The following is a 72,089-nucleotide window of genomic DNA, read 5'->3' on the forward strand; positions in this document are numbered from 1 at the left end:
CTGCAACCGGTCCCTTGACCCAAGTCATCGTCAGTCCTGTCCAGATGCTGCTTGGTTTACTCCCGTGTTGACTGTATGACAGAGCTTGGAGCCAAAACATCCTAAGAAGCTCTAAATATGAGAGGCACCACACACTGCATGTCAGGATGAGGTGGATTGCTTGTGTCTTCCAGTATGAACCATCAGACAGAGTGCGTTTTGCAGATCACCTGATTATACATGGGATCTTTTGTACTTTGCTGCATTTTTTCACTTTCGCTAATGGCCACCACATAATAAGTGCTAGCATTAGCTAAATACAACGACTATATGCTAGCTAAGAGTTAATAGTACAGTTAAATGAATGAAAACCACTTCCCCTGAAAGTACCGCACTAATTTACCTCCTACCGTTGCAAGATCATGGTGACTTATGGTTGGAAAAGTCTTGAAGTTCTTGCAAACTCCCGTTAAAAAGGCAAGAGCGGCAAACCCTTTGGCGCTCAGCAACGCTAAAGGCAGCGAGCAAAACGCTTCACTGTCAATGAAGCAACGACAAAGAGCAAACTCCGTCTGATTGAGTCTGACTGCCATAAAAACAAGAACAAAGAGGGTTTTCTGACCCTTTCTACCTGTCCACGAAATTCAGCCTTCTTTAGCTTCATACGTCTGTTGTGTGTTTCACTGTGCTGTGTGGTTTCTGTGAGCTCACCCTGTCCTTCAGTTGTGTCGAGTGCTTATTGCATTTCCTCCTCACATGCTGGTCTGTGTCTGCAAGCAGGGCAACCGTGACAGACAGATGTATATTTATATATTTAACATTCGGCCAATAAGGTGTTCCCCATTTTGAATTAGGTTACAGACAAATACCCCCTATTTCACGAAAGGCATGACACCGTTGTTCTTGTCACATAAACACTGTTTACTCGTACAAGCGTACTGATGAAAATAGCAACGGCTCTATTTGAGTAACATACAATTACACAGCGATTTTGTTGGATATGCTTGTTGTTTACTTCACTGTGTTTGAAGGTGACAGCAAACACGGGGTTTAGCGAGGCTTTGCAGAGCAACAGTTAAAGGGTCACCTCCATTTAAGGAATGAAGGTTTGTTAGTTTATAAACTGCTGTTGAGGCAAACTCAGAAGAGTTGATGTGCACTGTTCATTGAAAGTGTGTCCGTCTCATCCAGGCTATGAACCCATCAACTGGGTTATAAAAAATATGTTTCATATTAATACTCCATTAGAGTTATATGCACCTGTAAAGTACAGCCATTTGTCTTTGCCCAAAGAAAATCCATTTGGAAGATTTCTTTTCTTTTTTTCACTAAAGAAGAGAAATTGATTTTAATATTTAACAATTCATTAAATTACTCCATGCTCGGAAGACGTTTTGGTCGACAGCGTGCATTCATCTCCTTGCCTTGCATAATATCTTGAATACCACAACTATAATATGAATGAACACCGCCGACCACTTCAGCTTGCAACGTTTGTGAGGCAATGCCTCCTCGAGCTGTTTGAGAAAGCTGTGCTGCTGCATTATAATTGAATTTTTGCTTCAAGAAAAAGCTCAGTGGTATTTTTAGTAACTCGGTAATATTACCCTACTCATTTGCATTGCAGTTTAAAATACCTTATGAGTGGCCACTCCAGCACACACGAGCACGTTCAGGCTGTTCACGAGGAGCGTCCTTCAGTTTTAGGGATGCTGAGGCTCGACATCCCTAAAACACCTCGGTGTCTCCTCCTCCAATCCTCTCTGACTGCACATCATTGGCATAAACAGATAGGAAATGAAGGGCAGGATCTTGCCTGTAGTTTCATTTATATGTTAATCTTTTTGTGGTCCTTGCTTAGGATTTGAGTGATTCCAGCATATGGCTTGGTAATGCATTCTGCTGGACGTATTCAGACGGCGCTGGAAAGCCTTTACATCCTTGTAGGATGGAGGCAATCTATCATTTGCTAGGTCTGGCAGCATGTCGGCCCTCCAGACTCCATAACCGTTCCATTTATGCAGAAGACTACCTGTAAAATATCTGTTGAATATAGAGCGGCAGCGGCAGCTGAGGTTAACTTTTGTCATAAATCCACAAGACAAAGTAGGAATTTGCCTGCGTGTGATTGACGATACTCTCTTTCCATGCAGTGACTCGAAAACTGTAAACGGCAAACATGGGGAGAAAGGAGGTAACAAGATTTTTTTTCTTCACAGGCCGTTAATGCAAACGCATGCCTGTAAAGCCATAGAGAGAGTGGCATGATGGATGGAAGCTATTGTGTGACAGAAAGGGAGAAATGCCTTGGATGTTGGCTGCTTTAAAAAGGTATTATATCTGTCTATCTTTTGATATACAATATAATAATCGAGCAATTAACACTAAAATGTCAATAATGCATGTCTTTATGACAATACATTTGTCTGAGTCATTGATATTATTCTTTTTTTTATTGCTTCATTTGTAATTGTAATGCAGTAGCAAAGATTTAGTTCTTTTTTATATCGATTTTTCTTTCTTGAAGCAGATTTAAAACACAGACAAGACTAAGTTAGCCGTGCTGTTGGCTCTGTGAGGCTGTACTTTGCTGAATGCTAACATTAGCATGCTTACATGTACTTGCGTGACTTTTTTTCTAGTATACGACCACTCAAAGCGATTAACACCAGATGTCATTCGCACCCATCCACACACTGACACAACGGGCAGGCAAGGTGCCACCTGCACACCCGGACCATCTCGTCTTTCAGACGTGCATACGTGGAGTCATTTGGGGAGTGAAGTGTCTTGCCCGAGGACGCGGACGGGATCAAACGGACGACCCTCTGATTGAAGAACAACCCCACTGATCGGCAGTCGACCCGCGCTCACAATGACAACGCTAACATGCTGATGTTTAGCAGGTATAACAATTACCATGTTCGCCCTGTTAGCTTGGCGTGTTGTTATGCTAACGTTTTGCACATTAGCACTAAACACAAAGTGCACTCCACTCGAGGCCGACGGGATTGTCGTTCATTTTTTCGCTGCTATTTGGTCATAAACCAAAGATGAGAAGTCAGAGGAACACCAAAGTAATTACAATTCAGCCGGAGGGGGACATGAACGTCTGAACCACGCTGCATGGCAGTCCAATGCTTGTTGATATAATTTAGTCTGGACCAAAGTCAGACAGAATGACCTTGCCATTCCTCACATATACCCCTCACATATTAAGTACTGTTGGTAAGATTGTTGCTGCACATGAAAGCATCCAACAGGGGAGGAACTCTTCGCTCCCCACCTGGCGTGCTAGCAGATCAGTCCATCCTGCTCCCTCACCGCTTCTTCTTGGTCAGTCATCGACTGACCCGCCCCTGGCTGCCTGCCACGGTTCCTAATGAGGTCAGACTCCGGCCTGCTCGGCTGCCCCTGATCAGCAATATGTGTGTCATTTTGTGTGTGTGTGTCATTTTGTGTGTGTGTGTGTTTGTGGGAGGAACAGGGAAAAGCATGCAGGACAAAGAGAGACTCACAGAAAGACAGAATGAGTGTGGGAGAGAAGAAAGGATAAAGAAAGTGTATAAGAGAGCATGTGTGTGCGTGTGTGTGTGTGTGTGTCGGTGGTGCTCTCTCTGTGCCATAGGTATTGACCTGGAATAGGGTTAGTGCTAATGAGGAAGGGGGGAGGGTGACATATGTGAGGGGATGTGCAGGGTTGCCAGGTCAGGCCTGATTCACATTTAGGGAAGGCCTGATTGAAAAAGTCATGCACTGGTTGTGCTGAATAGCAGTTACTTCCAGGGTTTTGTGTCACACACAAAAGCTTGGCTGGTGATTTCAATGTTGGTGAAGTGCATTGTCTACAGTGAGAATAGACAACCCAGCCAGCAGAAATGACTTCTACTGTAGCAACTTGGAGTTTCAATTATATCTGTTCATGTATTTCGGAAGTAAACACAAGACTAATAAAGCCATGCTGTTGAAGCCGTGATGCTTAATACACAGCGGAAGAAAAAAAGAAGAAAAACAAACAACTTGCTAACATGTTTAAACTTGGTCACCATTAAGTATTGGACAACAAGTTGACTTACATGAAATATTAAGAGCTTATCAAAGATGCTGGGAACATGAAGATGAGCACTTTATTCTAAATTACACGGCCATCGCTGGAGGCGGCATGAAATCAGGTCAGGATTCAGAGGGTCTCCGCGGTTGTCAGGCGCTCAATGCTCACCAGCTAGTTTGCAAGATGCGTTGCCTTATAGTCCAGCAGGCATATGGTGGGATTATCAGAGCCTGTTTGATGCAGACGAGGTTGATGAGATCCTTGAGTGTGAGCCAAAACAGGTCGTTTTTTTGCGCTATAAAATCCACACAATGAGTTGAAAAAAATAAAGAGTTGATGGGAGCTGCAGAGTCCCAAAGAGCCGTGTGGAACGTAAAACACGCTATTATGACGGGCCTTCGTGCAGGCAAGTTACTACTTATGACGCACACACACACACCACAGTCCTCGTACATATATCGTACCAACAATGTGTTGGATTTTCACAGTTGAATGAGTTACTTTAGCAATTGCATTGAGAATCCCTCTCTCTGTGGGCCCCCCCGGCCCCGTGACGCAGCCCTGCCTGAACTGTCCATGTTTACGCCCCTGGAGTGCTGTGATCACCACAAGCAACTCTAGTAGTACTACTTCAAAGGCATTTAAATGCTCACATTTCACACGTTAAAATGCTAACATTTAGTTTGTTAGTCCAGCGACACAGTGACACAATGCAGCTGAGGCTCAAGGGAAGTTAGTTGCAGAGATGTTTACCTGTTGGTGGTGTTGGATGAAAAGTCAAACGGGGTCACTAGGAATTATCCTCTTGGTATCATCATTTTTGTTCCATATTTAATCTCTATATATTCAATATCAGATGCTCTCCCAGTGTTGGAGAGATGATGGGCTGGCACAGTCACCGTTCCCACAGACAATGTGCTAGCGTGGCTAATCTGGCCGGTTACAACGTGCTGGAGATTTCCCCTCACAGTGTGACTTCCTTTCATCCTACTGCATTATTCTAGTGTTAGATAAACAGAGCATGTTTATTTTTTTTCCCAAAAGCTGCCACCTACAATGTAAAAGCTTAATTCCCACCTCTGTTGTGCTGTATTGTGACAGATGATATCTGTTCGGGACTTGAGAAGGCTGATTAACATCTGCTGCAAAAGTCAAACCAGGTCAAATCTGCTAAGCACTCTTGACTAAACAAATTTAAATTCTGGCAGGCGCAAAGAGATTGCAAAATCGCCGCCAGAAAGGGCGGAGTCTGAGCCAGTTAATATTTTTTTTGGTGCACATGTGCAAAACATCCATCTGTGATATCACGTAGCATCCGAGTCTTAGCCTCATCGTTTAAATATCCCCCCCCCTCCCCACGCTCAGTGCGACAGTGAAACTCTGAGAATGTCTTTGTTGCTTCCTCGCGGTTCTCCATCTGTCCCCGGGCCCCGTTACACCCAAGACTTTGATTTGGACGACAAACGTTGTGTGTGCAGCAGCAGCAGCAGCAGCAGCAGCCGAGCCGGGTTTTGTCCTGAGATGAACTCTGCAGCAGCCGGGGTGAGGGCTGCTCGCTGCTGACGGAGGGAAGAAACAGAAAGAGAGAGAGAGAGAGAGAGAGCCAGAGGCAGGGGAGGACGAAAAGCAGACAAAGAGAGAAAAGAGCAACGGAGAAGGCGGACATTAGGAAAAAGAGTAAAAAGAAAAGTCTGAAAAGAGACGGAGAGAGAGAGAAATGAAAAGACAGAGAGGAAAAATCCACTACAACAGAAAGAGTGAGTGGCATGAAGAGAGAGAGAGAGAGAGAGAGAGAGAGAGAGAGAGAGAGAGAGAGAGAGAGAGAGAGAGAGAGAGAGAGAAGCCGAGCAAGAGGAAAGCGAGCAAAGAGAAAAGACAGGAAAATGAATAAAATATGGAAAAGGGGGGGTCAAAGGGAGGATCACAAAGCCAAGAAAACCGAAAGGGACAGGGAAAGCAAGAGAGGGGAAAAGGCAGAGAAAAGAAAGGCAAAGAATCACCGTGGGGAAGGTAAATGAAACCAGGAAAGAGAGATGAATGAAAATGCAGAGATAGAGGATGAGATGGAGCGGTGAAAAACAAAGACTGTCAACAGGGGAGAGCGAGAGAGTGACAGGAAGAAACCCACATAGACTGAAGCAAGGGAAGAAGACGTGACAGAAGAAACATAAAGGAGCCAAAAGAGAGACGGAGCGAGAGAGAAAACCTCTGCCAACCCCGTGAAATGTCCTCAACGCCCGGCTCTAACAGCTCTGCATAATGAGCCGCGTTAGCAGCTCAGTAGCAATAAAACACCCGGGTGGTCAGGTGGTGCTACTTGTCTCTGCTCCTCGTCCTTCTGTTGGTTCTCCAGTGAGAAGGGGAGGAGCGGTCAGGGGTCCACGAGGCGGCAATGAGCGGAAAGCTTAGATAAAGGTGTATATTGTACTGCTGTGTTTATTGATCCGTCTGGCCGTTGCACGCCGCTGGAATGCTTTAAAAGCTGCTTTAATAACTACTTACCTGTTGGTATTTAGTCCTGAAACTATCTGCAGAACAGATGTGTGTTGTGCACTCTTAGTTTCTCAACATGAGGTCCTCTGGATTGTTGGGTCCTTTTTAGAATCTACAGCTCATGAGCAAATGTTAATGACTGTGGATTTAAGTTCTTTGCAGATGACACAACATTTCCACACAAATGATGACAAAACATGACGAGACACTGGTTTTGAATGCGAGGAAAGATCAATCTAAAACTGTACTTCATGTGACCTTCCAGGTGTACTGTGAATGGTTGGAATTGGAAAACATTAGCTTTTTTCAAGTGTCAGATGAATGACATTTTTCGTGGTGTTCACTTTGATCCAGCATTCCTGGCCATACCTACAAAAAATGATGTGCTATAATTTGTAGACAAACCACAAAAATATTTGCTATTCACGTAATCGTGAATAAGGAAGTGTAAATAAAGCAAATGCCCACATAGGGTCCAACAAACATCGCCCTATCAGCCATTCAGTCATCGTCATTTTATTGACGCGTTGCCGGTTTTTGGAGGAAAAACGCATGAAAAATGAAAAGTAGTAGTTGCTTGAATTAATAACTCTCTCTATTCTCGACCATAATGTTGTAGTTTATGTTTACAATTAAGCCTTTAATTAACCACAGAGATACGTCCAAAAGTGTGTATCTTTTGCTGCTACATTGATGTGCCGTCTCTTGGTGCAGTATACGGCAAAAATCCTCACAAAGAGATATACTTCACATTGTGGGGGCCACGACAGACTGCTTCTCTGTCATACCTCGACAAACCTTGGAAAATCATAATAGAGAACAACTTGGAACACTCGGTTACTCACAATCTCCCTCCGTCATTGAAACGTTGCCACAAGATGGTTGGCACGTCATCTTTCCCACAATGTTATATATTGTGTGGAACATTTAGTTTTGCAATAGCGCTGTTTTAAAAAAAAAATCATATCTGGATCCAGTTTTAATGATGAAATATTGCATTCCCCAGCTCCAATAGGGAGGAGCAGATTATCTGATCAATGGGTTGAGATTATAAAACCTTTTCAAATGAAAGCTTTCAAAAAAGCTCTTTTTTAAGCATTCTCAAAAAGCTTGACATTTTGGAGATTTGAAGTGACTGTAATAGAAAGAAAGCATGTGTAGCAGAATATCTCGTGACCATGAAACTATTTAAACTTCTACTCGTCGTCCTCGGCTTCAGCCGGGATGATTCATGATGCAGAGTCTGATGGAGCAACTAACTCACCCACAGTCTAAAGACCTTCTCATTTTTCAGAGACCAGCATTTTGTCTTCAGATCTAACCCTCGGCTGTTCTGCTGTCTCGTGTTGAGTGAAAGTGGAACACCTGTGTGCATGCAGGGCGACTGTGTTGAACTTCAAAGGAAGACAAAAAACATGTTTTTCCGTTGAGAATCGATGAAAGCTTTTCATGCACGCTGCCTGATGAGTGACGAGGGATTATGTAAACAGGCAACAAAGAGGAATACGGTACGTTTAATCTCTCGTTCTCCAGCTTTGTTGGCCACCAGTTAATCCATTGTTGGAGATTGCTTTCATAGCCGCCTGTTTCCAAGCACTGGCTTTTCTTTCTTTTCTGTGTGTTATTCAGTGTTGCAACAGATAGAAAAAGTCTTTTAAATGTTGATTCATAAATGTGCATTCGGTCCTTTTGATGGATCTGAGAGCTGTTTATGGAAGCAGATGAGCACAAACCAGTCCGTTACGCCGTGTTTCAAGTGCCCAGTTCCTGAAGGGTTCACGCTGTCCTACACTCACACACCCCGAATAAAACGCCCTTGTTCAACTCAACCGCTCCGTGTTGAAACTGTTGCCAGTATAGAGAATACAACTCAGCAGCATCTAAAACCAACTATGTTATTGCTGCTTGTTGGCCTCGGGGGAGTCCAACAAGTTTATTGGAGCTATAATTAAGATTTATACAGCCCTATGGCACAAAGTGATCATAATGTATCTGCAGGCGGATGATGTGGCTTCTGATCAATACCAATGACTCAATGTCTCCAGGAGGTTGAGAGGTTTCTGGCTTCCTAAACTCACTCTGGAGTTTGCTGGAAGGAAAGCAACGGTTATAAATGTAACCGTGGTTCTATGAATTGTGGCCAATGCAGAGATCATCATTGATTGTTGAGGAAGGAAGGAAGTGTGGAAGCATTACACATCCTCTCAAGAATATAAATTACTAACAGTTGGTCATCACAGGATACATTTGGACTTCTCAATTAATGTAATATCAATTGGTCAAATATGTTCATGGCATTATTGATCGCTGTGATCGTTTCCATGCATCTTCATTCAGCAGTTTGAGTTAGGAAATAAGTGAGTGTTTTTCAAAGCTATGGTCTTTTTAGCAGGAACATTCCCACTGTGTAGTTTCCTGTCTGAGCTGTGGTGAAGGGATATGTCGTGGTCGTCATGTAGACACAACATGCAACCACCGGGACAAAGACACCCACTTAATGGCCAACAGACTTTCTTAGCATTATTGGACCTTTTAGTCAAGAAGGCCTATTATTCCAGAGGTTACCTTGAGGTTACCTTGAATAATAGGTGCTGTTCTCTAACCTGAATTCAACTACAAGTCACAGAAGCCATGTTGAAGAGCCATTGATGTTACAAATCCTTGATCATTAAAAGAGGTTAAAGAGAAATCACTTGACTTGAGAAGTCTGGATGAGGGATTTCAATATCCTCCGCTGAGGGACATGAAGCCGGCTCGCTCTTACAGCGATCTCATGGAACTGTTGCTGAACTCTGGCAACAAGTGGCAATTGATACACTCCACTTTCTCACGCCCACCTCATCAAATACCGCTGTCTTGTCGAGTGCCCCTCTGCATCAAAGCACGGAGGCCCCCCCTTTTCAGCCAGTACCCATGTGAACCCGCCGCGGCATTAGTGGACGGTGAGCGCGCAGTTTTAGTAGGAAGTGCGTGAGAGTCAGCGGTGGGCGGGTCAATGTGGTGATGGACGGGTCAGACAAACACACTTTTAACTAAATGTGCTGAGTGATGATGGTGAAGACTAAAACGTTGTACTGTAGAGACGAGGCATGAAGCCGGCGAACAAGTAATATAACTTTAACAACTGCAGCAAATAAAGTTTGCAAACTTCAGCTGATGTTAAACAACAGAGACTGAAGATCTTACCAAGCAGAGGCTGTAGCACCTTAACCCCAGAGCTTAACCCCAGAGATTAACCCCAGGGTGTATGGAATTAAGTAAATTCAACTATCTGAGAGAGTCAACATGTCATTCCTTTCTTCATAAGGTACATCTTCTCCCTTTCAGTCTGTCTTGGATCAATTCATGTTAGAAACAGGATTTCATTCAACAAAAGAAAACCAGGACAAGCAGTGAATGTATGAGGGTATTTGAAGCTTCTCTCAAGGTCGGTGGACCTCCAACTACAGCATGAATTTCCATAAAAAATTCCTAAATTGCAAATGTTTCATCATAATTGTCAAGTATTTGCTGTGATCACCTTTGAACAACGCTCCTTAACTCTCTACGGCACCTCGATCTGATCGGAAACACGTTATTAAGAAGGTTTCTGCACGGCTGCACTGGTGTCATGACGGATGGATGGATAGATTCAAACCCCCCTTTTGGAGAACGTCTCCTCAAGTCGGCCACCTGGCTGCTTCCTCCAAAACACGTCCGGCATTGATCTGCAGGAGTTGTCTGTGTGTGGAGGCCGGTTTGTCAGAGCAGCAAATACAATGAGGCGAATGAAAAGTTCTGAGATGATGTACCCAAGACCAGTGTCACTCGGGCACTCAGGAGTTAAAGGGTCCGTTTCGCAAACATATATGAATAAATTCAAATTCTCCTGAAATCAGATGTGTTAAAAATTTGCAGGATGTGTTCATAAAAGTCAAGCCAGCGCATGTTTGAGGGCCGTATAAAACTAAATATATTTGAAATGCATTATACTTTGTTTTTATCACATTTTATTATATCCTGTACTATCACTTTTTTACTTTTTTTGACATAATACTGTGACTTTTTCATGGGTTTTCATGATATTCTACATTGTGTTTTTGACAAGATACTATACGATGACTTTTTTTAAGACCACTTTAGACATGTTAGGACATAATATACTGTGACTTTCTATTTCTATTACTATATCTTTGTAATGGTCATGTTTTATGACTTCATGACAAGCTATACAAGTACTTATTTATGACTTTTTATGACATGTTATCTTATGAATTTTTGATCGTATACTATACAATGACATTTTTCAGATTTTGTATGTGTGGAGTATAATTTATGTCATACAATACTATATTTTATATGCTGTGAAACGTTTTAAGACGAATTTGTATGTCATACTGAACAATAACTTTTCACTTCACTTTTCATGGCACACATTTTTCTTTGGTGCTACGTGTGCGATCAGCAATGTGATTGAAAGAGAAATATGCACATGCAAACTGTAATATCTCAACAAGATGTTTGGACCACATTACGCACTTTTTCAACAATGCTGTGTTTCATAGTCTCACGACTGAGGATTCATTTGAAAAAGGCCTCTCGTTTGTCAGATTTGGCCGACGAAACAAAGAATTTTTAGAGAACCGTCACATAAATCCCACACAGGCTCGTCAACGGAGCTGCATCACTGTCCTGCTACAACATCTGTATTATTGTTAAGCTCTTTTAAGAAACCCAACGGAGAGAGTTGGAAGCAAGAAGGCCGGCCCACCGCCCTGCCAAACTGCAAAGATATCATTTTTAATGTTTTCATTCTTGGAAAGCTCTTTCTTCCAAAGAGGAGCTGGTAAAAAATGTTCGACACAAGGACATAGCGATCATAAATGTTTTTGTATTATTTGATTATTACCTCGAGCCAATTTCAAGCAATGCGAATGCATGTGCATGTTTTAAATGCAAACAAACAAGCAGCTGGTTTCACTAAATAGCGCCTGCTAGCCTGCCTTAAAGAAGTGCTAATCAGAAAGATCTAGAGCTTAAGTGTTTTTCTGGAATGAAAACCTGCACGCAACACGGCTCTGGATGGCACACACTGCGGACGAAGGCCATCGGGTTTTAAGTTGTGTGGAAGGACTCGGCCACAACTGTCGCCATGTTGTGTGCATGTTGCGTGGGAGCCTGTTAGCGCGGTATCCAAAACAAGGGCATGGTGGAGGAGAACCAGATGTGGCCATTGGCAGATGGCTCACGAGGACATCCTCCAAGCTTGGACCGTACAAAGTACATGACATCAGCACCAGATGGTTTAGTCATTCAACACCCTCCCTCTCAAAACACGTAGCCGAGGCTGTGCTGAAAGTACAACAATCTCAATCTTACACTTTAGCTGATTTTTTTTTCTCCACGACATGTTTGAAGGCAATTAAGCCTAATTAGTCAGTTGAACAGCTTCGTTCGATCCTCACTCTTTGGGCCAAAAGCTAGAATGACGCCGATTCAGTTCAACGCATTTGAAACAGAGCCGAGGTCCGTTCTTGATGTTCTGTGCATTCATTTTGAATTTAAATGACGGACGAGATGTATTTTCATTGTAAAAGCCGAGGAGTTACAGCACCAGTATACATCTCGTCTGGTTCCCTTCAGCTTCATCCATGTGCTGTGACGCCTGCAGTGTACATGTTTGGCCCTCTGCCACCAAATCAGTGAGGTACGTATTAACAGCACGTGGGTTTTCAGCCTAAAATGCTGCAGGAAAAAACACTTATGTGAGAACAAAAAAGTGTCCTTTTGTGTGACAAAACTGTGTGAGACGAGGAAATAATTAGTCACTGCAGATTTGTCAATTTCTTTTGAGGTGTTTCTCCTCTCTTTAACACAGTTTTGAAGTCTATTTTATTATCCATCTTCAGAAAATGCAGCCTTCTTCAAAGTGCAGTGGCGTATCTGTGCCAGCACAAGCGTTCCTGTTCCAGACATATCAATAAGTCGACCCTGAATTTAATCATATTTGGCACTTTGACGAGGAAGGACAAAGTGAAAAAAACACCTCCAGGATATTTTCAGATAGACATATTCATTAACATGCCCTCCTGTCCTTTATTGCATTCCTTAGTCCCGTGTACTTTGTCAAATAAATTAGCAAAAAAATATTTTTCAGCAGTAAAGCAAATATGTTTATTAAGCACTTTAATATACATCAGAAAATTCCACTTCATATAATACAGGAATTATTTTTAAAATGAGTTGAATGTACATGTTAAGCTATTTACAATCCAAATCACTGACAGTCAAAATCAAAGATGACAGACGAAACACAGTCAAGACAAAGGAGAGAGCTGCTGAATAAGACTGTACAGTTTGTTTTCCAACACTGATCCTGCCTGCGATGCTTCTATTGACCCTTCATGGCATACGTTTTGAGCTACTGTTGCACTGAAGAGCTGAGAGCTTTCACCAGGGCTTAGAAGTGTTTGTGCATGCGATAGGTTTCCACTGCCCCCCCGCACCCCGATCCCAGTCCTCTGCAAAAAAAATAACTCACTGTTGACAATATGAAAAGCCTGCAAAAAATATGACACGGCCTGTAAACGCTAACGCAGCTCCGCACAGTTCATGAGAAACAGATGTTTCTGTTCCCTCGGCGTCACCTCCTCCCCTCTCCATCTCCAGCGGGGGTTAAGTCCCGCTGAACTGATATTGGGCTCGGGGAGGAGGCGGGGCAGGACAACGCTATTTCAACTTTGGCTTTACAACTCTGCATTTCAAACAATATCATTCACAGCTATGAGTCGCCTTAATGGCCGAAACCCTTTGGAGCCGCGTTGTGCCATGCTCCTGAAAGATCCAGCAGGAATTACTGGAAATCAACCACATGCCGAGAAGGAACCGAAGCTTGGATTTTGTTTCTTGCTTTGCAGCCGGTTATACGTGGAACTCCCCGGACAAATGCTTTATTTTTTTATGACTGCTTTCACTTTGCTTATTTAGCACCAAACCTTTGCTGATGGTACACAATGGGTTATTTAAATAGTTGGTTTTAATGAACACACAACATAATAACACAAGCAACTGATGAATCCCATAGGGACAAAATTAACTTTTTTTCTTCTTTTTTTTTTTTTTTTTTTACATTTTCAAACGAACCTCCCTCTTTCTTGGATATTCATAATAATACACAAAATGCACAAAACCAACAAAATTGGGAGCCCAAAAATAACTGCAGGCAACTTTTGAACACAGCACCATGGTAGAGCGTAATGCGACACAAAAATGCAGCAAAAGTGGCTTTTTCCAAAAATAAATATGCTTGTATATACTTGTGAAGTAAACTGCCGGAGCTATTAACATATTACACACAACATAGGCGTAGCACACTGATCCAAGGTTAACACAGATTATTTGGGGTCTCTAGAAAGGCAGACTATCAATGTGGTATCAGTTACTGTTATGTCCTCTGGTCTGGTGACAATGTACTTAGTGGCACATTGCTGTCAGTGTGAAAATTAGACGCGGAACAAACATAATACAAAGTAAAAAAATAAAAAAAGGCATTGGTATGTTTCTCTCAAACAATAACTTTGATAAAACATGGATGGGATACAAAGTGAATAGAACAAATGCATGTCTGTCATTTTACTCTTTAAAAGTGCATACACTGTTTATTAAATAGCATAACATTAAATTAAAATGATAGTTTGCATGAATACATGAAGGAGGCTGTAACAGATGTAGGCACATCGATGTATCAGTTCACGTAAGCCTTCGGCAGCAATCAACAATCGTCCTTAGGTATTACTTTGAGGTCTTCTCTCCCACTGATGAACAAATATCTAGTATTTTCTTCTTTTTTTCACGCAGATGAAATCGGTTGCTTTGGCACATTCCCTCCACTGTCTGCATGACGAAGAGCATTCACCACATCTGAAACGGTACAGGAATGATTTGGGTTAAAGTCGTGTTTGGGAGGAAAAACAAGGTCTACTGATCCAGAATGAGGCAATCTTCATGCAAGTCTGATCAAATCCAAACTAATGAGTTGTGTAGATGGAGTATCAGCTGAAAGTCAGTCACCAGCCACCGTAAAGAAAGAGCCTAAGTCTTGCCTATGTGCCGACACCCTGGCCTTAATTTAAACTCGCAGACAAATGCTTGATGCCTTTCAACAAGAGCACACACTGGAGGGCTATTTTTGAAAAGTATCTCTTACCGGCTATAATGGAGTCTCCTTTTTGTAGTTAAACCCAGGGTCTGATCCTTCAATCTGCAGTTTCAGGGCTTGTTTAAGGCTTAGCTCGGTTTCCCCTATGGGATAGTTCTCTAAAACCTCCTGGTGGCCCCTGTTCTGTACAGTCCGAGGAACCGATACCCTACTCAGGAAAACCTGATTACCCTGTAGGTGATAGTTGGGGTTGGTCATGATGCCGTTCCTCTTCTTCTCAGCACAGCTCTGCTGCTGGAGGAACAATTGCTCTTGGCTTTGCCCCCTTTCCTGCCGAATCGAACCACCAATCACAATCTTGCAATGGGGATCCTTCACTGAAATGTTCGCTACCGATTTGTTGAGCCCAATCCTCTTGTCAAACTGCGTCATCTCGTACTCCAGCACTTGACCTTGGGTTGATCCGCTGTTCTTGGCTTTCTTCTTGTCTCCCGGTGCTCCTTTGCTATTCGATGTCCCGTTTCCGGTCTTACTTCCCTTTGACGACTTGAGACCGGATTTGAGCTGAGACCAGTCAAAGTCGTTGGATGGAGATGGCGGCTGCTGACCAATGGACTTGGTCGTGGAGGAGGGGGACACGATGGACTGTCTACTCCGGCTGCGGGGCAACGAGTGCTGCTGGATTTGTTCAGTGAATGTCAGTCCGTGGAAACTGTCGATGGGCACGGTTTGGGCCGTGGCCGTGGATGACGTGGTTCTCAAGGAGGAGTTCTTTGAACTCTTCAGGGAATTATTTGAAAGCGAGGATTTCTGTCGATCCACTGTTGAATCGGGAGACTCTGACGGGGAACTGAACGCGTGGACAGGTCCGTTGGGTAGACCCCGTCCAGACGACTGCATATCTCCTGCACCGGTGCTGCCAGAGCTACTGGATTTAATGGTGAGGGACTGCATTTTACCAGTCACAGTCAAAGGTGTCTTTTCTTCCATGGTGTGCACTGGGGAGGGATTGCAACCATTTAAAGTCGTACCACCATACTTTTCCAGAAGTTTAATGATCATTGAATGGCCACCTTTTGCGGCCACTCGCATTGCTGTGCGTCCAAACTGGTCAGCGTGGTTGGGGTCGGCGCCATTTTCGAGAAGTATTTGCACAACATCGATGTGGCCCTCTTGTGCAGCGATGCCTAGTGCTGTTGCTCCCTGGTTACACGTATGATCCACATGTGTGCCAGACTCTATCAAAAACTGAACAACTTTTGTGTGCCCTTGCCACGCGGCCGACTGGAGGGCCGATCTCTTCTCATTGTCACAGGCGTTCACGTCAGCATGATAGTTAATCAGCAGCCTCACCATTTCAACATGCCCTTGCCAGCAGGACACGTGGAGGGCAGTCCTGCCCTCAGTGTCGCAAGCTTCCACATTCGCTCCGTTTTCAAGAAAATACTCCGCCATGGCCAGCTGATTTTCAAGGGCCAATATGTAGAGCGTCGGGCGCCCGTCTGCGTCTTTGTGGTCTATGTCGGCACCGTGGCTCAGCAGCAGTTCAACAATGTCCCTGTGGCCTTCCAGCGCCGCCACCCTGAGAGAATTCCTCCCATCGTACCCCCTCTCGTCAATGCACGACTTGTTTTCCAGAAGAATGTGCACACAGTCATAATGTCCCTCTTGTGCAGATAATATCAGCGGTATTCTACCGTCATTGTCGACCTCTGTACAGCGAGCACCTTGCTCAATGAGGGCGTCGCACACTTGGCGGTGGCCCTCAAAAGAAGCCATGTGCAGCGGGGTCCAGCCTGAATCGTCCCTGTGGTTCTCGTCCAGACCTCTGTCCAGCAGAGTTCTGACCACCTCGACGTTACCCTGAGCGGACGCAATGCTCAGCACAGTCCTCCCCTCGCTGTCGATGCTGTCGACAGCAGCCCCCCAGAAAAGTAGCGTGTTGACGACAGAGGCGTGGCCCATTGACGCGGCAGCCAGAAGAGGAGTGCGGCCATTGTTGTCCGTGTGATCCACGTCAGCCCCGCCTTCCAACAGCAGATCGACGACGTCGACATGTCCTTCATAGCCGGCCACCAGGAGAGGAGTCATGCAGTCTTTATCACAGTGGTCGACCTCCGCTCCCCTCTCGATCAGAAGACTCACGACAGAAGCGTGGCCTTTACTTGCAGGGACGCAGAGAGCGGCAACCGAGAGAGCAGTCCGTCCGTCCACGTCTTCGTGATTGACTTCGGCCCCGTGTTCCAGGAGGTGCTCCACGATCTCTCGGTGTCCCATGTACGCTGCGGCAATGAGAGCGGTTCTTCCTTCATTGTCGGCCTTGTTGACCTCGGCCCCGTGCTGAAGGAGGTTCAACACGATGTCCTCGTGACCTCCCCAAGCAGCAGCTCTCAAAGCGGTTCTACCGTCGGCGTCGGCACAGTCCACTTTGGCACCGGCGTAGAGCAGAGCAGACACGACCTCCGAATGTCCGCCCCAAGCTGCCGAGCGCAGGGCCGTCCATCCGTCGTGGTCCGTGTGGTTTATGTTGGCTTCGCAGCCAATTAAGCAGTTGACCACTTTGGTGTGGCCCTGCCTTGCGGCAAGGGTAAGTGCCGTTTGTCCGTTGTTGTCTTCTAGCTCCATGTTCGCCCCTCTAGATATGAGCAAGTTGACCACGTCGAGGTTCCCACTGTATGCAGCGTTGGCCAGCAGGGTTCTCCCGCTGGAGTCACACTGGTTTACTGAGGCCCCGTTGTCAAGTAATGTCCTTATTGAGTCCTCTCTCTCCAGGGCCTGCTGTACAATACACGACGCATGGTCATCCTCATTGTTTACATGAGCCCCGGCCTTCACCAGGAGTTGTAGGACTTCCTGTTCTCTGGGTATGGAGGTGGTCAGAGAGTCTTTTGCAGGAGTTCCATTCCAAACCATCCAAAGAGCCAGATTAAACGGCTCAAGCTGCAGATTAGAACTGACGAGGTGCAGTGCAAATTCCTGCACTTCGAGTGGTTTGAGCTGCTTTGCCCGGCAGGTATAACTCATGGCCAACATCCTATGTCCCTCCGCTGCATTGCACAAGTACTTCTGCGTGCAATGCTTTACATCAAGAAGCCACTCTGCAAAACTGTAGTGAAATAGGATTCGAGTACTCCCAAGGCCGTCGACCAACAACTTGGAGAGAATGTCCATCTTTTTCTGAAACTCTTCCATAGTCAGAGTCATGTTTTTGGTCCAGACTGCGTGGTACAGTTCCTTGACTGTGAGCGGTCGGCACGTCGCCAGGATTACATTAAGGATTGGCTGGACTTTGGCAAACTGTTTTCTGACAAATAGTCTCTGGCAGAGCCACAGGTAGAGGCCGTTGAGGGTGCCCGGGATGTCGCGGATCTCCCGAAGCATGATGAAGTTCTCCACCACGCCATCCAACACGCGCTCCAGGTAGAGGAAGCAGCCGCTGCTCTTGATGTGGAGCTGGTTGAGCATCTCGGCAGTCTCCTTGGTCAGGTGCTGCCTCAGGGCCTCCTCTTGGTCCAGCCTGTGGAGGATGTACTGTTGCACATCCTTGACGATGTAGGCCTTGCGCAGGTCATCGAGGCTAATTTTGCGGAATCCTGCAAGAGAAGAAATGGACATTAGCCGAGCATAATAATAAATAGATAATATGTACAGGTGATCTATGGCAGTGGGCGGAGGGGGGGGGGGGGGTATACTGTAGCGCGTACGTGAGATTACAAAAACATAAAAAAAAATCCCTTGAAAACAGTTATTTATTAACTATTCAGTGAAATATAAGTGTAAGTGCATCAAATTAATTGTATATTCTATATATAATCAGATAATGATGGCACAGTGCTGTGTATTACATCTTTCTTTCAACAAAAAATGCTTTGCGCTGGGGGTAGATCAGAGAAAAAAGGTTGAGAACCACTGATCTAGAGGATTTAAAAAAGACACATAACGTGGCTAGTGAAGAATATGAAAAGATTTAGTGGCAGCGATGGTATAAATCATATTTGACGAGTAGTGTTACTTTCCCCGCAGTGCTTATTGAGTCAATATATTATGTCTGACCTTGAGATCATACCCTGTATTTATCCACTGGTCTTTCACCTTTGGATAATTAGGTTAAGTCTACTTTTTCATTTTCTACGGTGTAGGATTATTAACAGTAAAGCCATGTTGTTGAAGAAAAAGCTCTCAGAGGAATTGAGTGCATAACCCCTCTGGCTGCTGGAAGTCCTCGATCAGTTAAGTCCTCACGAATGTTAGTGCACTGTATTGTGTCTGATGCAAAGGCAATTTCAGCTGTAATAATTGTGTCTGGGTGAGCATGAAAACAGCAATAACTTCAGTAAAAAACATGACTTGGACTACATAATACTAAAGTATACCAGTTCTGTTGCTTAAAAATAACGTATCATTTATCCACGTACGACAATAATCAAACGTACTTTTCCCAATGAAAAGAAAAACGTTAAGGAAAACACGCTATTTTAGCAGAACGACTGGTGAATGAAATTATGCATTAAATAGAAAATTACAAGTTCTTTCAACACATAAATTGGGGGTGAATGATGATCTAACTTGTCCATTGACTTTTAAGGTTATTAGCAGTTAATCAGCGGGAGCAAATCTGCGGTAGGGGCTGTAGACGGACATAATGGAGACATCATTTCTATGCCTGTAGCATATCAGTGGTCTGTGAAACATCTCTCCAGTGCCTCACTTATTATCGTTCTACACGCTCCCAGCACAGACCTTTAGAAATTATCACAGTGGGTGTTAATGAGTGATCTTTAATGGAAATTGCTCTCCAAGACAGCTAAAAAAAAAGCCCCGGCTCCTAATGGCCTTGGCTAATGGGCATAAAGTGAACTTTCCTCTATGTTAAAACAATCTGTTCATGGTCTGTGCAGCCCCCCCCCAGCCAGCGGGCAGGAAGAGCATCTTTGCATACTTATATTTACAGTTCCCATGGTTCTCTGGGCTACTGGGACAGGAAACTAAAGGTCACCAGAGGCTCTGTCAGTGTTATTGACCTACTGTATAGCACGATCCTTACTGTGGGAAAAGCAGTTGCATGTTTATTTATTTTTTTTATGCTCAAAAGAAAAGTTCACTTTGCAGAACATGGACTTATTAACATTAACCTTTCATTATTGCATCTCATTACTGATTGAATATTTCATGTACTGACAGGAAACTACTCTCCAGAGACGTTGTTGAAAAGAATCCATCACATTCAGCGCCGGCACTTTTATCTTCAGCGGCTCACCGTGTTGATTGTATAACGCAACACTTTTCCCTCGACACAATATGAATCAGACTCTAGTCACCGAGCCCGAGGCGGTGCTCTGCTCATCCGACTGCTATTGTGCCAAAATGTTACTCCACAAAGAGCCGATGCAAACCACACCTGGAAGCCGGATAACAGACCTGATGAGTTTAACGAGACAGGATCCGACAGTTTGGACAACAGACCCTGGTAAACAGAAGGAGCGATGGGGTTTCTCTATCCTCCGCCTCCGAGTTTGTTTAAGATAAGCACGCCTCCACAAACTGGGCCTCGCAAAAGACAATCTCTTTGTATCGTATCTTGAGGCCTCCGTCATGTTTTTCAAACTGTGATAAAGCACATTAAATTAAAAAGGCAAAGACACCTCTGTACTGACTATTGAATCCTGTGATACATGTCAGGAAACAAGAACTGGGGAAGCGCTGTATCTGGTTTGATTATGTAACTTTGGTCTGGGGATAAATTACCTCCCATACAATCCTTTGTGACAAAGTAACGATAAAGTTTTAACTTAATTGTAACCGGGACTATATGAACATATAGATTTAGCTCTACAAACTAAACCTGAGATACATATTTAAATGTGATCTAATGAATGCCGGGGGGCAGCTGTGCAAACAAGCTCCATTAATGAAGCTGTGAAGAATCGTTCTCCAGCATTACACCATATAATTGCTCAATCATTACAAAAACCCAATAACCCTAACCCACTTTCGGCCTGCCTTTGTTTTCAATGACTGTGCAGATTTTCTTCCCCCCTTCCTCCTCCCCCTGTTTTCTCTGGCTCGTGACCCCCATGAACCGGCTCCCACTCCCGTCCTGGAGGAGTCAAGGGCATTACGAGAGACACACTGCAGGCATGCAGAGCCGCTACAGGTAACTCAAAACACTCGAGCAACTTCTACCACTGAGTCGGGGGAAAAAAACATTAGTGATGTTTTGTGTATATTCAAAGTCTCTGCTCGGAAAAGCCGAATGCTTCCTCATTTTGACGGGGCCGTGCACAGCAGGCCGCTACGAGCCCAGGATTATTTCAGGTTTGCATCAAAAGATACAGAAACACTTGAAGGTACCATTATCTCCTCCGAATGTGCATTCCAGGTCTCAGTGCACTCACAACCCTCTGGCTCCAACTTCAAGCATTAAAGATCACTTTTCAGCCTATCGTGCCATCATCAGAGGATTTCTCACTCGTTCAGCCTTTTGTTTCAAGCGAGGCTTTTTTAATGCTCCTTTGTTTAGTTTAAAGGTCGAAACTAGCTGGTGCACACGCTTCCTTCCTCTTCTTTTTGAGGCTGATGCACAATCTCAAGTGCCTCAGTCGACAAGAGACGCTTGATATCACATTTACAATTCACGTTCAGAGACGGACTTATGACGGTCACTGACTGGTCCTCCTCCTCCCTCTGGGCCCAGTCCTTCTTTGGACTTTCTGGGTTTGCTCCAGTTAGGACAGGAAACTAACTGGCGGACGCAGAGAGAGAGAGAGAGAGAGAGAGAGAGAGCAAGAGAGGGGGGAGAGGCCATTAACGGGGGAAATCAAGAACAAAAAGAAAAACTATTTCTCACCCAGCCAGCGACTCCAGCAAAGTGTGACATTTAATATTTTGTCCCGATGTTGATTTGTTCTACTCACAGGGGGGACTGTGTGTGTGCATTTCAGTCCAATCCTGAGGATGCTACTCTACCATGAATATATTCTCAGGGGAACAAAGGAAAAATGCCTCCGTGATGTAGTTCATGACAAACAGTTGCTCCTGCAGTCCACGGTCGCTGACACACCAATTATGAGGACGCAGTGACGAGGAAAGCCGAAGCAGGGAGGAGGAGACAGACGCTCGACTGCAGCCAGGATGTCCAAAAATATATTGTCTGGGTGAAAAACAAATTATTAATTTCTGTAAGGCCAGGAGTAAAACAATTGAACGAGCGAGAGCCTCCAGTCAGAACGCATAAACAAAAGACATCTTTCAGCTGCTGCATCTGGAAGATGACCTACAATTTCCACTTAAGTCGTCAACAAGCATCACTTCAGATGGATGTCAACGGTGAAGTCACGGCATTATTACTGGCCCCGCTCCTGCAGAGAAAGCACTAAAGACAGCCACGGGGGGAAAGTCATCCAACCTGCATTTGATGACTGTGTGTAAAAGGAACCGCTATCAAGTACTACACAAGAAGCTCCATTGGCTACAAATGTCCAAATGCCTTCCAAGAACCACTAAACCCAATGGTTATGATGGTCGAGGTTATTGCACGCTTATAAGTGGGCTATACAAACTGTAGCTGAGCATTGTGTGTGTTCAGGCTATAAATATGTGTGTGTGTGTGAAAGGATGGGTCAGGGCCTGAACAAAAGCGCCTGCTAAACAAGCAACAAATGACACATTCATCGGGGTGAGGGATGCAGCTCCGAGTACAGGCCTCTGAGCCAGCTGCTGCTCGTTACAGAACTGGATACCAGTCACAAGAGAGCCGGAGCCCCCGCGTACAAAAGGGGGACTGTTTGCCTCCCAGATCCATTTTTCAGATGACAAACGAGGCAGCGAGTGTGCACGCGCGCTGAGAAAATGAAGTGGAACTCATCGAGATTGGCAGCATCTGAGATTCGACGCGTTCTTTTTCGTTTTTTTTTTTCTTCCTTTTTGCGAGACACCATCTTGGGTCATCCGAGCCGCAAAGAAAACAGAAACCCAAGACTCGCCGCTCTCTCCTCGGGCTCGGCAGTGAAGCCCGCGCTCGACAAACGTCTGCTCGACAGCTGCAGCGTTCCCGGACTCCAAAAGACACGAGAGAGCCAACCTCCTAAACACAAGTATGTGGATGAGAGTCAGCTCCAACGGTCTGGAAACAACCGTCGACTTTGGAGAAAAAATAAATACAACTGCCTGCTATTTAATCCAGGGAAGAAAAAAGGAAAAGGATGCTGTTCCCGGTTTGATTATATTCACGCTCTCATTTCTGCTCAACAGACGAATGCAGTTAACACTTTCTAGTTTGTCTCGGATGAATGTGGCTTATTCACAGGAGAGAAGAGACAAAGCCAGACAGCGAGAAGCTTTGACTATAAATTATTCAACTATGCAAAGATAACCGTCGCGACCGTTGAAATTAGCAGCTGTACTGCAGGTTTCCTGCCACGCTAAGCGACCACCAGGCGAGACGCCGAAACGATTACACTTTAACAATTAATTCATGCTGCGCTGGAGGCACGAGAAACACTCCTGCACCAACACGCCTCCTGCCAGGTCTCACGCGGGACGCGAAAGGGGTTTCCTGTCGAACCGGTTGTGGTGCAAGTGAACAGTGTGGATGGGAGCTGTTCATGCAATCCGTTCTCTCTCTTCGCTGCATCACTGAGGGATGCTCGGTGCGGCCTCCGTCAGTGAGACTACTGACACTGTCTCACGTCGCTGTCATCGTATGATGTCATTGAGGAGTGAACCCCGCTGCTCGCTTCACGATATCTGACGAGGCAACGAGCGTCGGATGACGGGGCGATGCGCTGGGACTTTATTCCCATTTGCTCCAATGCTGAGTGTAAAAAGAGCCAGTTGCATTTAATGAACACACGAAACCTGTTGGTCGGATCCTCAACGCCCGGAAACGTTCAGTGTTTCATAGCTTGGGGCACATTTTGTGCACAAGAGGTCTCGGACACAAGCTTAAATCTCTCTCTGCATGAAAGTGGCTCTACAGCGTGGCTCTGCTTCAGAGGTGCAGTCTGAGGAACACATCACACCACCTGCACAAGGAATAACACGTCAACTATGTGATCGCCCATGCACAACACACCAGAACCCCCCCTGCAAACAACAAGAGACAAGAGACTGAGTCATGAGGCTGCGCACCTGGTCACATGTGTACGTATGCGTCCGCTCCCTGTACCCCGTGACGGATATCTCTTCCAGAGAGAGAGCTCTGTAACTGTATATCGTGGAGCTTCTTGCAGCTGCACAGATGACTGGAAATTTCATCCAAGGGAAGAAATTCCAGAAGAGTTCTAGAAATAACAGAGTGTCAGGCCAGGAACACACAGATCAAACCAGGGACTCGGGCTTGTACAGCCATTAATCACTTTTTAAATAGTTGTGCTAAATATGTCTCCAGTACTGTAAAACATGTTCCATTTCAAAAAATTTAAAAAAACGCCTGAAATAACACATTTGCATCTGGAGATGCCCGTCTTGAGCCGACACGGCGGCAGCGATGGTGGTTCGCCCCTTGGAGTGCTGGGAGCTCCCTGCAGGATCACATTCCTTCAATCCCGGCCGTGTTTTTGATCTTCATTACACCGCGCTGACCTCCGGGCGACCTCATTTAGCCCCCGACGGCACATGTTTCCATTCACCTGCACTGGGAACGAGAAGTCGAGCGTGTCCTTCAAACGAGCCATTTATCTGCAACCAGTGCACACACGCGCACACACACACACACACACGCACACGCACACGCACACAAACACACACGGTGCCGGAGAGGATCTGGAAACCATTTTTGGAAGGGTTTCACAGGGAAACAAACGATCAGACAGCGTTTTTTTGGGCACCGTGCTCTCTGTGCAATCAGGTGCTTGCAAAGTCATCGTTTGGCATGCAGGTCAAGAGGCAGTGTGGTATAATAAAATTTAAAAAAAGGGAATTCAACCCCGGCGGCGACGCCAGCCAATAACGTGCCAGGAATTCAGCAGCGTTTATTTCATCTTCAGTTCAAATCAAGACCGAATTAAAAACACCCTTCAATTAAAACGAAGACTGACAAGTCGTGCTCTGTGCCTTGACGAAAAATAAACATCTCACGTCTATAAAAATGTGGCAGGGGCATGCCACATACCAAAGGGCATCGCCCCCAGAGGAGAGAGGCCAGCCGGTTCGTCCGCCATGTTCAGAGTCGTGTTACTGCAGGGGAGCACCCAAGGTGTTAGAGATACAGACACGGCAGACCTGTAATTTGCCCGGTTGTCAGACTGCACCGTGGTAAATTACAGTATTCAGCGAGGATTATGGTCTTGGGCTCATCCAAAGTGAGGCTCGACATGCAGCCTCACAGACGACAAACTCGCACATGAGTACGGACATAAATCAGCTGGTCTGCGCGAGCCAAATCGGAACAAAAGGGGGAGTAGAACAATTAAATGCGTTGTCCTTGCTCTCGTTAAGCAGGCGTGCAGACGCAGAGACGATCAATACCGAAAACACACCAACAAACGAGGACGGGGGGGGATTTTATTATGTTATACAAGAGGCATTTGCTTGGCAATTGCGTCTCTCTGATGAAGGCCGCAGCAGAGCCAAGACGTGTTGGGATTGGTTTTAAAGTATTAAATAATGGCTTTTTATTTTTTATTTTCAGTTCGAAGAATGCTTTGAAGCTTTCAGTCCCCGAAAATTGTTCCTGGCACCTACTCTCTCGTAAAACTTTTACGACAATTTGATTTTTCACAGACTCATCTCTTGCATTCGATAACAGCTCAGCATCCAATCGCCTCGATGACGCTGCAAAAAATGCCTTTTACTGGGAGGGGGGGTGTGGGAGCAGCGAGAGGAGGGAGGGGGGGCATCTCTGTCCGACTTCGGGGGAGCATTCCAAAGCCCAGTAGAAATAAACCGTCCGCGTTGCTTTTACGAGCGTGTTTGGGTTGTCAGGCGGCCAGAGGAGCCCGAGGTCTCCCGCCTCACCGAAAAGAAAGTTTACAACAAAAAAAAAACACACACCCAGGGAGATGTTAAGAGTTGTGTTGACCTCTGCGGAGGAACGGCCGGGCCCCGTGTCAGGTTCGCGGGGCCTCGGGGACAAAGGGCTGCTCAGAGAGGTGGAGGAGGGCGCATGTGTGAATTTGTATTTCAAAACACGGCTGCTCTTTTCATTTGTGATCATCGGTTGTAAATCAGCTCCGTCTCTCGGCCGGGCCGGAGGGGAAAGAAAGGCCTCATTCACGGCAGAGTGGAGGTGGGAAGATGTGGTTCAAGTGCCAGGGTGGGCTTTCCCTCCCTCCATCGAGACGCAGAGACAGGAAACTAAAACACAGGCGCACCCCAGGGTCACATCATTTCCTGAAAGTGAAGCTTTTTATTTTACAATAGCTGCGGAATTTTTGCAATTACTTATCTACATACTGTGAGGTATGGAAGAAGGCCCGCTGATTACTTTGGGGTAAATAATACAAATAAAACATAAACCCACTCGTGTGTCATCTTAGGAAGGAAATGAGTAAACCTTCAAAATGCCTCACAGGATGAGCGTCTCCTTAAAGCGGCCGCCACGCTCCTGTGACATTCCTCAGACGGAGCCAAGAATATAACCGTCTTAATTACAGCTGTGATTCATAACTAAGAGGGGCTTTTATGTGTGTGTGTGTGTGTGTGTGTGTGTGTGTGTGTGTGTGTGTGTGTGGCCATTTTCTAAGTTTCTTTGCCGGTACACACCCCAAACAGCCCGCCAAGTGCCCCCCCCCTCCCTCCCCTCTCTCCCGTGACCAACTGGAAGTAGTGAGAGTAAAATTGAAGAAGAGAAAAAAATAGGGGTTGAAAAGTGATATTGTGTTTTATGACAGTGGAAATCAATCTAATTGAAGCTGCTGTAACACTGCGGAGCAGGAATGTGGTTGTTTAAAATAAAATAAAAAAGGGAGCTATTATGTTTCACGGCTCCAGTAGCACACTGATACCATGTTATTAGAGCTACTGGCAGTGCAGTCCACGAAGCCATGGCTTCTCCATCCTCCCTCATCCTCCCTCATGCTGGCTTGTCGCTGTCATCGACCTCCACTTTTTTCTCCATAGGGTCGTGATAGTTTGGAAAAAATCCCCATAAAGAATCCCATCTTGTATCTTCTCTTAAGCTGGTTCATACCAAGCCTTTATTTGAGAGCCAACAATGAAGAGATGAGAGGAGAAAAGCTGGGGGAGGACGTCGCCGGCCAGACACTGGGCTCTTTTGAATGTCACGCTTCTGAAGGGTTAGTTCTTAAATTTGCAGTTGCTTGGGACTTTTGCCACTTCATTAAAACCTCGATCGGTTCAGCGAGGGAGTTTTGTTTGAAACACTGATGAAATATAGAATTCAGATTAGACGTTTCCTCTCTATTTGACCCACTTCTTTGTCTTCATAGCATTTTTGTACCACAGATGTAAAGTCACAGCCGAGTGACCCCACGTGACCGGGGGTCCCAACGACCACGTGAAGGAAAAAGCCGGTTATTTCTGCCTCTAGGGCTAAAATGTCACGGAAAATAAATGAATGAACTTTCTGAATCATAGTAAATATCATCACATTAATATCAGAGAGAGCTGCATGTGTGTGAAGTCACTGGGCAGCGATGTGCTCCAACCGCAGTCAATCGTCTCTCTCATCAGAGAAGTATTCGTGAATATACGCTGAAACTCCCAGCATGCTCTGGTGTCCTCACCGCAGTCCTCCCTGCTGCCACCAGGGCCGCGCCGACGCACACTTAACCGCTTGAGAAACAGCGACTTTGACAAGCACGTGCCACAAACCATATTGGGCAGATGGCAGCCATTACAGTCCAGTGATGCCTCCGCACCATAAAAGGATCACACAGCAGGCTGGAGCCAATGCGGAGGGACTCGTGATTAAAATAACTACGGATTTATTTTAGGGAGACTAAAAAGGCAAAATGGTTTTTATTTTGTACAACAATGCAAAAAGTCATAATGTACTGAATGAGGATGGATCTAGAATTTCAAATAAGTCATCATAGCATCTCTGACACATCATCCCTTTATCAGTCTGGTGAGATAAAATATTTGAGGTAAAATACATGTCTGAGAGGCTGCTTCTACTTAACCCGCCCTCCCCTCCCGTCGCCCACCTCCACCCGCCTCTCTTTCCCCTTCCCCTTGCTCTCCTTTCTGCCTGAGGCCTTGTTAAATTGGCACAGATTCTGCCCCGGCTCCAAAACCAAAATCGCTGCCTAAGTGTTTCCACTCCGCTACCCCTTACAGTAGCACACGGAGGGAGGGATGGAGGGAGGGAGGGAGGGAGGGAGGAAAGGAGGGAGGGAGTGACGTGCACGGCTAATGCAAGCGTCTCTCCAAGAAGAAGAAGAAGAAGAAGACGAAGAAGAAGAGCTACAGACTCCACTCAGATTTCTAGATCTCTGCTGTGATTGTTCACGTCTCAAAGAGAATACATGAAGACTGAGGCCTTATCAAAAAGTGAATGATCATAAAGAGCGAGTCAGCCGACAGGACACTTCTACAGAGATTCCTGCACTCCTCCTCCTCACAAACAGAACGGTCTTTGTTTGTCGGGGCCGTGGCCCGAGCGGATGCGAGCGCGGCTCCTCTGCTGCCCGAGTCAGAAAATGCCTCCTTCTTCCTGCTCGGTCTCGGAGGTGTTGAAAACTTCCCAAAAAAGCACATTCCACTACCGAGACAGACACGAGGAAAAACAGTTGAGCAAAGGACAGAAGAATTCAGAGAGTGAAAAAAAAACTGACTTAGATGGTACTTAAGTGAATTCAACTAAAATCAAAGCCAGCTCAAACCTCCTCAGCGTCGCTCTTTTACACGGTCCTCTGGTCCAGCCACGTTTTTTACATGCCGAGCGACCCCTCTGGTTGAAGGTCATTCCTCAAGCTCCATCAACACTGTACTCACACGGCCACAAAGTTCCCACCGCCCGCAGACCAGAGTATACTGGGAAAACCCACACAACCTCCACCCCAGACGAAGGAGGCCGCGCGCAGAAAATAGGAGTTGGCTTTGCACGGAGCGTGAAAGTGGAGTCTTTTCTGGCAGGTCACCGCCATCTCTGACTCGTCAACAATAACGGAGGGTATTTTTAGGGGACAGTTGGCCTCAATTTGATACTCTGAAGTCCTTTGGTCTATTTTAGGTCCCGTGCCGCATGCACGAGGAGCAGTCGCACTGCTGCGATTCGTATTAAAAGGCGCCCGCGCTAATGGAGGACGCGGTAAGTGGGTGAATGTGTTTGTCTGCACGTCTACAGCCGAGCATGTGTGAGGGAAAAGAAAAAAAAAGGAAAGAATTAAAGCCAGTCTCGCAGAAGAATTGCTAGTGTTGAACTAAAGGCGGAAGACTGGATGTAGACAAAACAGAGACGGCGCTAAAAGCATGGGCCAAGGAGAGAGGCGAAGGTCCGCAGGAGCGCCTGGATGCACAGACTCAACGGAGCGGGCTCGCAGCAACATCACACGCCGCCCTCGCTGCTTTGTAAACGCCTCACGAGCCAGTCGGGTTCTGTCCCCGTGTTCAAACCGAGACGCGTCTTTTTGAAATCAAATTGTTGGGCACTTGGAACGAGAGCACGACCAAAGCTCGGCTGTCATCAAAGAGGGAGTGAAAAAAATAAAAAGGAAAAGGGACCAGAGAGAGAGAGACGGAAAGAAAAGAAGAAACAAAAGATAACAGCTGTTTATCAGATTGTTCCAGGATTAAATTCCCTTCAAACCGTATCAGAAAGAAGGAACGAGAAGAGGCCGCTCATCAGAGAGCAACATCTGGAGAGAAAAGGCAATCACAGAACTCCATGAGCCACTCTGAAGAAAGTTACGGCGAAATGCCTCATTAGCATTTACATATCAGACATATACGGCTATATATATATATATATTCAGCTATATGTATATATACATATATGCAACACACACACACAGTAAATTGAAGATAAAACTTCTTCTCCGTGGGCTCTTAAGTTTCTGGAGAAGGCTGAGAGGATACGTGACGCTCCGCTCTGATACCGATCCAGAATCTAATCTACCACAGGCACCTCTGGAGCTGCTTTGATGTTGGGGGACGCGTGGGTGGGCATGTCTCTGCGATTAGGAAGTGGGCAGCTTGCATCGCAGGTGGTTTGTTGAAGCAAAAGACAGAGAGAGAGTTCTGGTGTTCTCCTCTCCCTGTCAACACAAATCAGATCTAAACTACAGCTCCTCCAGTCTGACGCCTACACTTAAGGTTTCACTTAATCCTTAAACACTGCACCTCGTTGTGTTACATCCTACTTTCAAGCTACAATGTTGTGAACACATAGCAATCATTCCAATGAGACACACAAGCGTATTGATCTATGTATTGTATGATTAAAATAGAAACATGGCAATTTAAAGCATTGCAAACCATAGCAATGTGATCATCTAAGAATATGCTAAAGTAATAATTAATTCATGTTTTGCATGGTTCATATTTTTTAGGGCTGCAAGTCCAATAATAAGGCAATTATTTTGAGTGTTTCAGTCGATAAAAATAGTGCAAATTATCATAATAATTTCTCAAAACCAAAATCTAATTATTATTCTTCCATGCAACAGTCAGATCAGAATGTGACATTTCACTTATAAAATGACAAAAGTTATCAATTGATTATCAAGATAGTTGCTGATGTTTTTTCAGGCACTCAATTCATCAATAAATATTGATGTTGCAACAACAATATTGGATATTTGGGGTGATACTGACTCAAATAGCCGGATTGAGGATCGGTGACGATGGAGCCGATCAGTTCAACTGGGTTCTATATGAATATAACATCTACTTCATCCTGGATTTTTAATCCCTAATTGAATTCTAAACAATTTGTTGCTGCAATAAAAACAATTTACACTTTGGAATTTTTCTGCTCGTATAATAAATTACAATTTAATACATAACGTGAAAGTTTATTTATTTGTTATTTGTTTTATCTTCAAAATTTAGAAAAGCATTGTTGAAGTTGAGCCTGATATTGTACAATATACGGTACGATATCACTGATATTGTACAGATATACAGTACAATATCACTGATATTGTACTGTATATCTGTACAATATCACTGATATTGTACTGTAAATCTGTGCAATATCAGTGATATTGTACTGTAAATCTGTACAATATCAATGATATTGTACAGATTTACTCAGCGAGGCAGACGGCTTATTGATTAAACACTGGTCTCGGATCAGCAGTCGCTATGGGCCCAGATATCAGGCTGTGCATCAATGCTGTTGCTGTTATTATGTATGAGATGAACTTACGTGATAACCCCACGGACATCCAGAGAGAATCATCTACACATTTAAAAATGCAGCAACAATAAACTGCAGCAATGCTCTGCAGCATTCAAAGTGGACACAAAATAAATATGAGTATGCAAATATCTGCATCGATTTCCTTTAACGAGCTCTTGTTAGAAGACAGCTGGTCTGAAACATGCCCACACACACCATCTGACACTGAGCTCACCTGCAACACATCGTTGTTCGAGGACCAGATAAGGAACCCTCCACCCACTAGAGGCTAACTGCTGGTCCAACCTGTTGGGGTGGTGCTGAAGATCAGCAGGTTTTCACCCAAGAACAGTTTTACGATGTTACCCTTTCAATGTCTGATGTGTTAAGTCATCTTTATTGGCCCACAATGCACTTCCTGCCGTGAGACAAACACAGAACAAGATCATACCGGTTCCTCATTGGCTGCTTCGCACAGTAAAGCCAACGGGAAGCAGACCACGTCTCAAAACCTGCTTCATCCTCGTGTGCAAATGACAATTTACAGTCCAGTGTATGAATGTAATGATAATATTCTAACTGGGACATTGTGTGACGCCGTACAAGCTGTAATAGCAGGACAAACAACATGTCGCTCGCTTAGAGCCTTGAACCGGACTCCATGCATCTCCTGAGCACAGAAACGTCCGCTAAGACTGCTGGGATTTGTTAGGTAATAGTTTGCCTCAGGCACGAGAAGCTCCCACATTCAGTGGATTTAACAACAACAAAAAGGTAAGCGAAAGTACACATACACAGCGGTCTGCGGAGGAGACTTCCTCCCACACACCCGGGCTCTTGATTAATGTGATGCCAGCTCATCAGCAGCGAGGAGGCCGTCGGCCTGACACGGAGATAATAGCAGCCGGTTTGGGTACAGTGGCTCAGGATGTCGAGGAGGCGCTGCAGCGCTCACAGGAGGTCTGCAGCAGGACCGTAATCTCTTTAGGCGCGTCGCGATGGTGAAAAGCTTCTTTTCTTTTGCATCGGTGCCGTGAAAACGAAGGCGGCGGCTGCGCGTGGAACCGGCTCTCTCAGGTGAAACGTATCGCATCCACACAGGGAAATAAAGCTGAAGACAAACATGGAGCCGTGCCGACAGATGCAAATATGGCCTCATCAATCAAAACAGCTCGGTTGACTTTGTGATTCAACGGCGTCGCGATGCTCCGCGACATCCATTAGTGGCCCGTCGCTTACAGAAGGTGAGCCCTTCACTGATGTTTACCTGTGAAGAGTTTGGTGATGGCCTTGTTCTGCCGCCGCGCAGAGCAGATGAGCAGCAGCCACGGCGGCAGGAACTCGTGGTGACCGGCCAGGAGCTCGGCGATGGTCCTGGGGGCGCCGAGGGCGGACCGCTGCTCCCCCTCGCCCAGCTGGCAGCCCTCGTCGATGGAGTCCACCAGCAGGAAGAGGGACTGCTGAGGAGGCTTCACACTCAGCAGAGGCAGGAGGACGCATCTGAGGGAGGAGGGAGGAGAGAAAGAAGGTTATCGTGTGCGTGTTTTTGCTAAAAAATAACAAATAATATTCTAGTTTTTGTTAAACATTTCAGAGAGACAGAAAATTGTGATCATCTTTAAACAAATTTGTCAGATTATCATTTTCTTGTAAAAAGGTTCACAAATGAAAAGATGAGGTTGTCCAACGATGTCAATTTGGTTGGGTCTCCTGTCCACGACGCCAGCTAGCGTTATGCTACCGTATCAGTGCTACGTATCATCACAGGTTATGATTCAATATGTTCAGATATGTTGTGATTCTGGAAACAAGCTCATATATATTGTGATGTTTTTTTGGTTGGACAACTGTTATAGTATAAAGAACACATCAACATGCATTCGTTTTTATGTAAATGAAACGGTGAAGAGAAATGACTAACATCCAACATCAGAGCACTGCTTTGAGAGCACACACACACACACACACACACACACACACACACACACACACACACACACACAGGAAAATAAATGCATGTCGACTATGAATTAAAAACCAATACAGTGTTTTTGAGAAAAAATAAGTATTGCGAAACATAATGATGCAATACTCCATAAAAACTCAAGTCTTCTGCTTAAGTTCCAACCAAGTAATGTACGGTTTAATAAAGCCTCAGAGCGGCAAACCGTCTCAGACTTATTGCAGTAAATGTCAACTTTGCTGTTGCAATTATGTGTTTTCGTAGAGATGAATCATCCTCCAGTCTGCTGGAGGGAAAGTTCTGGTCTGTCAGAGTTGCTGTTCACAATTATCTCTGTGGTTTCATGATGATGATTGTATTTCACTGTCGGTTGTTATTTTGTCCACCCGCTGTAAAACATAAAGATATAATTCATACTGTTAATTAAAGATATAAAAGAGGGCATGAAGTGCTTGAGTAGCAGAGAATGCTAAGTTAAGAATATCATATCGCTGTTATATTGTGTTGTTTTGATATTGCAATAGTATTCCAATATGGAAATGTTAATTAATCGGAATTCACTGAAGTGTGTCAGAGATTTTTGTCATTGAACACTTTTGTACAGAGTTCTTTGTCCATGTTTTGCGATTCATGAGTGGAACATTGTTTCAATATATCAAAATCAACTGAAAAGTATCCCTGTCCCTCATCTCGATTACGGGGGAAACGGAGCAGTGAATGAAAGTCTGCCATTCAGTCAATATTCAACATATTGAACGCTTTCCAATAGAATTAAAGGCTTTGGGTACCAGTGTGGACTCAATCCTTCATCTGAGTGATGCTGGACTACTGCGGATCACAGTTTGCTCTCTGAGGCGCGACGCCGAGCACGAGAGGCAGGTCCTTCCCAGTTCATCAGAGAGAGTGGGCGTTTAAATATGTCTCCATCCAGCCCAAATTACAGCCATCAACAGGCCCACTGAGGGCCACTTGAGCGTATAGAAACATCCACATACAGTCATTCAGGATTCAGTGGGCTTTTTTGTTTCGTTTGTATGAAATAAAAACGATGCCGAGAGCTAAATGTTCAGAGATTAGATTAAATTAAGACGCCTGGAGGGAAATGTGTTGGGCAACCTGCGCGACAACTGAGCATGCGAGACTTTGTCCGAGTCAAACCCGCTGCGACGGGAGCATCCATGTCTGCACGTGAACTTCTGTTAAAGAGCGGCGCCCCGCGATGAAGCCAACATGACGCACGGCTTCAAACGCCACATGATCTTTTTCACCAACGCCAACACTGCACGTGAAATCAACGTGCAACTGGACGGACGAAAACTGTTTGTCCTCCTGAAAGACTTCCTAAGTTTTAAGAAGCTAACCTGAAGGGCAGCTCGCGGTCGTCCTGCAACCGCAGGTTTGATCCCTGTTCTCTCCATTTGTCAGAGTGTCCTTGAGCAAGACACTGAAGCCCCGGTTGCTCCCCGGGCGCTTCACAGCAGCCCACTGCTCCTAAATTGCTATGGATGGGTTAAATGCAGAGACCGTGTATGTAATGGGATTAAGATTAAGACGTTGGTTTGGTGAAAAATGTCCCGATACTCAAGAAATGACTCTCAGCTCAACTGACCGAGATGAAAAAGGATCTGAGGAATTCAAACGAGTGACATTTTAATCCAGGTCTGGGTTCATTTAACATTTTAAAAAAGAGGCCCGAGAAAATCAATTAATCTAAACTTGATTCAAGATTAGAGAGACGGCTCTGAGGTGGCTCTTTTTTTTTTCACGTGTAGCTGCAGATAAAAATCGGTCACCTTCCAGATGACGAGACTCTTCAACCAGGTCTCGTCCTGTATTGAACCGGCATCGGTTCTTTGTCATAAAACACTGAAATACTGTTTTAATGAGACTTCCTCTGGAGGCTCAGCCGTCTGTCAGTAAGCCAGCGGCTCTGAAGCCATTCTCTTTTAAGTATCTTCCACTTGGCCCACAGCTCATTATCCCTCAGCACACGGGGGCCGGGCGGCCCGGGTGAAGGTCTGTGTGCTCGCAGTCCAAAAAGGACGAGGACCCGCACAGGGGCCATTTTCACAACGACTTGCTCTTGAAGGGCCGAGTGTCGAGGACCGACGGTCCAGGGAAGGATTCCTCAAAAGGAAGTCAGGTGTCTGATAACATTCATGTATTACCTGTGATACATTTCACCTCACTGCAACCATGTTCACGATGTCAGATTAAATACAATATTGCTCATACAATCTGACAATTGGGAGTTTTTTTAAGAGGCTTTAAATGCGTATTTCAAGCCAAATAATGAAGTCAGCGGCTTTCTTTACGGTTTAATTAATCACACGTTGATATGATCAATAACCCCACGTCATACTCACAACCAACAATAAAACCCTTAATCAACTTGAATAAATTAAATTAGTGCTGCATTCCTGGAACCAAAAGTTATTTGGATTTATTGAGCCGTCAATCTTTTTTCTATTATGTAATTCATTTCTATGGAATAATCTGCGAAACATTCAAACCGTTATCGTGTCGCCCGGGGAAACGTTTTCAATTTGGTTTTGACACACACAAACTGTCGATTTCTATTGACAGAAGCAAAAGAAATGTATACTTCTGGTGGATCAGCCGCTGTATTGATCGAGTGCTCGTGTCGGCAGCAGATGAAACGACGCGGCTTCCGCTCAGGCCAACAGCTCCGCCCGTCTTTGCCAAAGCTTCTCCAGCTTGTGCTGAAAACTTTTCCTGTTTCTCCCTCCCAGCAGGACACAACTGCGTGCGGCACGCCTCCTCCGACCTTCACGCTCTGTCGTCACGCTGCTCGGCCGCCCAGTAACACAGTCGATTACTCCATCAGATGGCTGCAGCCCACGGAGAACCTGCAGCCATCTGGGAGCCTTGCCAAAAGGAATGTCCATCCACAGGGGTGACGGGGTGTGTGTGTGTGTGTGTGTGTGTGTGTGTGTGTGTTGCCCACTGAGACAATCAAATCCACAGTGACAGCAAGTGGGCGAAACAAAGGGACATTCTTCCCTCACAATTCAGCTCCTCCCCGGGGCTGTCGAAGAGTCAAAAGACGAGAATCTGCGGACAAAGGGAACTCCGCGGGAGGCTGGAGATGGAGAGAAAATAAGCTCAGGGAAAGCTGATTTAGTTTCGCCCGGACAAACCTGCGAGCATACCTGAGCCAGAAGAATTAAAAAGCTCCTCGGCCACACGCCGCGCTCTTGGACCCGTTGCAACAAGCTATTTTTAGTTCTCGCTCAAGTGCCCAACATACGAAGAAGCCGATGCCAACTTCTGTCTCACACAAGTGTTCTCGGCCGTCGCTCCTGAGCCACAGTGCGGAGTCTGGTGGAGTTGTCTGAAATCCATGCCACCACCTGCACGTACACACTTACACAGCATGTCTGCCTCCACGCTGCTGTAGTGATGGAGGAAGAGGGAGCTGGCGAGTGGAGCTTCAGACAGACCACGATCAGTAGGGAACCAGAGAAACCTTTTCATTAGAAGAACCCCCTCCATCTCCCTCCATCTCTCCATTTAGTATCGAGTCCATTTGGAAGGAAGCCTGCTCAGCATCTTCGCAAAGTCAGGACAGCTTAGTGCCCCCGAGTCGAGAGATAACCGCTGACTCATGCACCGGCTCGCCCGAAGAGAAGATGAGCGTCCACCTTATGATTCCTCCCTCGTACTGCCTCGCGAAGAGAGTCGCACATCACGCACAACGCGAGCGCAATCTACTTGTTCAAAGTAATCAGGCTGACGAGGACAATAAGACAGCGATGCAAGCGGCGCCGAGAGCGGATGTTCAAAGAACAGCCAGGGCCCGGACTCTTCACCGGCCACACACACACACACACACACACACACACACACACACACACACACACACACACACACACACACACACACACACACACACACACACACACAAGCTGAGGCTTCATGACAGTTTTCTCAGAATGGTGACGCGCTGAAAAAAGCTTGTTTGTATTTGTTACAAATCAAAGGTTTAAGGGTTTGATGCCGAGTGGATCCAGAGACTGGAAGCACTGCAGACAGACATATTTACATTCATTTGCGCTGAGAGCCTTTCATTAGATGCATAACCCTCCGAGGACGGCAACCTTGCGGCACTAAATGAGTTACTTTGTTTTTCCTAAAAGACAGAAATGGCCATTACAATCATTTGTTCACAATCGAGTGGAGAATTGGGCAGTGTTTAAAAAAAAAATGCTTGAACAAATGTATTATGTTGAGACAAACAACCTTAAACCATGCTGCCATTATTATTTTTACTAAGTATACAATTTATCAACATCTCCCCTGACATGACAACGTTTCATATCTCAGTGAGCCGTTTGCTGTGCGGCTGAAGTTCAGTGAGGAATTTGCGACGCTCCAATTCTGATGATTTTCCTCTTGAAAGTTTCATCTCTCCAGTACGACAACATTTCAAAGGGACAGCCGCCCTGCTCGTTAACAGCTTAAACTCTCAAAAATGTTCCACTTCAGGCCACACCTCAAGTCGGTCAAGTCAAAGCAAGAGTTTTCCACAAGCTGTCAAGGGCAGATTACTTTAATAAACCGACACGAGAAAACTCCTGGAAGTATTTTTAAAAAAAGAGAGAAACACGAGCTTGTTTCTGCCATTCGTTAAACACGCTGGACAATGTGAGAATCGGATCTGGGCTTAATGGCTTTGCACGATCAATTCTGCGCTGGACAGAAAGCCTCCAGCTGTCGGGAGAAAACAGCGTCCTGGACACTTGGCTGGTGCAGGGGGAAGGAAGCCAACGCTGGGGGACTTACACAGAAAAAGACTTTCTTTAAAAAGACAAAAGAAGCCTTAATGCACCCTTACTAACGTCCCTAAAATTAAAACTGGAGTTAATATCGAACGATCAAAGTCTTGTGATGTTTTTGACTCCAAACACCCTCTCATGGGACTGGTCTCACACACAGAGATCACATTGTGTGTGTGTGTGTGTGTGTGTGTGTGTGTGTGTGTGTGTGTGTGTGTGTGTGTGTGTGTGTCTGTGTCTTTGGTCCCTTTACGTCCACTCATCCACCTCGTCAACAGGTTGCTTCAAGCAGCAACAAAGAGCTGAGAGGCCATCAACATCTTCCCAATATTATTATCCAACTTTAAAATGATAAAGGTTGTAAAGAATAATGTATCCCTCCAGCCTCATGAGTAGTGGGTCTGTTTATTGGTGGAAGTGGGGTATAATTTTTAATTATATCACCAGATTTTGTTTTACTTTGATGCCGTCAGAAAGAAACACAAGAAAAAGGAGAGAAAAAACAGACCAAAGTCTGACAATGAAAAATAAAATAAAACACATATTCAGCCTCTTCAATCACCAGTCAAACTTCTTCACCTTTATAAAGCGGCGCATTAATGATTTGCTAAAGTGTAAACACACTGCTCATGTCGTTTGCAGCCGGCGCAGCTCACATACCTCGGATAACTATCCCAAACCCCCGAGCTCTCCCCAGCCCAGACGAGGTGTGCATTCCTGGCCGACTATCCAGTGCTGTCAAAGGAATCTGAAATTTCATCCTTTTCAACTTCCCCCTCCTCCGCTCCCTCTATCTCTCTCTTCCAGCCTCCAAGCTTTGCCTCCGAGCCTCTCTCTGCTTTCCCCACACAACCGTCTTTGTGTGCAAAAAAAAAAAAAGCCTTAACACACGAATACAGGTAAACCCACAAGGTGTTCAGTGGCAGCCAAGACTGGATTTGCATACAGCGATGCAACAGATTTATGGTGACAAAGGGCCCAACTGTGAGCTCTCTTGCTCAGAAGCAACACAACACTAATAACAGTGCTGAAAATGGGTTTTTGGAGCTTTTAGTCTTATATTTTTCTCAATAGGGTTCTCACTGCGAGCGACGGCGTCCAAAACGAACAAATTAATTGTGCCAAAAGTCAGAAACCAAACGAGGTTTCTGCTTCACAGGTTGTTGTCATTTTTGGTATTGCTGTTCTTGTTGCTTTAAAGCGGGCAGACAGTGACATCACACATACTGCGACGACCAATCGGTCGCGATGACAGTGCTGAGGGTTGTTTCTTACGTTGCAAGTCGAATGGGATCAAACCACACCCACGCGGTCCACACAATAAACTTCAGAGCCTCGGCTTTAGCTGTTGCTTATTTAGCGACAAGTGTGATATTATTATGGATATTAGTCGTGTAAGCAGCTCAAGTTTCTCTTCTGTGATTACAAACGGAGTATTTTCCACTTTCCGGCTGGTTGGACCAGATCGACATTTTAAAGGCTCGATCTTCTTTCTCGGAAGAGAACAGCCACTGTGTTGCATTTTATAGAGAAAATGATTATCCAGAAATCAAGTCACAGCTCTGCTGCGCCTTCATGAATGAGTCTAAACTTGCGTCGTCCGTCTCTCTCCCTGCGTGCTATTACAGGAGCTCGGGCTGCATCATACATGAGCGCTATTTAGTGAGTGGGATAACCACATTGAATGAGTTATGTTTGCCCACACAAGCATGTAGGCACATCCACACACACACACACACACACACACAGAGGCTGACTTCAGTTTGCTGAGTCATCGTTGCAGCCGCACCAGTACTGCTGTTTCTCCTCATCTGCTCGACTGGAGTTGATGCGTCACGTTGGGACTTTTTTCTCTTTCTCTCTCTTCTCACAACGTGGCCCTAATCTGCAGAGAGTTTTCCACAGCCGTGCACCACATGAAAGGCACGAGTCCGCTTTTGTTTAGCGTCCCTTAACCCCAATAAGCGGGGCCGAGCAATGAGCAGGAGTCAAAAAGTCAACACAAAAGAAAAGATGAAAAAAAAACACAAAGCTCTCTCGCAGACTTGAAAAAATAATTGTCTTGGTTGGTTTGACTTGAAACTGAAATGTCTCAATTTGAACCGTGTAGAAAATCCGACAAAGAGAGCAACAGACTTATTTCTGTTTTCTGCTAATGTCTCGTTGTGAGACGGCGTTCTGTCTCCGTCTCCATGTCACATCACAAGATGTCAAGACAACACTTCACGTGTGTTTTTATCTCTGGATTTGCACCTCACAATTCCCAACATTTCCAAGATCCAATAACTGGAATTCACTTGTTAAAATGTAAGCGGCCTTGTCAAATGGCAACTCGTAAAAGCCAAACAACCTCATGTTTACTGGAGGCTACCGGACTAATCCTACTTCGGTTTGGATTAACATCACTGCTGATCTCAATTGTCAACAGTTATTTGAGGAACAAAGCGAGAGGCGAAGTTTTATAGAGAAATGTTTCATGTGGCTGCCAGAACATCTTTTCCCCAAAAACATTTTTACCCGGTTCAAAAATAAAAAAATCAAAAGAATCTGAGCTGCAGCATCAATTTCTTCCGCGGACACGCTAAAGGAATAAAACACTGCCAAGAACCTTCAAACCTCGTCCACAAATTTAAGCCTCGGTCATTCATCATTTCTGAAGTCCGTGCCCTTTACAAAGAAACAGAAACTGCAATTCAAGCCTAACTCGTGTTCAGTGGAGAACAGCCCAACAACGGTTCCGCATAAGGTCACACAAGAACTAAAAGGCGGCTTTGTCCCATCAGCAAAAAAAAAAAAACCTGTTGCCTTTAGTTTGACCCACATGGCTGGGTTAAATCCACCTATTTGAAGCCAGCTCTTTTGTCCAGAGGGGAGAAAGTGAGGCATGTTGGACGGACGGCTGTCTGGCTGCTCAAAAAGTCACAAACTCATTCATACTGGAGGACAAACTGCAGTCAGAACGTGGCAGTGGAGCCTAACGAAGCAGAGGAATGTGCTTTCTGTCTCGAAATAAAGAAATAATCCTCGATGGTGCACACAAGCCAAGTGTCAAACGCCCTCAGATCCTAGCGCGTATTGTCTGAAGCAGACATCAGCTGGTGCCGGTACACCAGAAGAAAGGCAAAGTGAAAGGTGAAACCGGCTCTTCATCCGCGGGCCGGCGGCCCCGTGTCCGCTGCTGACAGGCGCCACTAATGCAGCACATTACTTTTAGTAATACGTGAAATGAAAAGGCCGGGCGATACGGTGGAAATCAATGGAACCGCATTGGTAGAATGGTTTTCTTTTACATATCAAGGCTGCAACTCGGATCCATTATTGATTCATCTGCATTTGTTTCATTAACTTGATTGTTTAATTAATAACTGGTTCAAAACCGGCTCATGGTGGCATCTTCAGATGTGTTTTTTTAATAAATCCAACAGCATGCCCATCCCTAACTGGCCGTAGTGGTGTAATGAAGTGTAGACTCATTTCATACAGGTGTGTAGCACGGCGTGGTCGATGACCACGAGTCGGGGTGAAAGTCGTTTTATTTTGGCAGATGGACTCTTGTTAAAGCTTGAAAAGAAGGAAAAAATGAGATGCGTCTGCTCTTTAAAGTTTTTTGACAACAAAAGAGACAAAGAGGAAGCACGAGATGTACACCGGAGCCATCGACTGAAACAAAACCAGCGTCAACACTAATCCCCGGTGACAAAGGAAAACCAAAACATATGCACACCGAAGAAGCTGAAACCGGTCGATGTGTCGTCCGTGCGTCACGTACAGCGCAGCGCTGACCGACTGTGAAGATAGCGAGCGATGAATCTCGGGTCCAAAAAGTGTCTGCTCGGCTGAAGGTGCAGACGCACAGAGAAAGGGGGACAACAAAAACCCGTGTCTGAACCGGTTTGGATGCATTAACACAGGACTGGTGATTAGCATCAACAAACAGGCCTGTTTGTCTTTGACGAGGCAGAAGAATTCGACGGGGCCTCTTGCATTTACTCACGAGCTTCCATCTAAAATCACAGCTGGAGGGGGGCTGGGCCCAAACATCTGTTAAACAAGGAGCTTTTAGTGAGTGGAGCAACCGCCGTCTGTGAATTAGTGGTCGTCATGTTGGAATAGTAATATAGTAATAATAAGTATAATAAGTTTTACACCCTTGAATGCTTCAGTTCTATATTTATTCTTTTATTTTATGTTTTTGTCACCGCCAGAGAACAATCTTGGCTCCCTGAAACGAGATAGCATCGCGAACAACAGCGGAGGCTCTGTGATTATTTGTGTTCGGAGGCGCTTGGAACGCTTCTTACACCTGTAGCGGCGATAAGGCCTCCGCCCAAGTGCCCATTTGGCTCACAAACAAAAGCGGGCCGTGATGATGGTGATGACGATAAGCGTGGCGTCTTTGTTGTCCGAGCTGTTCGAGCGCTACAGGAAAAGCTTCGCACACATAAAAAAGCAGGAAAAAAAAAAATCCAGCTGGATGCGGAGCGAGAGCTCGATCCAGCTGGGCTCGGCCTCTGTTTACGTCCCCGCGATTACCTGCCCCTTCATATCCCGGAGGGTCGACCCCAGAGTCAGAGTCTACAGGCAGGTGACGAAGAGGAGCGCTCACTTCCTGGGCAGCAAAAAACACTAAAATAAAGATTTACCTTAACTGAACGTTTGACCTACTTCTTCCCCCCTCTGAGTGTGATGTTGAGATGGTGGAATAAGCACCACCAGATGGCCAGACGAGAAGCGTGCGAGCCTGTGTGTGCGCATGTGGGTGTGTGTGCGCATGTGTGTGTGTGTGTGTACTGCATTCCAGCCGGTGTTGCAAAGACTGCCTGACCTGCACTGTGGAGACTGTTGTGAGACGAGCCCACACACACACACACACACACACACACACACACACACACACACACACACACACACACACACACCCCTCTCTTTGCCTACAACAGCGGTCCATCTTGCTCGTGTTACACGGGCTCACTGTACTTCAGCTTCAGGTGTGCGCTTCATCTTTCCTGCAGTGCAGTCACTCGAGTTCGGTCAAGTCCGTCCGCGACTCGGTCGCAGTTCAAAGCTCCTTCCCTCACGGAGTCTCCGGCCACGACTTATAAATACCTGTCCCGCCGTGAATTGTAAGCCGAGCGGGTGGCAGCCCCTCCCCCCCCCCCCGCCGTGACATGAAATAAGTGGCGAGGCCGCTGAGGCGGAGCTATGTGACAAGTGTGAGCAGTCAGAGGAGGGGGAACAGGGAGGGGGAGGGGTGCGTCAGGGTCAGGAGGTGGAGGGGGAAGGGAGGGGAGGGGCTGGCTCTGCATTTTTACATCTCTAGGCAAATTCCTAGATTTCAAACATCACCTGCAACCAGCAGAGAGGTGGAGGGTCTGCTGTGAGTGTTCAGATATGTTGTTGTTTTCACTCATTTATTATACCGCAGGAGGTAATGGTGCACTACTCTTTTGTCTTTAATGTCTTTTTTTAATATGCATCTTGTTTATTGTATATGATGTGTACGACGAGAGCAACGTGTAACCAGAGTCATTGCCATGTGTGTGGACACACACATCACCAATGAAGCTGATTCTGATATACTAACAATGTGTAGTTTTTATCAGCAATTCACCAAAGAATTATTTGTATTTTATAGAAAATTTATACATTTGCCCAAAGTAGCATTTAAAAAATATACAGTTAATAAGGATACGAAATTAAGAAGAGCAACAAATGCTCACACTTGAAAATCAATTGTGTTGGTAGTTTTCCCCGATACCTGCATCAAACAACAGATTGCCAAAATGGTCGTTAATCAATCCTCCACCGATCGACTACACATCAGCCAGAACTTCACGGCTCAGCTTCCTTCTCTGCCTCACAGCGTCCCGACCGGTGGAACGATTCGTCTGCTAGGAGATGAGAGGGCGGGCTGCGTTGGTCCTTACCTCTTGAAAGCCTCCGTGGGGTTCCTCTCGCACTCCCCGGGCTGCAGAGCGCTCTGCACGGCCGGGTCCCGCACCTTGTCCTCGTACCCCGGCACCAGCCCGCTGCGGCACATCTGAGCCACCAGACCCCGGACGAACCCGCCGACGCAGAGCGTGTCCGAGTCGTCCGCCCGGCAGAAGTGGAACGCCAGACCCTGCTGCTGCATGCCGCGGTGCGTCCCCTGGACCGACGAGGGCCACAGCAGCTCCGTGCACAGCGCGGTTTTCCCGCTTCCCGGGCCCCCGACCAGCAACACCCCCCAGGAGCTGGCCGACTTGGCGGACCCCGCCGTCAGGGTGCCGGGGTTGGACGCGCTTCCGCCGGGCGTGGTCGTCAGCGGCGGCTGCTGCTGCTGCTGCTGCTTACTGGGAGTGCTGGTCACTCCGCCAAGGCTGTTGGTTTTCTCCTGGAGGCAATGCTGGATCTTGTGGAAGACCCACTCCCGGCAGTAAAAGCGCTTCCCTTGCAGCAAACTGGTTTGGGCCATTTTGATCGAGCGCTGCTTTTCCGCCTATTCCGCCTCTTCATAGGGGGCGCCTCATTCTGATCCCGCCCGTCTTCAACTCCAGCAGAGGTTGGCGGGAAATTCGAACATCCATGTCGACGGCCTCTCGGTGGGGTGGGAGGGGGAAAGCACAGTTGCGCGTCTGGCGGCCCTCAGCGTTGACGTTTAAGACGACGCCAGAGTGGAAGAGGAGGAGGCGGAGCCGCTGCAGGGAAAGCAGCCGAGCTATGACGCGTTTACAGAGAATCTAGGTCAAAAATAAAAAATAGGAAATCAAAATTGAGGCTCAAACCATAGATTTTCCACCAACTTTTTCCACAGCTTTCCCACTGGTTGAACTGAGTGCTCCGTGCTATTATGAGTGTGTTGCTTTAGCATGGCGCTGGGCATGGCAGGGCACCCGGCTCTTGAGTGCATCCACTGGCGAACTCAAGCCACCGCCGCTTGATGCAATTAGCCATGGGAGTTGCTGATATGTTTCCGCTCGTGCATTTCAGATGCTACCGGGGGTGACCGAGGCGCGTTTCCATTACATTTGCGCGGAGCGTCGAGTCAATTCCTCCAATAACATACCAAGACTGGCTCTCTTCCCTGGAAAACAAGGAGGCAGAAATAAAAAGGCTAAGTTAGGACACATTTCAAAAACACAATGGACTGCTTCATGCGCAATCAACCATCATGCCCGAGGAGATCATTTTGATACGATTTACACAGATTAAACAAACTCAAACATAAACATTTATCAGCTACACGAGCACCAGCTCACAAGCGGCGGAGCAGTTTCGCCGCCATGTGTTGCGATACACATTATTGTTATGGATGCTGTCCAAACCCACAAAGAAGAGTAGACTCCTATCCCTGCAGCGACAAAAAAAAAGGTGGGTACTGTAAATAGTGTGTGTGTGTGTGTGTGTGTGTGTGTGTGTGTGTGTGTGTGTGGAGGAGGAGAAGAGGAGGGAGGGGGGGGGGTGTTCAGCACTTTCATCCTCCTCAACCCACATCAGCAGGCCGCCTGCCCTGCAACTGAATTCTTGGCAGGGGTTCATCCAGTTTCTCTCGTCTCCCCCCTTCCTTCCTATGTGGCTCTAAATCCCAAACAGTCCACATCCGTCCTGAACTGTAAGGGGCAGTCCAAAGGAGAGGACCCACTTTCCTGTATTTACACGGGTCGGCTGCATGGGTGGAAACGAATGGAAGGTAACTCCCACTTATGGCTCTAATAGCTTCATATATTGTTTTTTAAAAAGGGAGACAGAAATCCTGGTTGAACCCAGAGTAACAGTCTTGGATTGGATGTATTTTTTTATTTTTAAATCAAATCAAATGTAAAAAGGAGATAGCATTTAAGAATTCAAGATTTGATTTCTGAGACTTTTTTTGGGGGGGGCTAAATGCAGTTTAACCGCCTTCTTATTTCCCCTTTCATCACATCCTACTACTGCTCCTCTACACTGAAGCAAATGCTAAATATTACCCAGGGTCTCCAGCCAAGACAACACACACACACACACACACACACACACACACACAGTTGTAACGCTGCCAGATAACGACACAGGCTGCGCTATATTTCCACCTTTCTGTGTGTGTGTGTGTGTGTGTGTGTGTGTGTGTGTGTGTGTGTGTGTGTGTGTGTGTGTGTGTGTGTGTGTTTTCACCGACACAAAGCTCAGTAGATTAATATAACACATATCAAAGGGTCACTTGTGTTTGCAGGCGAAAGGCTACACACATACACGGGCGCGCGCGCACGCACGCACACACGCACACACACACACACACACACACACACACACACACACGTACACGAAAAAGAAAATATCAACGAGCGCAAACGGCATGAATTCAGTCCGGTGAGCAGCAGCACGGAGCTCCCCGTTTCATATGGGATACAGTTTACACCTATGGGGGCTTTAAAAAAAGCGTCCAGACTAGCTAACAGTTGCGTGCTTTTAAGAGCAGAAAACCAGCAAACCTACAATAAATACGGCCTGTCGCGTTACTGCAGCCTCCACAAACTGTTCCTTAAACTTCCATGCAGCCCTTTGTGGCGCGTTGCGCTGGTTTCGCTACAGTTTCCAAAGCTCTCGCGCACGGCTTTCCTCTCACCTCTTGCCGAGTCCTCTCGGTGTTTTGGAGGAGGGGGGTGCTGAGGGGGTCGGCTGCCTTGCCGTGTCCGTAGTCTACACCCTTTCCGTCCGCGTCCAAACCACAACGCTTCACGGGAACCTTTCGGCTCGGTCCCCTCCGGCGCGGCTCAGAGCCCAGACCTCCGCACTCGAGCAGCGACGCTCGTGTCTTTTTCTTTGAATCGGTCTTTTTTTTTCCTTCTTCTTCTTCTTCTTCTCCTTCTTCTTTCTGTCGGCGTCGGCTCCTCCTGCTCCCCGACACAAGCTCACAGTGAGCCGACTGACTCTCCGCCTCCAAAACGCTCTACATCTCTCTCTCTCTCTCTCTCTCTCTCTCTCCGTCTCTCTCTCTCTCTCTCTCTCTCTCCCTCCCTCTCCTCCCCCCCCACCCTCTCTCTCTCTCTCTCTCTCTCTCTCTCTCTCTCTCTCTCTCTCTCTCTCTCTCTCTCTCTCTCTCTCCCTCTCCCCCCCTCATCCCCCCTCTCTCTGTCTTTCTCTCTCCGCATGCAGAGAGCACACGCGCTTCCAATGGGCGGCGCGGGGTCTTCTGGGACTTGGGGTTTTCTTTACCCGCCGATCGCCATTTATTAAAAGGAAAACAGAGCGACGTTACACAACGTTAGTTAATCAAGACTTTCCTATCTCATAATTATGACTCTCATCATTTTTTTTATTTTACTTACATAAATGGGTTTCATATGAAAAAAAAAACACACCTTGATTTCTTGTGAATACATACTCATATCTAGTATTCACAATAATTAAAATTGTTCAGTTTTTGCGCTACAATTTTCGAGAATGTTCTTCATGAATGTGGTTAAATTCAAACAATGTATTTGTTGTGGTATCAATTAATAAATATTGCAATCAAAATAGATGCCATCTGCACAGGCTGATGTAATATATAATATTGGATAATATAACATTCAGGCAGGTGTGCTCTGTTATTCCAACTACACCTCAGAGACAACAATATAACTAATCTTTTTATTTAGTTGCCTTTCTTTAAAATTATGAGAAAATAATTAATTTTCCACATGTTGATGCAGATGTTTCAACTAACAGCACAGACGGTTTGACGTGTTTTCATTATCTTCTGCCTCTCGCACCCAGGACTCCCTGGAGAGCAGCATCCACACTGAAGTAAATTGATCAAACTGACTAAAATGTATTATGAGTCTCATAACATTCCTCTTTCCTCCCTCTGTCCTTGTCCCGCCTCACTATCAAAGAACATATCAAATTATGCCATAAAAACATGTATTATAAGCAGCATCAAAACAAACTGCAGACTTTGAAGGACAAGAAAAACAAGGTGGAAGGATGACGTTCCAAACCTGATGAGCCAGACGCATCTGTGGAGAGTTTTTTTTAACACACACACACTCATTGAAACTGTCAGCATTAAAGTAACATATGCAAATCATGAGATCGTATCTAAACATTTTTATCCCATCTCCATGTTTTCCTTCTGGCTTTTTCCGCCTGGAGACGCTTTGCCTTTGTAACATCTGGCCGTGGATGTTGATGAATGGGTTCCAACAGCAGCAGAGATTGATAACGCAACGACGGGGCCTGGACTCCTAATCAATAATAATAATAATAATAATACCCAACAGAAGGGAAACAGAGAGAAATTACAGAAAGTTAAATCTCTTAATGTTACAGGTAGTGTGTGCTGCATACAGGAGCAGTGCACACTGTGGTTTATATATCTGATGAAAATAATGAATTAAGTATTAATTAGAAGTTAACTGTGTTTTAAATCAGAGCCAAATGTTGTCCTAATTCAACATCAGCGAGCAGTATGTTTGGGAAATATATTTTAACAAAGGTTTGAGGAGGTTTTTCTAGTATTTTGCTACGTGAATATGAAGGATAGTCATATTTAGCATTGTTAATAGACGAGTGCTGATTCATTGAGAAATAAAAGCACAAAAAAGAAGCTCATGTGTTCATTGTTTAGCTTTTATTAATTCAAGTGAAATGTAGTTACATATGAAAACTCACGCTTTGCCGCGTGTTGAAGGAACACTTCACCCACAAAATGAGCATTTGTGATCGTTCCCTCACTTTGAGGTACCTTGAATAATTCAAGAAAACCTTGTTTTTCTTGCACGTCGGCGAATAAAACAATAAAAGGTGAAAAAGTGACCCCCATTTACTTCAATTCATCAAGAAGAACAACACTAGCCTCACGAATTCAAGGTACCACAGGATGAGTAATTGATACAGAAATGGTCATTGTGTGGGTGAAGTATTCCTTTCTGCTGCAGCACAAAATACAATTTGTTACATAAGCAACTTTACAAATGAAATAGTGCAAGTCGTTGCAGATTTCTTTCCCTTCTTCCCTTCCTGCAGGAATGCACACGGGGCTTACAGGTTGATGCGTTTTGATCTAACTGGAGGCTGCTGATCTTACAACTTATTTATCACTCCCCGAGGAAGGACTTCTGGGACTTCTTCTTTGAGGCGTTGCTGCAGAGGGTTCTAATAACTGACAGTGTTGCCGACTGATGCTGTCGGTGCTCACATGGAGATAACCCGCTCCTGTGTTGAAGTCGCTTCCCACTTCAAACAGCGTCTCCCACAGTGCTGCCCTCCTGCGAGTTCGGGGGCGAGGCTTTAATTCAGGCTCACGTTAAAGGCAATGGTGGTCGGTTCAGGTTAATGTTAGCCCAAACTCAAATGAATCACCACATTGTGCTCTATGTTTTCATAGTATAGCTCAATTATGATGATTTTCAACATTTGTAAGGTGTCTTTGAGTATTTTGAAAAGCGTTACATACATCAAATGTATTATTACTAAATGGAAACAAAGTGTGACTCAAAACCCAACAAAGGACATGAAGAGCAATCCCAGTATTACCGGCACTTTTCACAGATGTGTTTAGGCACTCACAACACTGAAAGTTAACAGTTATGGTCAGGTTTAGGGAAAGATCCTGGTTCTGGTTCGACCGCGGAAAAGTTTACAGCGACTTGACTCCTGAGACATGATGTGTTTAGTTGCATTTGACCAAAAACCGGCAGTGTTTTTTCAGCTTACGACTAAACCACGGTGTGGATGCAGAACCCGGTCTCTGGTGTCAAAGTAGATCCACCTCGACATCCACCACGGCCAACTCCCTGTGACTCTGGCCTCAGGTCACTCTAAACATGTTGCTTTCGACCAGTAAATCCTGAAAACATTTTGGACATATATATATATATATAGTCCTCTTCAGGGTTGCACAGCGGGCCTCACCAACAGAGAAAGCAAATTGTCAAAACTGAGAAGTACGATGACGTTGTTGGATGGAGCAGAATGACTGTACGTTGACTCAGTGAGAAGTGTGACTGTGCCGAGCAGGTCGGGGTTGTCTTTTGCAGAAAGGAAAAGATGTGGAGCGCTCTTTGTGTGGTATGAACATAACACACAATCCAAGTGTTTAAAGCCGTGACAGTTATTTATTACGACCAGACAGATGCAGCACGGCTGGAATCCCGACCAGGCGACGAGGGGCCCTCTTCACCCCGAGTTATTTTAGTTTATTATTGTGCTCGCATGGTGCACATTCCTAGATATTGGGACGCCCCCCCCCCTCCCTCCCCCGAACCATTTAATCTGGCCATAATATACAGCACAAGAGTACAGTGCACGTTGTCACTTTAAATTGCTCCCTCCTCTTTAAATTGGCCAAACAAAAATGCATTAGCCAATTTTCCATCTTTAAAAGTTGAGGACAACAGTTTGGAAGTTCTGGATAAACTGCAAGCCAAACACTGTCTGAAGAAGCCAACAGTAATAAGCTGAAGTTTGATAAAGTCCCTGTAAACACACTCATTACCGAGCTCCACAAACACATTAAAAAGCCCCCTATTGCAGTATTTGAGGACAATTATAATGATCTTTTTGTGAGGTTTATCGAAGAGCAGAATAAGCACTCCTCCGAGATAATAACAGTGATGGAAAAAAACTCCATTAGAACAGCAGGAAGCCTGCTGATTGGGGAAAACAGAACTCTCTCTTCACTTACCACATGTCAAATCTGTCGCAAGTCAAGCTCGATGTTTCAAACTGTTATTAATATTACACCAAGAACTCACGTTTATTGTTATGTGAACTTCCCCTCACTGAGAACCCGTAGACGTTGGTGCACATTGAGTTTCTGTTCCGCCGGACGCGTGACCTGTTGTGTTGTGTTGGTGTTATCGTGCAGGGCCCCCTTGGGTGCAGCGAGGGGATAAACAAATCCATATATTAACCGTCCCTCCACGGAGCGACCTGACATGATACTTCATCTGCTAATGCCTCGTCCTCAGCAACAAACAGCAGGAAGATGAACTGCCTGAGTCTAGTATTTCACCTCTTATTCAATGTAATTAAACGGCCGCAGCTAATGAATATGTTCATCGATTCATCTGCAAAGTGCTGTTCCCATAACTTTGCAATTTACGCTATCTTCCGGACTAATGTCAATTTTGTCAACTATAATTCATGACAGAACACCTGCAAAACTACTGGCTTTCCCATCAGTTTTGGTGCCCGTTAGCAATCGCTAACATGATCACATGGCGATGCTACGGTGCCTGAACGTCCTGGTTTCAAGCCGGGTGTAACCGAGTCCCAACAAATAACTGTAAAACACTGGAATCTTCCGGTTTCAACTGTCAACAGTAGGCTGTTGCGCTGACATTTGCAGCTCTTACGGCTACGCTAACCGCTAACCGATGAGGAGAAAGTCGGCCTTTTGTAAGGACCTTCAAGAGGCTTCGATAACACCGCAAGAGTCCATTTTCAGGCGTGCACAGTGGTAAGGCACAATGTAAAAATGCACACTGAGACGGCCAGAGAGCCACACATACAACGGCTGCTGACGCTTCTGCACACCGACACACCTCGTGTTCAGATTTAAAAAGGTACAATCCAATATGTTTAACCAATGCCCTCCTTCTGTTCTCCTGTTTAGCGCTAACTAGCATTATTATACACTTCAAATGGTGGTTTTATGTATTTTGGGGGCCAAACTATCCGTCCTGTCTTTGTCCACGGTGGCCGCAGCCTCACGGTCTCGGTTAACTCAGCGCTGGAGCTCGCACGGTAGATTTCTCCTTCGTTTCATAGCTCTTCTATGAATAGGAATGAACCGTTTAGTCATAGGCCTACAGCAGCACAGGCATATTTACACCATGTTCCACACAAACAGCGCTCAGCAAGACACAAGTAGTCTCTCCAATCTGCCTGCCATTCCGGTACCAGCAGGAGACAACTGCAGCGCCGCATGCTGCCGTTTAAGCCATTATTTTTCTCACCAAGTCCGATTGTATATCCGCTCCCGCCGCTCTGCCAAAATCCACATAATTGCCATCATTTTTTCTGCCTTTTTGATAACTAAATACAAACTTGTACAAGTCGCAGTCTTCGGGAGGCTGGATCAGCACGAGGTCCACGATAATTGTTTCCTCTTTTGTGAATATTCAGAAATACCCTCCACCTTGTTATTAACGGCGCGGTGACGTACATTTGGTGATTGGGGTTTGGCTCGGGGGACACGAGATCTGCTTAAGAAAACAGAGTGGGACCAAGTCCTCACTGTTGTGTGTCTCTTCTTCTCTCCGACTTGGCTGCAGATTGAATTCCTGCAACAAAAAAAGGGCACTGTGATGTGTAAACGCTTTGGGGAAGAAGTCTATGTTCATGAAGCAGTATCCATCCCTTTACTCTGGAGAATTTAACACTGTATTGCTCCTATTTGCTTTTGCACAAAAGGAGGATTGTTGACTGTGGTAACAAAGGAGGCCAGTGCTGCGTTATATGCTATATATGAATAAAGGCTCCTATTGGGTGTTGCACATTGTTTACAGTGGCGCAGTCCAGTAAATAGAGGCAGCGAAAGCCCAAAGAGAAAAAGGCTGAAGGAGCCAGCTAAAGGAAGCTTTGCTGTAAAGCTGGTTTCAAAGCAGCAGCCAACCAACAGCTGAATAAAGATGATGGAAACCTGCAGCACCCGGCGCTCACACACAACCTGCACAACCCTATTTGTGTCTTTACCTTTTGGAAGTCACCCTGCACGTCTGTCACGTAAAACTACGCAGGTGGAATTGAACCAGTATGTGACACTGCATACTAATACGATGACATCATTTCATACCAAAATACCTTTTCCATCAATATTATTTTTTCTCAAATAATGTCCCTTTTTCCAAAATAAGAAGTCAAAGCGCTGTGTAATGTTGTGTTAACGCAAGCAGTATGTACAATTAACATACATGTATGAATAATACAGAAACTGTTTGAGCTTAAGAAGAGGAGGAATAAAGCAATCAACACCAACGTTTTGGGATCGAACAGTATTCCATCTGAGTCACAGTCAGGGAACCAAAACACCGCAAGTTTGATACCCAACCCCATGCAGGACACCAGTCAGTCAAGGAAAAGCACGAAGCGGCGCCCGCCGGGCTGCAGGCCAGTGTGTAGAATGTAGCATCAGAGAGGAGGCAACTCACTCAAACGTCTGGAGAACACCCCCCCTATGATGATACAAATACAAGAAATCAATATTTAAAATAGGAAAAATGATTTCTTTCCTGAAAATCCTGAACAATAAGATATCTCATGACTTTTCATGCCACGTCAGTAAGCAAGCAGGATGCTGCAAGTCGCTCAGCTCAATGGAACGCTCTCATTAACACATGTGAGCTATTCCTGCTGCAAGACGTCTGTTCAACAATTACAAATATCACAAGCACAGTCAACAACACACCACACCAGAGGACGTAAACAGGCTTGTGCACGCGTCTGCACGTGTCTGTCTGTGTGTGTGTGTGTGTGTGTGTGTGTGTGTGTGTGTGTGTGAATACATTTGAGCGATGAGTGTGTGACGTGGCATTTCATCTGATGTGGCAGGGCTGACGCTGTGAGGTGAGACAGTTGGGGGAGGAGGAGACAAAAGGTTGTTTTCTTCACCTCTCAGAGCTCCCTCTCAGGTCCCTGCAGAACAAATACTGCGCCGTCTGCAACGACTTCTCCACAATGACAAGCGAAATCAATATTTCACCTCCCAGAATGATAATGTGCTCATAATGAACAATGGGGATGCTGACCGTGATAACTCATGCAACAGCACTTCACTCCGTCTCTGAATAGAGGCTGAGTAAAACCTAATTGCCAATCACGGAGCCCCAAGCTACAGGCCTGTATACGCTAATTTGCAATCACAGGGTGGGGCAACGCTGGCACTCTGAGAGTGTTCTTTGTGTGCCCCAAGTGTCTGTGTGTCTGTGTGTGTGTGTGTGTGTGTGTGGGTGTGTGTGTGTGTGTGTGCTTGTGAGCCACGAAGTGCAGAAATAATTCAGATGCATGATCAATTTCTGTTACTGTAGGCGAGGGTGAACTTAGCGAAAACAGATTAAAGCTGGCATGTACCTTGGTAGCATTCACAGCTGCTTAGTGTGTCCGTTTATTCATGCAGTAATATTCCATTCAAGTGATTGGTGGAGGCTCACACCCCCGGCATAAACCGAGTGCGCTACTCCGCTCCGACGCAACGCTGTGAATGTCACCCGGCGAGCAAATGCACCGAAAGAACGTCTCTTATCGAATACATTTCTTTTTTTTTGTTGCAGTTGTTGGGTCCTTCAAATGAGCACTTTATCTCTGCAGCCCCCTTTCCTCCAGCTCCACGCAACGCTTTCACTTTGTTGTTTTGATCTCACGGCCCCCGACTCTACTGCACTCTGCTCTGGCCTCCTGTTCAGCCTTGTTACGCGTCTGGTTTCAGCTAGTATGAAAAGATACCAACACACCAGGTGTTACAAAGTTAATAACTAGCTGGTAAAGGTAGAGGAACAGACCAAAGCAGAGATACACAGAGAGGAAATATTAATATGACTTAATATGACCTCCATCAGGTGACGAGAGACCATGCAAATGAATGCTATTGTTATATGGAGCCCTGCAGTTGTCATGGGGAGACATGATATTGTGTATATTGTGTGTACTTTTATCAACTTTTGGTTGAAATACTCAGACAACTACAGATTTATTTACACTCGTTTTAAGAAAAATATGTCTTTTTAGGTTTTTGACAAACATATAGACAAAAATACATTACATTATATATATGTATATATATATATATATATATATATATATATATATATATATATATATACACACACACACACACACACACACACACACACACACACACACACACACACACACATAACAATGAGTAGGTATTTTAAACCTTTGTGTCGGAGAACAACAGGTAAATGTAACTTCTTTTGGACTTCAGGTACGAGGACGTCGGGTTTTTAGGTACTTGTTCCTTTCAGATGATGCATTAATCATGAAATACATCCCGTATATTTAGAATCCTCTGCTTCGCCAAAGTCAGTTTTTAGGATCGTGATGCTTATTTTTCTTTCATGATGGCTGCGGAGCTCAAAGGCCTTTGGAATAAATAGAGATTTTCTCTTTTCACTGTCAGTTTGGACAACTCCTCTCCGCTCGCTGTCCTCGGGCCTGTACACAAACCGTCGACAGGCCAACTGCGTGATTCACATGAGCGACCCCTCGGAAAATGAGGGAGCACACTTGACAGTTTCAAGGCTGCAGAAAATGATGCCGTGTTGCAGTGCAATGCAGCGCTCCTCAGATCAGAGATATGATGATAAATATGTCTGCAAGCATATTTAAATATTTACTTTTGAGAGGGAAAATGACTGATGGGAGGAAGGAAACCAAAATTATAATGTTTTATTTAAAGAGGGTTTGAATCTTTTCTAATTAGCTTATGATGACAGTGTGACTAATTGACAAGTTGCACTGCAGAAACATTCATCACTTTTATGTTGACTCTTAAAATCATATTTCACTTCCTTAAACGTGTGTGACATGTTGTTCCACTCCACTTCATATGCACTTTATGAAACATCAGGAGGAAACACATCGCTTTTGATTCTACATGTCAACACTTCATCAAGTGTTGACATTTAAGTGTTGATGTAAAATAAAAAGCCATGAAATGTGCAAACAAATAATGTACGTTGTCTGCAAGGAACACTTTTTATTTGTTTAGAGACAACTTCAAGAGATGACACCTTAGCTAGGAAATAAATTACTCTCTAAAGATGCAACATCTGGCGTCTTCATGAAAATAATGAGGCTAATTGAGTTAATGGAAGTCAAAAGGTTCAGTTTCTCAGCAACTGTAACACTGATTTGGACCTTTTTATTAATTGCCATTTTTACTTCGTCCCCCAAAAGACGTCCTCTCAGTGCATCAAACTATGAAATAAATGAACCAGATGACAGTCAGTGACTTTCTGTCCTCCACGTGGGTCATGAACTTGTGTCCGTCTTCTCCAGGAACCAGTTTGCTGCTTCGCTACGAGCTCGTCCAGCCCAGCAGACTGGAACTAACAACCACTCTCTGAAATATTTATATCCCTGGGGGGGAGGAGAGAGAGAGAGAGAGAGAGAGAGAGAGAGAGAGAGAGAGAGAGAGAGAGAGAGAGAGAGAGAGAGAGAGAGCTAATGTGTGCTCTGCATTAAAGCAGAGATTCTTCTGGCTGTGCCTGCAGGCTGTTTCTTCCTCTCTCCCTCGCAGCGACGTCTTCCTGGTTGAATATCCAGGAAGACGAGCTTTCCTCTTCCTCCTCCAGCAGGAAACAGACTAACTCATGACAAACACATGATGTGAGCTGTTATCTGTGCAGATGACAGTAAAAACATCTTGAAGCTAGCGGGCAGCGGTGTAACTCCTCACCGTCATCGTGATGCAAGAGTCTGACGACATGATGAGAACGATGCAACTGAGAACTGAAACCTTTGTCGTTACATTTGGCTCGTTCCGGTCTGTTCCACATTCTGCACGTCCACATGGTTGAAATCAGCTAAATATTCAGCCGTGACTTTGAAAGTCTTTCGGATAACAGCACGTCTAACGTTATCTCTCTGTCCACCAAAACAACCCAGACAGCAGCGGCCCTCCTCTCACTCCTCCTCCTCCTCACGACAAAGATGTGAGTCTGTCAGTGGCAACAAGAAGCAGGATGCGTGGCTGCACGTGGACGGGGAGGAGTTGCTCCTAAACAGAGGTTACATTGCAGCCGGTTTAGCGGCCGCCATCTTCAATACTGGAACAATTAAAACAACTAAATGTTGTTCCTCTTACAGCAATAAAACGAGGACCTGTTTTCCTCTTTTTACTCTCAGCTGTCGGCCCGTAGACCCACAGTGTCAAAGTCCTCTTAACTGTCATAATGTACACAGGCATTTAAAACATTACCATTAAAGACCTCGGACAATTAGTCAAAATTAGGGCTAATGTGGCTTTGGGTCATCAATAACATTGGAAGATGCCAAATAATGAACTAATGATTCATTTATTGAATGAAATAACAGATTTTAAAGAATGAAATAATGAAATCGACAAATGAACGAATGAGAGAGCTGAATGAAAGCTCCTCAGTCGAGCACATCGGCTCCTGGAAGTTAATGTTATCAGCAGTAGTTTCTGTTCTGAAATTCAACACAAACTCCTCATTGTGAATTCATAACCCCTCTGAATAATTGACTCTAAAACAACACAAAAAAGGAGTCTTGCTGCTACGTGTCATCTCCAGGAATGTAGGACATGGCAGTCGGCTGGTGAACGCTGTAAAACAGTTTGTGTGTCATTAATGACGGATCCTCTGGAGGAGATGACAGAAGTGAGCGAGGTGAGGTGTTCCCTTTATACCTCAGCTGAGGACCGAGTGTAAAAATATCTTTCAGTTTCAGTTTCATAACCGCCACAGAACAACTTACAGGCGTCAGTCTTCATTTCCTCTTCAGCTCGCGTGTGAGTCTGAATCCAGAGTTTTCAGGTTCCTGTTGGCTTTCTGCTCGGCAGCCCAAAGAAAGGTCTGACGCAGACGAGGACTTTGTATTCGTGAGGACGCACAGAGAGAGTTAGTGATGCTTTCATGGAGTCATTACTTCATACTGAATAGACAACCTTCTCGCGGCTGCATTTGGCAGTGTGATGTCCTCGCTCTGCAGCATCTTTCCTGTTTAAAGCCACCACGAGTCACTTTCATGTCGTGTCGATTTTGGCGCCGCCTGTGGACAAAAGCGTAGTCCCTTTAGAAAACCTGTGGTTTTACTGCAGCAGGGGGTCTCACAGTCTGCCCCGCTCATGGTGTGCTCACGACGAACGCGTCAAAAAAAGTTCTTGACGCGCAAAAAATGTCGATGCGCGTCGAGAAAAAGTGTGTTCACCCCAAAAGCAGCAAGACTAATCGCAGCGCAGCCACTTCTCTCCGGGAAAAGAGCAATCTTTTCCATTACATAGTAGAGGTGAAATAACCACGAGATCTGTTTTATACTTGTTGTGGAAGTCACCAGAACGTGTGAACATCATCTCCATGGTGTCTGGGGTCATAATAGTCTCCGTAGTCCCACAACAGCCTGAATGAAGCCGCTATCAGCTCCTTCTGGAGGACCGGCAGCAGTTTGATTCAGCACCGGCAGGACGAGGTGACGAGCGGACCATCTCAACGCTGATTGGCGGACGCAACTATGACTCATGCGTTTCTGCTACCGGAGTTGGGGAATTTCAACTCGTGCGTTGATCCGAGTTCGCTCCGCGGCCTGCGAGCTGTTCGTGCTGCTTCTCCGCGTCTGACGCGCCGCCCGCTGGAAAATACGCGTCTACGCAGCTTTTACACAGCTGTGCATTGACTTTGCATGGAATCTCGACGCGTGTCGAAACCTTGACGCGTTCGGTGTGAACACAGCATTAGTCCTGGTTCTGGTTCTCCTCCCTTCTCTCCTGTGGGCCCAGCAATATGATGGAGGAGGAGGAGGAAGAAGAGGAGGCCAATGGCTGCAGCGAGGCCGGATCTGGGTCGGTGGAGTTTGAGTTGAAGGAGTTCCTCGTGAACCTGCAGGACTTTGTCTGAGTTTGCATTAAATGAGCATTAAACATGATAATATATAAGAATCAATCTTCTCGCTCCCGTTTACTCATGAAGATCCTCTGGAAGCATCAGTGATGCCCGTCTCATGAACAGTTAAACGCTCCACACAGTGACTCTAATCAGACCAGCAGACCGGTCCCTCTGAAGGCAAATTGATGTCATGAGTAGAGAATGCAAATGAGCTCTGGGGTCTTATACTTAAAACAACATCCACACCGTTAACATGTCATTTTAAAAGTTGTGTCACTTCTAAAATACAAGTATCACAGTACTAAACACAATAAAATACAAAGTGATATGGAAAAGTAAATGAATCCATTTGAAATAAACATGCTTTCACGTTTTTCTTTCAGTTCTGTCTCACTACAGAGCCGAAGCAGAGCGCCTTCTGATTGGTTGCTTTCTGTGTAACGGCAAACAGCAGCAGCCTCTCCGGCTCGGCCTCAGCGCTGGAGCTGCAGAGCCGTCTGCTCGTGACGCTCGCTGGAAAGAATGCGACAATAAACGGAACGACATGAAACAAACGAAAGCTTCTTTTTGTTGTCAAACGTTTGTTGACCGCCACTTAACATTTCTTTCCCAGTGTTTGGAAAGACGCTCGTCAGAGTGATTTTATGGCCGTGATACCGGCTGTTTAAAGGACACACACACACACACACACACACACTCTCTCTCAGCTGAGGCTGCACTTTGTGTTTGTCGAGGCCGTAAAGTCAATTAGAGCGAGGCCTCTCCAGGCTTCCCTGTTTATTGCACTTCCTCCCCGAGTGATCTGATGGTAAGACTCATGCTGGAACACCAGCAGACCTCCAGCTGCTGACCACATCGTTTCAAACAGTTTTCATCCGTGCAGAGCGTTCTGATTATTTGGTTCTTGTCCTCTTTACCAGTGTAGTGCAGTTGTCCTTGTTTGAAGTAAACCAGTGTCTGTATTGTGAACCAGAATACGGGAAAATATGACCACCTTGAAATTGATTGAATTGTAACAGAAACTGTTTTAAAATGATCCAAATTCTGTCAGTTTAGCACTCAATGATAGTGAATAAAAGCATATGAAGAAACCGGACTCCAAAGTGTGTTAAAGCCCAATGTGGGTCAAAATGACACATTGTCGGCCACGTCAGGGCGGCGGTAACGCGATGTAACATGTTACATTCTCCTTTCAGAGAGTCACTTTCATATTTCTTTCCATTGGTTTTTTTTTGTTCCCATTAGTAAAACACTGAAGTTCCTCTTTCAGTTGGTATGTTGAGCAAAATGATGCATTTACACATGCAGCGACGTCATCATTTATACAAACTCACGTCTCTGGCCACCTGGCGACTGCAGGTCCAACGTTCTCTCTCGTTTGGCTCCGTCTTTGTTCTCCACCAACTCCCGAGGACAATGTCCTCCTCTTTAGCCGCTAATCGCTCCGCTATGTCCACCGGCTGGTCTCTAAACGTGTCTGCTGTGTGGTGCAGAGCAGCTCGTGTGCTGCAACACACACACCACCAGCACTGACAGTGAACTGCTGGGCGGGCCGGAGCCAGAGCGCCACAGAGCGGCAGATTCAGGCGCTCGCTTGTATCCCTCTCACACCGTCACGCTGTCATTTCATACTGTGTCATCATACGCATGTAGACTGCTTTCAGGATTATTCCAGTCAACATTTTTTCATAAATAAGACACCTGGTCTTCTGCTCTGAGTCAGCGTTTGACACAGCAGAACATTGGTCTAACGGAGTCGCCAGATAAAGCTCTTCTGCACATGTGCTGGTCTGTCTGTCCAAGTCCAAACCCTCCCGCTCAAAGCCATTCATGCATTTCATGTTTCCTGGTGCGACGTCAAAGATGGAGATGGGGAAATGACCAAAACAGGTCCGCACCACTTTTATTATTCACACAATTCCTGATGTTACAAAAGCCAGAGTCTGCTGCTCTGGTCAAGGCTGTTGGTAACACGAGGTTGTTGTTGTGTCTGTGCGTGTGTGTGTGTGTGTGTGTGTGTGTGTGTGTGTGTGTGTGTGTGTGTGGGGTTGCTCTGCAGTGACCTTGCAACAAATGGCTCAATTATCCGAGGTACCAGCACAGCCTTCATGCATTCTTTGGTTAACCCCTCGCTGTCACACACAGTCACACACGCGCTCACTCGAGTGTGCGCTGGCCCAGGAGGTCAGAGGTCAGCGCACACCGAGCCCAGGCTCTTTGCTCTTCTTCTCTCTCGACCACTCGGACTAATTTGGTGACTGAATGGCCAAGAGGGTTTAAGTCATATGCGGTAAAAAGTAAATCTCATAAATGCCAGATAAAGTGTATTAAGGGCATGAAATGCATCATAAAGCCTCTTTAAAAAGTTGGATTAAACAGGGACTCCTTGGTTCTGGAGGAGCTGGTTTGGGTTCTGACAGTCAGGGTCAGAGAAAATGGAAACGTGTTGCATTCGTCCCACGTACTGTAAGCAGAGTGTGTGAGATGGAATGTGAAATGAAAATCAATCCCAAAATGCTTCAGCTGTTCCCTCCTGCCTCTCGCTCCCCTCGGCTCCTATTTTGTTCACAGCGCTTTCCTTCAACATGAGATCATTCTGGGTCGCCGCAGTGTTTTCGCCCCCCACACACACACACACACACACACACACACACACACACACACACACACACACACACATCTCCAATAACTACCACAGATTGTTCACTGCAATGTCGGTAATAAGCATTTAAGATTATCCTCATGTCGTCGTTGCTTGAGGGAAATCCACTAAATGCCTAAAATGAAAATGTAAAGACGTCAAATGAGTCGACTAAATCATTTGCTTCTATTTGCATAAGAAGGAAAACAATCTCAAGTCAATTGCAAACTGTGCAACTGAAAAAGTGAGATTAATCTCATTCCTTTCCTTACAGAGTTGAACAGAATTATGCTAAAATTAGATGCTTAAAAAAAATAAAAAATGGGTGTCGTGACCCACCCGTGAGCTCTGGGAGATTTAAAGAGCTGTCAGGAAGAAAATAATAAATTATTAACCAAATGTTGAATCCACAAATTGTCTCTCTTTTCCCTTTAACTTCACTTCTATAACTCGTACTTAGTGGCTGTAGGTTATTAAAATAAGATATCAGTATTAAGGCATAAGCATCATTAAAGTAATAAATCAGCATGTTCCCGTTCCCACGCTGTTCCACTGAGTTCACAAGATATTTTAAGCCCAAACATGGGGATGTTTGCTCAAAGCGTGTTGTTTGACTCAATTTAATTAATCCTTTGACTGAATTCACAACATTGTGAATAAGTTTGGTCAGTAAAACTGAATCAGTAAAAAACAGTGTTTTTTCCTTTTTTCTTTATCTTTGGATCACCAAAACTAGTATATATATATATATATATATATATATATATATATATATATATATATATATATATATATATATATATATATATATATACACGGGGAACACACGGTACGAACCGACCAGGAGGCAGCAGACAAACAGGGTTTATACAAGAGGGAAGAGGGCAGCACAGCTGAAGGGAATACACCACCAGGAAGACACAGAGGACACAAGACTACAAAATAAAACAGGAAACTGAGATCATGACGCCAACGCCGTGTTGCGTAACACCAGCATCTCTCTGGCTGTGTCCTGCTGGACGACCTCGTCTGTGACCGACCGCATCCTGAGATGTAAGAGGTCAGAATGTGATGATTTGTTGAATGACAGAGGAGCAGTCGTCTCGTTCCCCAGCTCTTCCTGTCATAGTCCTGACCGAGCTTTACTGTAGTTTAGTCACGTTCTGCGCCGGTGTACCTGACCCTACTTTACACCAGAACTTATTTACCGGGAACAGATTTGAGTCAGTGTGAAGCTCCTCTGCCACAAACCCCCATGTGTCATTTAACTTGGTGTATTTCTTTTTTTTTCCCAAGATGCATCTGCTGGATGCATTTAATTCCTTGAAACCCGGCGCACTAATAAGAGAGCACGGGGAACTGCTTCACAAAGTGTAACCTGGAAGCACAATAGCGAGCCGACGGGGACTCGGCGCCGCGAGGAACACACAACTCGTCTGCGAGGTTTGCGAGCCGCTCTCATCTCTTGCTTCCATCTCTGCGGCGCTCCTCCCCTGCCTCCCCGCGATCGTGCTCCGGTGCACCGCCGATGCATTTCAGAGAAGATTGCTCCGTCAACCTCTTTAAAGGTGGCGATTCGCAGCGTGCCACTTCCTTCCCCTCCGCAACCAATATGCAATTATTGCCTAAAGTGGGCTCTGCGCCGTACCAGGTGCTGGAAAATTGAGTGTTTTGTAGGAATGCTATCCACCCAGGCTACGCTGGCTTTATGGGCCTTTTAGGGAAAAGCGCTGTGATTCCTTAGATCAATTTAAAAATAAAAATAAAAAGCCAGTTTAAATCGCATGATTTTTGTCCATAACTTTGGAGGAAAATGATGTTAAAAAAGAAAAATAACGTAGCCTGTCATCCTCCATTGTTGCATGCGTGCTGGGACGGGAGAAACAGCGAATGGGGAAGATGCTAAACACACAAAAGACTCTGTCTCTGTACAATACTGGCCCACGGACGCCTACACCAAAGCTTTTAAAGTATTTCATTCAAAGAGGTACTTTTTTTTTTTACCCCAACACAACCCCCAACATGTTGTGTAAAGGTTGCAGGTTTAGTTGCAGTTGAGGAAAGAGAAGTGCGTGGGCGTGTTTGCTGCTACAAACAGGAACAGCGTCTCGGCTTCTACTTTGTTTGTCTTATTTATTTTCCAGCGGGCAGAAGAACCTTGAACCAAAGGCACACTCGCTCAGATTGTGGAGCTTGATTTGATGCTTTATAGATCAGCTGTAAGCTTCTATTAATAACGTATTAAACGTGTATTAATAATGCACCAGCATTCATACCAAACACCACCCAAAGGGATTTTTTTCACAACCTGGCAACTCATAATTTGTTCTGATTATTGTCTTATAACTGACCTCTAAAGGATGCCTCGGTCCAGCCGCATGTTGGCACGGCCGATCATCGGAGGCCATTGTGGTCCAACATACTCTACTGTATGTTGGACACAAGGACTTTCCTTTGTGTACACACTGCAACAACAACGCTGCATTCAGAGATGCAGAGAGCCTGCAGTCCTTCTCTGGCTGGTTCATGTCAGCAGCCACCAGCACAGGCATGCTGGGACATTGAGGCTCGGCTCACATACACATTGCATCTCGTTACATGAAGAAAAGCTGCTTCTCGGTCCAGGATGGAAACGCTTCCCCCTCCTCAGACTGACTTGAAGAGTTATGAATGAATAAGCTGCAGGTTCCTTTAGTTTATGGACTTGATTGTGTAATAATCATTGCTCTGTACTACAGCAGGTTAACTAGGTTTAACTAGGTTTTAGTCCTCTGACAGCGGTTCATGGTAAATCACTGTGATTACTGAGGCTGAACACATCAGCTGCTCCAGAGCTGATGTTAGAGATGAGAGATCAACTCTGTTAACCCTTGCATGGTGTTCGGGTCTGTGGGACCCGTTTTCATATTTTATCAGAACAAAAATCATATGATTCATTATTTTTTCAAACTCAGACTTATTGGCCAAAATGTTCAACGACCTCACAACTTCACCCCCCTACACATTTATGTTACACACAGGGTGTTCGGGTCCACTGGACCCGGGATATTGAAAGTGGGGATATTGTGTACCTGAATTAAATTATTAACCATTATTGCTGTTTAAATTGCTTCTAATTGGGATGAAGAAAGCATCTGTTGAGTATTGTAACATACATTGTTTGATTGTGTTGAATTAAAAACCCAAAATACAGCGGGTCCAACAGACCCACAACACCTGCTGGGTAACACAAAAATGAACACCATACGAGGGTTAAAGCTCCACCTCCTGACCAATCAATGCTCTACGTGGATCGCTGGATTATATTACACAAAGACTAAGACGTTAAGGTCCTAATCCAGACTAAAAGGAACACGGTTTAAACCGGCGATGTGTGTAAATGAACAGACTGCTTCATCCAGAGCGCGATGCATCCGACTATATATGTTTTGATGAGAATGTTTGCTTGAAATTAAACACAGAGTGTACCTTTGATCCAAAGTAGATAAACTAAACAACAGAATAAGCAGTAACACTTATAAAAAGCATCAAAATAAGTTTTACAAACTTGTTTTCATCTCCTTCAAATAGCAAACTAATTTCATTCCTCCAACACAGTGAGCTTAATTCATTTACTTCATTAGCCTAATATTTTGATCAGTGGAGACACATTAGGCTGGATGCTCTGATAGTATAATGGATACATTACTTGATTAAATTCCACTTAAGGTGAAAACCTCGCGTCACTACGGACGGACCGCTCTGCAACGTACGGCCTCATTGTGACGAGCAGGTTGAGAGCTAACGGCTAACAGCTAACGGCTAACAGGCTGAGCACAGAGACGCTGTGGAGCTCAAATGAAGACACTTACTGGGTGTTGGTGGGCTGCAACAAGCCAGTTCTTCCCCGCTCGTAACTTGAGAGCACACTTAATGGATGTTTTACACAAAATCACTGGCCACGTCGCTGGAGGCCGGTCCTCTTGGAGAAAACAGAGAAAGGTAAACTCATCGGGTCACGTGTTCTCGTCTCAGATGTTCTGACCATACTCCAGATACATTTTCCCTCAAGTGTCTTTTGAATCAAAAGATGCTCTTGTCCTCTGTTTCCTTCTTTGTCTGAAAATAATTCCAAAAGACAGCGTTATAAATAAAGTGGAACGCTCAAGACTCCACAGACCTCCAACTCATTTAGAGCCGATGGAAACTCAACGGCATTCAGAGAAAGCAATCTGGCTCCATGTTCCTCCATCACACCATCTGTTGATGTGTTCCGGAGACCTGTGGGTGATGTGTGTGTGTGTGTGTGTGTGCGTGTGTGTGTGTGTGTGTGTGTGTGTGTGTGTGTGTGTGTGTGTGTGTGTTGAGTATGTCAAGTGTGAGTTTGTGCAGGAAGCAAAAACCGTGGCATATGGCCTGCTCACATCGTGAATGACAAACGAGAGGTTTCACATTTCCCCCCCTCCCGCATCTTCTTCTTCAGTGCTTATAATTGAGACATTAATACCAAACATTTGGGCTTTTATTAATTCAAATGATATGTTTTTTTGAGTTTACTGCAGCTACAATGGAAAGATGATGTGACTGTGGACCGAGAGGAGAACCATGACTCTCATGTGTAGACACTGACACACACTTTCACACGTGCCATGATTGACAGCGCTGTATACATTAAACTGATACAAAATGTGATTTCAGCTCATGGTTGTCACTTTTAGTTTTGTTATGCAGAAGGCATCATCTACATTTAGGAAATGAATGATGCAGTGACAGAGCTGCACTCCCAATTCCTCCCACTCGATCAAATCACCGCCTCCGTGATGCAGCATGTGTGAGCAGCAAACAAAAAACCTGAAGAGGCAACAAACACATTGTTCTCTATTGTTTGCAGAGCTTTTTAAATCACCTTTCACGGAGCTTGTCAGTAGGAGCTCTGTTCTCATCAGCCAGATTACTCGTCTCCTTGACGGACACATGGCTTATTGAAGTGTCCCTTGGAGGCCACCGTAGCTCAAGAGGACGGGCCATAAAGATGACTTCTTCTAAACTGTTGATGCTTCAAAGCTAAAGCGTTGTCGGCCCGTCAAACAACACAACATCAAACACAACAGGGATACAGTTTTACACTCTTACAGTCTTGGATATTTTACTGTGATGACATAAAAATATAATACATTTTTGTATTATTATTAGATAAATAACGGTAAAAAAAAAGATTAAATTAAGATCTAAATAACCTTGTTTAATAGTTTTGAAATGACTAATTCACTGTCCAGCTGATCAATATGTAAAAGCAGAACCAACATAACCAGTTATGTGATGAACAAACCAGATGAGAAATCTGACCCCAGAACTGTTTGGCAGAAACAAACTCAGAGACAAAAGATCAAAAGCTGATCCTAAATATTACAGATTTTCCGAAATAATATGTCTCCCTTTGTGTTTGTATAGAGTATTTTACATTTATGTATATACATTAAAGTGGAAAAGGGCCAAAGGAAAACACAAACATGCCACACTAACACTCAGAGACTTCAGACGGGGTTACATCTTTGTCCACTTTATAAAAATGGAGAAAGAAGATTTTATATTTCAGTTGCGAGGAGGTCTGATCAGCATGAATTCCTGTTTCCCCCTCGTCTTTCCCTCCTCACTATGTCACACGAGCACAAATGTGGGAATCATCAGACTGGAGGAGTCCTCCATCACAAGTCCTGAACAGTGAAACCAAACAAATGAGGTTGTGTTGTGTGCCAGCGCTCCACCACGACTCGGTGGCATGCTAGATATGCGTGACGGGTCATGAGGCGCCTTTTGTGCGACCGCAGCTTGAGAGGCAAAAGACGTCAGCGGTAGAGTGACAGCGATCAGCGGCCACCGCCTGGGATCCTCCAACAAGACCTCTGGGTGACAATCCAGCCACGAGAACGACACCTTTCCACTGTGAGAGCCGCTTCTGACCCGACACCTCTGTGGTTACGTTCAGGCCGGGACTCTTCATGACTGGGTCACTGTTCTGGATGAAAACGAGGATGCACATGCACGCTCACCGCTCTTTTGCAAAGGTCCGTGCAGCAACCAGGACGGATCTCCTTTTGCCGGTGTGTGCTCACGCGCACAACAACTCACGAGGAGTTAAGGGCGATATACACCTTTGCAACGACAACTGCAGCTGGCCACGCGGTCGCATCGACGGACTCGTTTTGGTTTATGGTTCCCGCCTTTTCCATACGCCAGACCAGCAGGTGGCACAACGACCGTTTAGAGTCGACCTGCACGCCGACGTTCACCAATATTTCCCTCGAGAAATTTGTGGAATAGTCAGAAATTTTGGGCGACGCATGCAAGAGGGCTGATGGGACTACGCAAGTACGCAAGGGGCCTTGCGTGCTTGCGTCTCTGCCTAAAACCAGAGTATAAATGACCCTTTAGCGTCTCTGCAACGCCGCAGCGGACGCTGTGGGCGGAACCCGGACCAGGCATGCGGCGAGGCTGCTGCTTCGTGAGACAGCGAGGACACACGGTCGGGTTTTAGTGGGTGGAACACTGGACGTAAACACCACTTTTTGTTTGTTTACGGGAAAACTCTGCAGGGCGCCTTTATGGCGATTGTGGTCGGGGTTCAAAAAGAAACCAGTCACAGTCGACTGCTGGTGGGGACTGGGATGCAAACTGTGGTCTGGACTGTTTGAACAAGACCACCAATCAATGGCTGCAACCTCCTGCAGAGTGAAGACAGTCCGGCTGCTCCGGCCATCTGAAATGCAGCTCTCCAAGCAGTTCAGCACGTCTGATGTGGAAGATTATTTTGTATCCATGTGTTTGAATGCAGTCATTGTAAATCTCAGTTAAATGAATGAGATTCATACATGTCATGTCATTCACTGAACCACAAAAGGTTTCAGTAGATCAGGGTTAAACTGTACTTGACCATATGATAACATGCGTTCTTACACTGGATGAATATTTAGTTATACAATGAGTAAATACAATGAAAGGAAAAGGCAAATAAATAATGTAATAGGAAAATACTAACACATAAGAACCCTCATGATTAGGCATTTAAATCACTTATCAAAGAAAGATTGCATATATATATATATACATATATATATACATATATATATATATATATATATATACATATATATATATACATATATATATATACATATATATATATATATATATATATATACATATATATATATATATATATATATATATATATATATATATATATATATATATATAGGTGTGTATTTCAGGCCTGTGTGTGTGTGTGTGAAGATAACAACAGAGTGAAACATGTAATTGCACGTCTTCTATTTAAACCTATTTGTGTGTTTATGACCCACGCTGTGGTTTTGCTCCTGCATGCGGCCTCGTGCACTTCATGCACTACACACACGACCACTAGGGGTCTGCAGCTGTCCTTCTGTGTTCACAAAGTGCAGTCATTTTCACTGCATATTAATATCTTTGCCGACATGAGGTAAATGCATGATTTGAACTTGACTTAAATGTTGGCATTGTTTGGTTTAATATTGTTTGGCACGTTTGTGAATAAGGAACATGGATTAAAATATCTATTTATAAATCCCAGTTAACATTAAGATGATTTAACGAGGCGGAAGGTGTTGGATTTAAATTAGGTGTTGTCTTGTTAGGATGAAGTGCAGCCTTTAGATATTCATAACACTGGGTGGCATATGATTATTGGATTAACAGCTATAATCCATGTTCGGTAATGGCATTGTGCGACATCATAGATCCAGCAAAACAATGGAAATGACTCAGAAAAAGTTGTACAAGTTCTCCTACAATCAAGGCAAAGACATAACCAAAAACTGTCACCGCTGTCCGCCATATTTCACACGGCGGTGTGTGTGTGTGTGTGTGTGTGTGTGTGTGTGTGTGTGTTGGTCTCTTTGCTGTGGGTTGCCATTAATCAGTCTGTCCTCCAGCATTTGGAGGCGGGAGGTTTGTCTGAGTGTGAAGCATTTTGGTGGGAGAATAGTTTGATTGGCAGATAATAAATACTGTTGTACCGATGAGTCAGAGGCCTTTTCTAAAGAAGGGGGAAAATAATACATTAAAAACTGTCAGCCTCACACAAACACACACACATGTATACACAACTAAACACACACACAGTCACAACAAACAGAGCGTCGGGAGGCGTCTCTGTATTTCAGCTGTCTTTGTGTAAAAACACTCTCCTGCTGTTTGTACAATCGGCTCATTTCCAAACTCGGCAGCCGGGACGGAAACACGTGCAGAAAGCCGTGAACTTCCAGATAACGTCTCCATCCTCTGTGAAGTCGTCTTTTTTTAAGTCCTGACAACTCACGAGTCAATCTGTCCAAAACTAACACGTTGCATTTACACAGTTGTGATACGTGGGCGTGTTTCTTTCTTTTCTCACAATGTAGATAGCCAGCGCCGCCCGGAGGAGCCGCCAGAGGAGCCGCCAGAGGAGCCGCCAGAGGAGCCACTGGAGGAACAGCCCAGAGGAGCAGCCCATGGTAGCCACCGCCAGAGGAGGAGCCGCCAAAGGAGGAGCCACGAGAGAAGCCGCCATAGGGGCAGCCGCCAGAGCAGCCGCCAGAGCAGCCGCCAGAGGAGCCGGCCAGACACAGACTTCACACACTTAAAGAACAAACTAAATTCCTGTTCTCAGAAACGGCCTGTCAGACTATAGCTGCAGGGAGACAGAGAGCTCACACAACACAGCAGATACTGAGCTGCTCCACTGCAGCAGTGATAGCGTAATGGTTTGCTCAAGGGCAACTAGGCAGGGGAACGTTACTCACCTTCGCCTTCCCCTGAATGGATTTTCTTGAGGGAAGTCAAACCAGAGAACTTCTTTCCATGGGACACAGGTGAGCTACAGGGGCTTTGTTTCAGGCCTCCCTTGCCTGCAGCAGTGAGGCGTCGGCGTTAGCTCCCTGTGGTGTCGGTGGAGCTTCTGCTCCTGGCTGGAGGATGAAAGGTGGCAGCAAAGTCACATCTGGATCTTTTTCTCTGGATGGGCTGGTCGCGGTCCCACTGGAGGTCTGGGCTAAGGAGCTGCTGGGGAACCTGCTGACTTCAAAAGCAGAGCCGATGACAGTTATCAGAGATATGCCTAATAAAGAAACGAACAGTTTTCTCGCCGATGGTCTTGTTTAAGTCACAGAGTTACCAGCATTACATTTAGACAGTTTCAAAATGTTCCAAATTAACGTTAAAGTTCTTTTCAATTAACTTTAATACGTTTTTCTGTAATTGGCACATTGTATTACAATATGTGTGAAAACTCAACAATATCTAGCATGGCTCTTATGTTACGGTAAGATTGTGAGCATGAACTTCAAGTCTGGTTGCAAACTCCGGTCTCTAAAAGTGGATGAGTTACACACCTCCACCACCTCCACCTTCACACCCTCCTTATACATAAAATACACACTACTTTCTGCAATTGGTAACAGACTTTGGCATATGTCTGATGTTTGCCATCGAATAACATAAATATTTCTAAAGGATTCTAGGCTGATTGTCTAGATTGGTACAATACAACTAACATCCGTTAAATCACTTTGAATCCCTCCAAACACAAGAACACAGACAAAAAGATGAAACGGAGAAGTAGTTTCTCGCTGGATGCACCAAACAAGAGCATCAAGGCTGGTAAGGAGCAACCCCTGAGCCTCCTGCAGACAGCAAGTCAACTGTGTCATTGGCCTGCTAATGGGAGGGATCACGCATGGCTGTATAACAAGAGCACGACAAGCTGTCAGTGGTCCTCTGACAGGTGCAGCTTTCCCAGAATGCCTTGCAGCCCTGCTACAGAGCACCCGTCGAAGCCCCCCTGAATCTCCGGCTGCTCTCTGCTGACGGGCCAAACACGTTCGTCTCCCACAGACACAAGTAATTAGGTTTTCACCCGGGCTGTACACAGCAAACTGGGTAGTGCGCTCTCCCAGCTCGCAGCCTCCCTGTCTTTCCTCCTCCAATCAAACGGCCCCCAGCGCTCACGGCGACGAGGCTCGCGTGCATCTGTTTGTGAGACAGCGAGGATGAGGACGACACAGAAAGCTGGAGGGAATGGATGACGAGGATGCACGAAACTCCCACAGCTGATAATGATTCTTTACAGTAACTGCCAAAAACTTCCAATGGAGCAAACGCGTGTGGGCGTGGAGACTTAACACGGTTATGTAATGGGTAAAATGCAGCACCACAAGGCCACAGCTCTTCAGGATGCAGAGTCGAGCGCTTATACTAATCAGTCTGGTGTTTCACGTAATTCCAGCCATCGAGATCAGAAGTGAAGTTTGTTTCTCAGGGTCGCTTCACCTGCCATGAAGCAGCCACCGAGTCATTTGGTGATGTGCATGAATGATTGTGACTTCCTGCTTGCAGTAACACATACTGCATGAACTATCAGGACTCAACATAAGAGCCCCGCCTGCTTATTTGGTTATTTGTGTAAGTGCATTTGTCTTGTTTGGTGTTGCTATATGTCATGTGCCTGCAGTGTTTTATATTTGCTTATTGGTAAACTTTTATTCTGCTTCGATGTGAATTAGTTTTGTCAATACGTTACTGTCTGTCGATTAATCTTAGTTGCATTGTGTAATTGGAAATGTTGTAATTTCAGGCTGGCGTCAAACAAATCTGTTCAGGGACAGCAGATGAGAATTAGCCTCTCTGGCTAACTCTGGCTAGCTTACAGTTCTACTGTTGATTGGCGTGCATTGTCCCTGTGTTCCTCAATGCAACAACAGAGGCATTTAAATCATCCTTAACATTGGGGATGATGCCTTCTTCACAGGGTCATCTGCTGTTTTCAGATGACACAAACATCCTCTGCCTGATTACAAACACCAACGCTTTTAAATTCCTGGGAATTAGAATCTCTAAACAACCCGACGTCGTCATCACATATCTTCATCCGACTGTATTTGTAAAATAAAACTTAAGAGGGCAAAATTCCTGCGCCAGGCTTTTAAACAACTTTTCCAGAGGAGCAATAGAAAGCCTCCCAAGTGGACGCGATCCAATATGGCATGGTAAAGGGGACGGACCAAAACATAAACACACAGCTGGTCCAGGTGTTGTACACAGACATCACTTTTGTACTGCAAATGTAACGTGGCCTACATATACAATACAAGACTCGCTGCAGAGGGAAAGAGCAGAGAGTCGTATGACAATATGGATTCCAGGGAGCCGCTTGTATCCTGACATACTAGATAGAGAAAACAAACAATATGAGTTCT

The 72,089-nt window shown here is 45.3% G+C and overlaps 1 protein-coding gene across 1 annotated transcript; it reads right to left on the reverse strand.

Annotated features, from left to right (window-relative positions):
* Positions 1 to 12,599: 12,599 nt before the first annotated feature.
* On the reverse strand, positions 12,600 to 46,603 carry ankrd50 (ankyrin repeat domain 50). Its single transcript, XM_068594360.1, has 5 exons — positions 46,253 to 46,603; positions 43,599 to 44,734; positions 32,177 to 32,409; positions 14,709 to 18,253; positions 12,600 to 14,422 (listed from the first exon to the last, which is right to left on the reverse strand). Exons 2-4 carry the CDS (start codon positions 44,123 to 44,125, stop codon positions 14,712 to 14,714), a joined length of 4,302 nt encoding a protein of 1,433 aa, XP_068450461.1. The 5' UTR covers positions 44,126 to 44,734; positions 46,253 to 46,603; the 3' UTR covers positions 12,600 to 14,422; positions 14,709 to 14,711.
* Between the last annotated feature and the right edge of the window lie 25,486 nt (positions 46,604 to 72,089).

The sequence above is a fragment of the Clinocottus analis genome, unplaced genomic scaffold (assembly GCF_023055335.1).
Source record: "Clinocottus analis isolate CAN_PGR_092001 unplaced genomic scaffold, fCliAna1.0.p SCAF_10, whole genome shotgun sequence".
Taxonomy (NCBI): Eukaryota; Metazoa; Chordata; class Actinopteri; order Perciformes; family Cottidae; genus Clinocottus; species Clinocottus analis.

Bases quoted from the DNA above. Each gene is read 5' to 3' on its own strand.
- ankrd50 (XM_068594360.1), bottom strand. From the start codon at position 44,125: ATGGCCCAAACCAGTTTGCTGCAAGGGAAGCGCTTTTACTGCCGGGAG. The intron at 32,410-43,598 runs GTAAGGACCAAC...CTCCTCCCTCAG, and splicing joins CCCACGGAGGCTTTCAAGAG to ATGCGTCCTCCTGCCTCTGC. The intron at 18,254-32,176 runs GTAAACATCAGT...CTTCTCTTGCAG, and splicing joins CATCACCAAACTCTTCACAG to GATTCCGCAAAATTAGCCTC.